Source organism: Eleutherodactylus coqui, chromosome 6, assembly GCF_035609145.1.
Source record: "Eleutherodactylus coqui strain aEleCoq1 chromosome 6, aEleCoq1.hap1, whole genome shotgun sequence".
Taxonomy (NCBI): Eukaryota; Metazoa; Chordata; class Amphibia; order Anura; family Eleutherodactylidae; genus Eleutherodactylus; species Eleutherodactylus coqui.
The window spans coordinates 218,614,909-218,686,273 of record NC_089842.1 but is presented as its reverse complement, the minus strand read 5'-3'; the positions used below and the strand labels follow the sequence as shown (position 1 = coordinate 218,686,273).

General features: G+C 48.1%; 3 protein-coding genes across 4 annotated transcripts in view; all 3 read right to left on the bottom strand.

Moving 5' to 3' along the window:
* The window catches only part of DEDD (death effector domain containing), a 7,132-nt gene extending 1,934 nt beyond the window's left edge, over window positions 1–5,198 (bottom strand). For both annotated transcript variants that reach the window (XM_066608769.1, XM_066608770.1), the window contains exons 1-3: window positions 5,073–5,198; window positions 3,948–4,316; window positions 1–43 (exon numbers count right to left, since the gene is read on the bottom strand). The exon at window positions 1–43 is cut by the window's left edge and continues 65 nt beyond it. In XM_066608769.1, the coding sequence (XP_066464866.1) occupies window positions 1–43; window positions 3,948–4,272 (368 nt within the window). In that variant the 5' untranslated portion in view covers window positions 4,273–4,316; window positions 5,073–5,198. The remainder of the gene's footprint in view (window positions 44–3,947; window positions 4,317–5,072) is intronic.
* A 12,575-nt stretch (window positions 5,199–17,773) lies between these two features.
* On the bottom strand, window positions 17,774–26,806 carry FCER1G (Fc epsilon receptor Ig). The gene is made up of 6 exons (XM_066608768.1): window positions 26,655–26,806; window positions 25,245–25,339; window positions 25,075–25,125; window positions 24,931–24,999; window positions 21,516–21,536; window positions 17,774–19,026 (listed from the first exon to the last, which is right to left on the bottom strand). The coding sequence occupies exons 2-6, from the start codon at window positions 25,329–25,331 to the stop codon at window positions 18,967–18,969; spliced, it is 288 nt and encodes a 95-aa protein (XP_066464865.1). The 5' UTR covers window positions 25,332–25,339; window positions 26,655–26,806; the 3' UTR covers window positions 17,774–18,966.
* Window positions 26,807–31,244: 4,438 nt separating this feature from the next.
* NDUFS2 (NADH:ubiquinone oxidoreductase core subunit S2) lies at window positions 31,245–44,148 on the bottom strand. The gene is made up of 14 exons (XM_066608767.1): window positions 44,019–44,148; window positions 42,806–42,909; window positions 40,313–40,503; window positions 40,089–40,209; window positions 39,786–39,898; window positions 38,057–38,131; window positions 37,873–37,950; window positions 35,061–35,146; window positions 34,853–34,972; window positions 34,640–34,769; window positions 33,645–33,740; window positions 31,823–31,906; window positions 31,684–31,741; window positions 31,245–31,408 (listed from the first exon to the last, which is right to left on the bottom strand). Exons 1-14 carry the CDS (start codon window positions 44,102–44,104, stop codon window positions 31,371–31,373), a joined length of 1,380 nt encoding a protein of 459 aa, XP_066464864.1. The 5' UTR covers window positions 44,105–44,148; the 3' UTR covers window positions 31,245–31,370.
* Between the last annotated feature and the right edge of the window lie 27,217 nt (window positions 44,149–71,365).

The following is a 71,365-nucleotide window of genomic DNA, read 5'->3' as shown; positions in this document are numbered from 1 at the left end:
ATGGAGGTCTCCTCGAGGTATTTATCTACGAGATCCGGGCAAACTGCGAGATACAAGGGGGGCGGTGAAAGAGTCAGCGATTTTGGAGACAAATCTCTCTCATGAAACCAGTTGAAGGGCCGGGCATCCTACAGTCCAAGCTTATAACAGTGCTGGAGTGTAATAGGAGGCACAGCTCGTCAGTTACACATACAATTGCATGAAAAGTAAGTCAACCATTGAATTTAATAACCTGTTGGCCCCTCTTTAGCTGCAATTACCTCCACTAGACATTTACCATAGCTCCAAAAAAAAAAAATTGCACAATGTTTAAGAGGAATTTTGGACCCTTTCTCACAGCAAATGTGTTTCAGTTCATCAGTATTTCTAGGATGCCTTGCGTGCACAAGGTCAGGACTTGGCTTTTCCAAAACACAAATAGTCTTCTACACTATTCATTAGTTGATTACTAACCACGGTACCCCCCCCCCCCCCCTCCACCACAGCCCAAAACCACGGTGCCCCCCCTCAACCACAGCCCCAAGCCACGGTGCCCCCCCTCAACCATAGCCCCAAACCACGGTGCCCCGCCTCCATTATCTTCACAGTTGGATGAAGTTTTGTCTTGGTGTGCCGTGTTCTCGTTCTTCCTTCACTTTCCACTTCTGTGTCACCCATTCATAGAACGTTTCCCAAGAGCATTGTGGGACATCGCAGTGGTCTCACATAAACTTGAGCTGGGCCACAGTGTTATTTTCAGTAAGTAGCTGGGTCTTCCTTCGTGGATTCCTTCCATCATCACCATTCTTAGTCTAATAGACACATGAACAGAGGTCTCGGCAGTTAGTGGGGTCTTCTGTAGGTCTTCTGCCGTTCCTCCTGGGGTCCCTCTCTTTCAGGTCCCCCATTGTGCTCTTGGGAGTGATAAAACAGGACGCTCCTGGGGAGAGGAGAACAGTTCTGAGTGTCTTCCATTTGTAAATAATAATCTGGGACTGAGGTCCACTGGGGTCTTCAGCTTTTATAGCCTATTCTGTCCTCATAAGCCTCTATAACACGTCTTCTGAAAGATGCTGACATCGAGACGTGGCTCATACTGACCAATCACTGAGAAGAACAGATGTGTCAGTAACCAGGCTCTGTGCGCCTTTATATAATGGGTAAAGCCCCTGTGGCACCCGCACTGCCATCTCACCTCCTTAAGGCCTCCGGCACACTAGCATGATTTCACAAGCAAGAAATAGGGCATGCCAACGTGCTGTGTCCATGTATGTCGGACAGCACACTGACTAGAGCCCATGTGTAGGCTCATATCACTTGAGTGCAATTTGCCCTTAGCCTAATTGCCTTTTTCTTAATTCGCTCTTGGAGAAGTCATTAATACAGAGATTGCAGAAATTCAGAGGACTCCAGAGGGTTCACTTACTTTTTCTTGCAACTATATAATCTATATAACAGGTACATAAAGAAGGTTCCCAGAACTGGTGATATATATATACACACACAGTAGTAATTATTATTTATTCTTTCCTTGGGTGTGTGTGTGTGTGGGGGGGGGGGGGGGGGGCACAACTTTGTGTCTCCCCTGCCTGAAGTGACTGCTACCTACAGGCTCGTGTCCTTTAGTCCCTTAAGAATGCGGCTCACTTTGGTACTTAACCCCTTCCCACCCCAGGATTTAAATGTACGTCCTGGCTGGGAAGCGGTTCATGGACACATATTTATGTCCTATGGATGGTGCGGGCTCAGAATTTGTGACCGACAGCCGCCTTCCCACTGCAATGTATTATCAGTGCCATCATAAATTCGCAGGTTCAAGTCCCCTACAGGTTTTAAAAAAATAAAGCAAATAAAAATGTAAAGAAAGTAAAAAAAAAAACTATTATTATTTTTTTAAAGGGGAAGTGTGCAAAAAAAAAAAAAACCCCACACATTTGGTCTTGTTGCATCCGTAATGACCCAAACACACTTTTTATCCCGCACAGCAAATACTATTAAAAAAAAAATTGATCCAAAATGCCTTTCTTGTTCATTTTGCCTCCTAAAAATGCACTAAGGCTGCCTTCACACTTGCGATAAAATTGCGCAATGTGAGAGTGAGCTAAAACGCAGAAGAACGAAAAGTTTTCACTCATGCGATGTGAAGTGGTAAAAAAAACAAAAAAAAAAAACTAAGTTGCAGCATGCCTAATCTTTCTGCGTTATGTGATTTTTTTTGTATCTCCCATGGTTCCCTATGTAGCCTCCTTTTTATCGTATTGCGGCACACAAACTTGCGATTTTCGTGCGATGCGGTTTTAACATTAGAAACTCTCATTGACTTCTGCAGACGGCAGCTACGCAAGATCATTAAAAAAAAACAAACAATCGCTGACGCTCAAAGACCGCAAGAACAAAAGAAGCGATTTTCTCAAGGCGAAATCGCAATCGCCGGTGTGAAGGAGCCCTTAATGGGATATGAAAAGCCATATGTAGCCCCAAAGGGTACCAATAAAAACTACAGCTCATCATGTAAAAACGATTTGCACAGAGCTCCGTCCACGGGAAAAAATATTATGCCGAAGCAGAAACACCCCCCCCCCCCCCCCCCCCAAAAAAAATATGGAAAATTGTACCAACCCGCAGAAAAAAACTTCACCCGTCATTAATGCGGCATGGGTAGCGCTGTAAAAAGAAAAAAACTGCAGGTGTTTTTTCTCCCGATCCTCCAGCAGTTCTACAACACATTATATGCCCCCAAAAACGGTACCAATAAAAACTAGAACTCGTCACGCTGCAACAACCGCCATACGGCCGGCGGGAAATTAAGGTCATGGCTTTTGAAAAGTGGAGATGAAAATCCCATCCCCCTCCCCCCCCCCCCCCCCCCAAAATGACTGCAGCTTCAGGACTAAAATAGGCGGCGTCAGTAAGGGGTTAAAGGGGTATTCCCATCTCAGCGGCACCTCGCGCACGCGGTTTCTGTAGCGGCCACTGAAGTGAATGGCTGTTATGGAAACCATGGCGCTCGCACTCGTCCGCAATACCGAGGAGGTGCTGCTGCGATGGGAACGCCCTTGTGAGGACAACAATTTTGGGGGGATTTTCCTTTCCACGTTTCAATAGTCAAAACTTCTTTCATTTTACCAATGACAGCCATCTGGGGCGTGGGCTGTAGTTTTTATTGGCACCATTTTGGGGTACATGTGACCTTTATGCGCCATTTTTGGGGAGGTGAAATGAGAAAAAAAATCAGCAGCATTTAAGGGGTTAATAGCAGGGCCCCCATACTCTGAGCAATCACTGCAGTGGCAGGATATCGGGACATTAGGCTCCTGAGCCCACGCCATTTACACGCCGTAAACGTACGCCATTTTGATCTTCCTCCCGCCTGTGCCATGGCAGGAGGGGTGGAGACATCTTCATTAATGCTCTGCATGTTCTCCAACTACTCAGCGGACCCTTTATGGGGTAACAGAGGAGGGAGTCCGATCTACCTACATGATGCTGGACCCCTCGCAACCACCGTAAAGGGGGCCGTACACATCAGGTAGAAATAACCGATAAACGGACAATCGGTTCGCACTTTTACTCCATATGAGCTGCCACGGGCGGTCGATCAATGACAGCGCAGACGATCATCCTGGGACCTTCCATCAGATCGGCCATGGAGGAAGGAGCGCTCATTCAACTGTCAGGATGAAAAGCTCAGAGATGGCCGACGTGTTCCCAGACGATGACCATACGGTCGGCTGAAAGGACCGTCCGCGGTTAGAATTCACCTAACGATCATTTGGGTGGAAATCGTCCATTTTTATCTACTTTAGTCCCAGTTGATGTCTAGCAACGAGAAAAACCTACGTTGCCACCTGCTGACACGTTGGGGGTACTACAAGTGGAACCAGCGCTCTGCTTGCCCCCCTCATCACCATCTCGTTAGTGGATCAGCCCTGGACTGCACCATTATATAAAGGGGCGGGGGGACTCACCGGCCTTCCTCCTCTTCAGCGTTACGTAGGGAAGCAGGTCGTGCCGGGTGATGATCCTCAGCAGTTGCAGCACCTGACGGAAGTTGGTCTCGTCGCAGCGGCCCTGCCTCTCCAGAGCGAGCAGGAAGTCCCGGCCGCTGCGGATCATGCCGCGCTCGTAGTCATCAATAACGTCTACGAAGAGGAAGGAGAGGACGCGGACGTCGCGGTGCGTCAGGTGCGTGCCCACGATGTCAAACATCCGGTGCAGGCTGTAGAGGCCGTGCTCCCGCTCCCATTCCTCCTCCGTCCAGGCCTCCTCCCAGCTCCGCTTCTGGTGGGCCATGGCACAACGTCTCCACCGCCGCCACAAGGGAACGCCAAGCTCCTCTGCAGGGGGAGAAGAGACAACGATCACAAAGCAGGAAGAAAACCCATCCAGACCTCGTAGGCCTCACAGCGGAGGCTTCGTTACATTGTAGCAAACGCCTAGACTGGATACATTGTAGCAAACCCTCAGCTGACTGACAGCAAGCAGGGATCTTGAACACCGCAAAGTGACGTAACAAGAGAGTTGTGCCCCGATGGCATCGAGGCGGCAGGCACACGGGGTATAATATGGAGGAGGGGCATCGCAGGACACAAGGTGGCATCAAGGGGGGAGGTGGGCAGACGCCTTCACAGCCCCTCCTGACTCGGGCATCTCGCGGCGTCAGTCCTCTGCGGCTTCAGACTGATACAATGTAACAAACGGTCAGCAGCAGACATCCGGACTGGACACATTGTACCAAACCCTCAGCTGCTGCAGCGAAAGAAGGTTACATTGACTGACAGCAAACAGAGATCTTGAAAGTGTATTAGAAATTGCCGCCGCCATGAAAGCAGCGAGTCGTGCCCAGATGGCGGTGGGCAACGGGTCTGCGGGCACAGAGCGGGCAGGAGGACGCAGAGCAGGCACTGGGGGGTTAATCTGGCACAGTGGGGATATATGGGTCCGGGTACAAGGTGAGGGGGGTAGCACCAGTCCTATATGTACAGCTGGGCAGGGATATGGAGGCAGGACATGCTGGGCACTCATGGTAGTGAGGCCGGGCAGGGTGTAGGCATGGGACAGCACCAGGCCCAGTCACGGCCGCTCTCTCTTACCCGCCGTCACACACCAACACCACCGCCTCTCTGCGCTTTCACGACGGAGCAGCCATTACGGAGCGGTCAGCTTCTCTACCAGCAGCAGCAGCTCAGGGAGACGGGAACATCCGGGCACCGCTGCCGTTGGAAGAGGCGGAGCTTAGCCGGGGATTGGTCCTATCTACGTCCCGTAGTTCGGCTTCAGCCCCATAGAGAACAATGACAACCAGAAAGACATCTTAACTGAGGGCGACGTCAAGGCACGTACAGGGAGTGAGTGTGCGGCTTCACTGCCATTACTCAGCATGGAACGGCGGCCATCTTTGAAGTGGGCAGCCTGGCACCATGGGAACGGTGTCAAGGAAAGAAGAGCAGTGAATAGAATGAAAGGTCTGAGATGATCCTGACTGACAGCTGTATGTCCACACGGGGCTCCCGTAGTAACCTCACTCTGCTCGAATCTATAGTAACCAGCTCATCAGCTTTAATGGGTGTTACATTTATTACTGTCCCGTCATTCCCATTTCTGCAGCAGTCATTAGTGTACCCTGATCTAGTCAGTCATTATTTCACCGCGTCTCCTGCGTGTCACAGTCCTTAGTGTTAGCCTCATCTAAAGTGTCACAGTTATTAGTGTCCCCTCATCTTCCTGTGTGTCAGTTATTACTGTCCCCCATGTGTGTTAACAATCATTACTATCTCTTCATCTGCTGTGCGTCAGTCATTAGTGTCCCCTCATGCTCCCCTGCCTCAGTTATTACTGTCCCCTTATTTCCTCTTGTGTCACAATCATTAGTGTCCGTCATCTGTGTGTTTTTAGTGTCCCTTCATCTTCTGTGTGTCACACTGATTAATGTCCCCACATCTCCCGTCTCCCTCATCTGTGTGTCCCCTCATTTCCTGTGTGTCAGTTATTAATGCCCCTAATCTCCCCCTGTGTCAGTCAATAGAGTCCCCCTCATCTCCTCCTGTGTGTCACAGTCAATAGAGTCCCCCTCATCTCCTCCTGTGTGTCACAGTCAATAGAGTCCCCCTCATCTCCTCCTGTGTGTCACAGTCAATAGAGTCCCCCTAATCTCCTCCTGTGTGTCACAGTCATTAGTGCCCCCCTCATCTCCTCCTGTGTGTCAGTAATTAGTGTCCCCCTCCTCTCCTCCTGTGTGTCAGTCATTAGTGTCCCCTCATCTCCTCCTGTGTGTCAGTAATTAGTGTCCCCCTCCTCTCCTCCTGTGTGTCAGTCATTAGTGTCCCCTCATCTCCTCCTGTGTGTCAGTCATTAGTGTCCCCCTCCTCTCCTCCTGTGTGTCACAGTCATTAGTGTCCCCTCATCTCCTCCTGTGTGTCAGTCATTAGTGTCCCCCTCATCTCCTCCTGTGTCACTCATTAGAGTCCCCCTCATCTCCTCCTGTGTGTCAGTCATTAGAGTCCCCCTCAACTCCTCCTGTGTGTCACAGTCATTAGTGTCCCCCTCATCTCCTCCTGTGTGTCACAGTCATTAGTGTCCCCCTCATCTCCTCCTGTGTGTCAGTCATTAGAGTCCCCCTCATCTCCTCCTGTGTGTCACAGTCATTAATGTCCCCTCATCTCCTCCTGTGTGTCACATTCATTAGTGCCCCCCTCCTCTGCCCCTGTGTGTCACAGTCATTAGTGTCCCCCTCATCTCCTCCTGTGTGTCAGTCATTAGTGTCCCCCTCATCTCCTCCTGTGTGTCAGTCATTAGAGTCCCCCTCATCTTCTTCTGTGTCACAGTCATTAGAGTCCCCCTCATCTTCTTCTGTGTCACAGTCATTAGAGTCCCCCCTCATCTTCTCCTGTGTGTCACAGTCATTAGAGTCCCCCTCATCTCCTCCTGTGTGTCAGTCATTAGAGTCCCCCTCATCTTCTCCTGTGTGTCAGTCATTAGAGTCCCCCTCATCTTCTCCTGTGTGTCAGTCATTAGAGTCCCCCTCATCTCCTCCTGTGTGTCACAGTCATTAGAGTCCCTTCATCTCTTGTGTGTCAATCATTAGAGTCCCCCTTCATCTGCTGTGTGTCACATTGATTAATGTCCCCACATCTCCCTCTTTATCACAGTCATTAGTGTCCCCTCATCTCCTGTGTGTCACAGTTAGTAGTGTGCCCCCATCTGCTGGGTATAAATAGATGACGGGAGAGATCTCTTTATTGTCCCCTGATATATTATACATAGTTATTAGAGCGCCCCCCTGTTACAGTTCTGGTTATAATAGATGATGAGAGAGATCTCTGTATGGACCAATGATATATTAATACATAGTTATCAGAGCGCCCCTCGGCAAGCTTTTTTTTCTAAATGGTGACCCATCCAATACTGCCCCCTGTGGTACCCTTATTAGTAACAGTGACCCCTGCAATACTTCCCCCTGTGGTACCCAACTAGTGCCAGTGACCCCTCAAATACTGCCCCCCTGTGCTACCCTATAGTGTGACCCCTACAATACTGCTCTCCTGTGTTACCCCAATAGTAACAGTGACCCCTCCAATACTGCCCCCTGTGGTACCCCACTAGTAATGGTAACCCCTCTAGTACTGCCCTCTGTGGTACCCGACTAGTAACGGTGACCCAATCAGTGTATGTACCATTTATAACCCCCCTCTGCTTTCTCTCACTGACCAGTTACTTATCCACTTACACACATTGTTGCCCAGACCAAGCATTCTCATTTTATATACCAACCTTTTATGCGGCGCAGTATCAAACCCTTTAGAGAAGTCCAGATACACAAGATGCAGTGACTCTCCGGCCCAGCCTAGAACTTACCTCCTCGTAGAAGCTGATCAGGTTGGTTTGACAGTAGCGATCTCCCATAAACCCATTCTGATATGGAGTATTAGAGCTATTTCCCTTGAGATCCTCCAATATAACATCTCTTAGAAACCCTGCAAACATTTTACCCACAATAGAAGTCAGACTTGCAGGCCTGTAGTCTCCAGGTGCACTTTTTGACCCCTTTTGAATATTGGCACCATACTGGCTATGAGCCAATGCAGTGGAACCGATTCTGTCCTCCTAGCTTGCGTATCACTGTAATTATTGTGCCCTCATCTCCTGTGTCACATTTATTAGTGTCCATCTGTGTTTCTGTAATGGGTGTCCCCTCATCTCCCCATGTGTCACAATCATTGTCGCCTCATCTTCTGTGCGTCGCAGTCATAAGTGTCCCCCATCTGCTCGTATATCCCCAGTGACTCTTTCCTGTGTATTCCTCCATCTTGTGGGTGGTCAGTAGCTTGGCGCAGGTGGAGCAGCCATCGTTTGGCTCCAGATACACATTCTGCTTTTCATATAAGATGGAGGAATGACTTCTAAGAGCTGCACAAGCACCAAGTCCGAGGACGGGCAGCAGCGGCCGCTCAGTAGTGTAGGATAGTGGAGGGGCCGTGAGATTTCAGCGGACCCCACATATCTGCACATGGATGCAAGTATCTGCGAGTAGTGAAGAACTTATGAGAGGGGCCATCAGGGAGTCTCTAAAGATAGCAACAAAAGTAAGGCACGTAAGCGCAAAATTGTGTTCTTATGCCCCACCCATTTATATAGAACCCGCCTCCAACCTATTGTATCTGAACACAGATAGTAGACAGGACTCCCTTGAGCATATTACAGAATGAATAGCGGCTACATGCGAGAAACCTGAAGAAAGATATGGACCCCCCCTGTATACAGATGACCCCTGATTTACAGACCTCAGACCAGACCTACACTTAAGGCCCTTTTACGCACGATTGTCGCTCAAAAGCCATCTTTTGAGTGATAATCGTTGCGTGTAAATGTGCCCATCGTGCACTTTTCAGCCATCAATGAGTTCAGCTCAGCTTAAAATCCATCGGGACTGATGAGACGGACCGCACACTGAGTTCTCTGTGGGCAGCGCTGATAACATTCCTTCAGCAGCTGTCCCGCTGGAGAACAATAGTGATGTATTTAGAGAAGAGACCACCCGCTGTTCTCTAAATACATGCAAATGAAGCTATTTAGCTATTAATGCGCTGATTAGCCCATTAGTACCTGATGCAAAATGATCGCTCAAAACTTTCAATTTCTGACGAATTTTGAGTGATCATCTGTGTGTGTAAATGCACCTTATATTAACCTCTTCCCAGCTGCACATAGCTGATAACAAGGAGCAAAAGACTGCAGTATTAGGGAGAATGCTTTTCTGGTCATTGGCCACTAGGTGTCAGTAGTGACATATTAATTGGATCAGAATGGGAGAAAATGGAGAAACTTCACCCTGAGTCACTGATCATCAGGTCAGAGGTCCTCTAGCAACAGTGTCATCACATGACCAAATACAGGGTCAGAAAAGTACTCCCTATAATCGGGATTAGCAGCGAGCTCCACTTCACAAAGCCATAGAGTAATAATCTGCAGAATACATCATCAGGAGGTAGAAAGGACAGAGCGATGTTTGTAGGAGGTAGAGCCGACAGAGCGATGTTCAGCAGATCTCTAGAGGTCAGTGGTGTAATAATCTGCAGGATATATCACTATGTATCAGGAGGTGGAGGGGACAGAGCAATGTGCTGCAGATCTCTAGAGGTCAGTGGTGTAATAATCTGCAGGATATATCACTATCAGGAGGTAGAGAGGACAGAGCAATGTGCTGCAGATCTCTAGAGGTCAGTGGTGTAATAATCTGCAGGATATATCACTATGTATCAGGAGGTAGAGAGGACAGAGCAATGTGCTGCAGATCTCTAGAGGTCAGTGGTGTAATAATCTGCAGGATATATCACTATGTATCAGCAGGTAGAGAGGACAGAGCGATGTTCTGCAGATCTCTAGAGAGGTCAGTGGTAGAGATGAGCGAGCGTACTCGTTAAGGCAAAATACTCGAGCGAGTATTGCCATTTTCGAGTATATGTCTGCTCGTGAGAAAAGATTCGGGGGCCAGTGGGGGTGAGCGGTGAGTTGCGGGAGTGAGAGAGAGAGATTTCTCCCGCTCTTCCCCGCCGGCCCCAGAATCTTTTGGCACGAGCGGGCATGTACTCGACAATGGCAGTACTCGCTCGAGTATCTTGCCCTAACGAGTACGCTCGCTCATCTCTAGTCAGTGGTGTAATAATTTGCAGGATATATCACTATGTATCAGGAGGTAGAGAGGACAAAGCGATGTTCTGCAGATTTCTAGAGAGGTCAGTGGTGTAATAATCTGCAGGATATATCACTATCAGGAGGTAGAGAGGACAGAACGATGTTCAGCAGATCACTAGAGAGGTCAGTGGTGTAATAATCTGCAGCATATATCGCAATGTATCAGGAGTTAGAGGACAGAGTGATGCTCTGCAGATCACTAGAAAGGTCAGTGGTGTAATAATCTGCAGGATATATCACTATCAGGAGGTAGAAAGGACAGAGTGATGTTCTGCAGATCTCTAGAAAGGTCAGTGGTGTAATATTCTACAGGATATATCACTATGTATCAGGAGGTAGAGGGGACAGGGCGATGTTCTGCAGATCTCTAGAGGGCAGTGGTGTAGTAATCTGCAGGATATATCACTATCAGGAGGTAGAGAGGACAGAGCGATGTTCTGCAGATCTCTAAAGGTCAGTGGTATAATAATCTGCAGGATATATCACTATGTATCGGGAGGTAGAGAGGACAGAGCAATGTTCTGCAGATCTCTAGCGCCATCAGTACCGCTGTAATAGCCACGCCTCTGCAGTGACCGGGCTGTGCAGTTATTTCGGAGGATGCACTGACCACTTCCTGTGACTCTGGTGAGAATACTTTTTGTTTCCTGGCAAGTTATTACGGTATACTCGGCCTGTGAACCAGCAATATTATAGGTTATTAACCCCCGAGGTGCTGGAGAGGCAATGCTCTGTGCACTGATTGGTGGTTGCACCTTGTGTATCTCCAGGTGGTGGCACCTGATCTGCTGGGAGTTGTAGTATTACATCATACCGCAGCAGCCTGAAGAAGAATGCTCTGGCACATGACTCCTAATTTCCAGCTCCAGACAGATACTTTGGGTGGCCATTGTGTGCGACATGAAGATGCGATACTTGTGGCTGTCGTCGTGGGACGCCCTTCTCGTTATTTGCTCTCACTCCATTTCTCAGCAATCATCAAGCTGAAATCTTTCGTTTTCTTGAACTCTTTAGCAATGATCTGCAGTAATTCGTCATCTTGGAAAGTCCGTGCTAGGAAAAAAGAGGAAGGAGCCAATATTGTACAAGTCAGCTACCCTAACTGCGTGCCTAGATGGTCCAATGGCTCCAGGAAAGCTGGAGGACGGTTGGCACCTGGGTCATCCGATGGCAATGCAGCCAATTTGGCAACAGCTGTGTAACCTCTACAGCCAAGCAAAGAAGATTTTTGGATTGTGATACTTTACTAAATAAAACACAGCAGTCCCTAGAAGTCAAAGTGGTCAGGAGGTGATCTGTACCACTGTGCGACTTAAACAATATAACAACCAGAAAACCACACCTAACATACCGTGTTTCCCCGAAAATAAGGCACCCCCTGAAATTTGCAGAAGTTCCAAATATAAGGCACCCCCGATAGTAAGGCATAGTAAAGTGTGCAGGCAAGTCAAGAGGCCTGTCCCCTGCTGCCATCCCCGTTGTCTCCTACCTCCAGGTGTATAGGTAGATCTGCAGACAGTCTGCTGTTATCCTGTCCCTGCTCTGCTGTACGAGTGTGCTGCTGTGAGCTCCCCTTGCTGGCTGGAAAAGTCCATACAGTACGTTCTGTTCCTGCTGTACATGTCTGCTGTGATGAGCTCCCCCTGGTGGCTGGAAGCTGCAATACCATCCCTGCTTACAAGTGGTACAGGAACTTCTGTCTGCAGACAGGTACGTTACTTTACAGCCCTTATTTTTTTATGGCTCTGTGTGTGAGTCAGGCACCCTGTGTGATTCTTAAGGCTGGGTTCTCACAGAGCGTATTTCCAGCTGAAATCTTGCAGTTTGGCCACAGCGATAAACAGCGAGATTTCCGCCGGGAAAGCGCTGCTTCAAAACCCATGGCACTCAGCCGCTTGTTTTGAAGCGGCCCGGCTGCACGCTTTTCCGTTTCTGTGGCCGGTGAATCCGCACCACAACATCGGCTTCTGCCAGCTTTGCCGTGACAGATTTGGTGTCCCATGTGGACGAGATTTCTGAGACGGATTTGCCGCGGCGAAATAAGACACCCCCTGAAAATAAGACGTAGCGCATATTTGGGAGCAAAAATTAATATAAGATGTGTCTTATTTTCGGGGAAACAGGGTAGTTGTCTGAACTTCATGCAGTGTAGACTTGAACATGTCAATTCTTGTTTACATTACACAGGTGGGGTTTCTCCGGGTTCGGTTCTAGATCCTTTCTTCCCCTTGCTGTTGGGGTTTCTCCAGGGTTGGATCTCTTCTCTTTTCTACCTACACTGCCTTCATTAGCAGATTTGGTTCTCAGTACCATCTCTACCCTGACAATACCCAATTATCCACTTCTGCCCGTGACATCACACCCTCACTACTACGAAACCAGTGGTTGTCTGTCCACTGTCTCTAACACCCAACTTATGTTTCCACCATCTACTGGCAAACGTAAACCAGATGTTTAGTTCTCAGTGTGCGATGTTACCTTAACTCCTCGGCAGCACGCCTGCGGTCTTGGGGTCTCATGTGATTCCGACCTTTCCAATACGCCCTATATTCAGTCACTCGCTAATATCACCTGCACCTCAAAAACATCTCTGCCAGTCACTGCACTGTTCGATCGGTGAGAGGAGATGAAACGTTTTACCAGAGGCTTCCGTATTTGAACCCCGACGCAATCCTCCTCTGTGGACCTTCCCAGCTTCTGCGCATGGGACCCCTGGCAAAATGCTAGACAGATTCGCAGGAGTCGGGGAGCCCAGGAAATTTAAAATCTCCTTGCTCCCGGCTCCCAAAGGTCACCAAGAGCCTGGTGCAGTGAGCGGTGGCCTCAATGAGCGGTCCCTGGTCACGTAATAAAAAGGTAGCGATCTACCTTATGCCGGTCTCACGTGAACGGATAGGAATTGCGGATTCCGCATTCGTCTGATCCATGGTAATATGCGGATCAATTAAATGCATTGGATTATACAATTCTGCTCACATTCGCGAGTTGGAATTATGTAAGCCACTCGCAGAAACAGAACGCCGTAGGTTCTATTGTACCTACATTGTGTATAGGCTGTGGGTACCCACGTCATAGCTGAGCGACGGTGCGGGAAATACAAACAAAAAACTGTGTCCTGCGCATGACCGCCTGTGTGAGTACCAAGTAATGCGCAGTACATTACGCCGCCACACGCAGGCCCACAGCCGGGCTTACAGCTGGTATCCGCTGAGGGCCTCTACAAGCAGATTCCACATCCGGCCGTGTGAACCCGGCCCTATTCAGACCGCTACCTGGAATCCGTAATTTACAAGAAGCCCCGGGAACGCTCGCCTTCCTGCAGTTCCAGGAGCAGCTTGAGTGCCTTCTGTGTGAGACCGCCGCACCTCCACAAGCTTATAGAGACTCACAGAGCGCCACTTTTTACACCCCATCTCTACCACTGAAGTCAAGAAGTACCGCCCAAAAAAGCATTGGTGGAGGAGAGATACCCAGTTTAATTGCCCCATGTACCCATCCCAACCAGCCTCCATAATTACCCCTGTCTTCGGACATACCACACACTTTACATTATTACTTTTATCTAAGATTAAGGGAATGCCAAAAAGGGCGCAGAGGAAGGGGGGGGGGGGGGATTATTTTTAGGGGGTTAATTTTTTTCCCGCACAAGTGAGCAATGGGGCCTGGGATTTACTCAGTTGTGTGATGAAATCCAGTGGGTGTTCCCTCTATTATTAGCCTAGCCATGTGTCCTATAAGTAGATTAGGGCCACAATGGGTATGTTTCTGAACACAGGAGAAACAAGGGTATCCATTTTGGGGTGTAAATCTTCATTCCTATGTACACTGTACAAAAAAAACTTTTTAAAATGACAAAATTACCAAAAAAATGAAAATCATAATTTTTTTCCTTCTGTTTTGCTTAGATTCATTCAAGTACTGTGGGGTTAAAATGTGCAATACACCACTAAATGAATTCGTGAAGGGGTCTAGTTTTCAAAATGGGGTCATTTGTGGGGGTTCTCTATGGTTTTGGCCGCTCAAGGGCTCTACAAGTAGGCAATGGGGCCTAAATCACCTTCAAGCAAAATGTAAGTTTTGAAAGCCATTGGCTGTTCCTTTCAGTTTGGGCCTGTTGTGCATACAGACATATTATTAGGGCCACAATGGGTATGTTTCTGAACACGGGACAAACAGGGGTATTGCAACACCCTAGAAGGGTGACCCTGGGCACCTGGCTAACGGGAAGAGCTGGGAGGAATAAGTGTTGACGTGTCACGGTGGCACTTACCAGGCTCTGGTCCTGTAGGGATGACACACTGCCAAGGCTAGTGTAGATTGCTGGCCAAGCTTTGACACTCCTTTGGCTAGGAGTGTCAATAAAGGGGATGAGGGGGGTTGTAGTACATATCACTCGTGATGTCACCGTTACCACACACCGTAAATCAATGCGGCGGAGCAATAAACATGGAGACTTGTGTATAGTACCTCGGGTCCATAGAAACAGTTAGGGTATAAACTTTTACTTGTATACAAGGTAATTACAGGCACAATTCACTTGCAGTAGTTATGGGCTATATCTCAGAGGTAGGGAGGATACACAGGATCAATACGGCCCTATAGTCTACATTATATCTATATGTCACCGATCCTAGATTGGGAGCACTCCGGAGCAGGAAAAGGGGATAGGAGTCACTCTGCATACACTCTGGTAAGAAACACTTATTCAGAAAAAGTACCTCTGTGCGGTAATCCTGACGGACGGCCGCACAGGAAAACACCTGTGGTGTGAATAGGTACCTGGTTTAGAAACTCGGGTTGCTTTCTCTCAGTTGATTGGACTCGTTCCTAATACATCCACTCTCCAGACACTGCGGGAAGTCCTCCTCTTCCTCCATCTTCACCTACATGGAAGCTAAAGGTGCTTCCATGCGGCTCTGTGTTAGCACACCCGGGTAGACATGATGGATCTCACAGGCTCAAGATGGAACTCCTTTCCCGCTCTCAGGTACTCACATTTATACCTTCACTTGCACCACATGACATAAGAAAATAGTTACATTCAGCAGACAGAGCTGACAGGCAATGATTTTATGAACGTTAACCCTTCAGACGCCAGACGCTGTGCAACACACATACAGAAAATGACATGACAGCTTTGCAGAGTGCATCCACATAGGACAATACATATATAACATTTATGGAGGGGACCAGAATGTTGTTCTGGGACACTACAGTATCCATTGTGGGGTATAAATCCTCATTTTCATGTGCACTTTAGGAAAAAAAACCAGTTTATATGAAATTTTATTTTTTCTCCTCTAAATTGCATTAATTCCTAAAAAAAAACCCGGTGGGATAAAAATACTCATGAAACCCCACAATAAATACATTAAGGGGTGTAGTTTTTAAAATGGGGTCATTTGTGGGGGTATCTATCATTCTAACACCTATGAGCCTTTGTAATCTTGGCTTGGTGCAGCAAAACAAAGTGTTCCTCAAAATGTTGATAATCAATGTTAAATTTGTACGTCTCCTAAATGGTTAAAAAAAACTGATGGAAATATATATTTTATCGAAAATTTGTACAGTATGTGTAGTGGCCCAGTACATCCCCCTGGTCCCCTCCCATAAATGCCATACATGTTTGTCCTATGCAGATGCACTGTGAAAAACTGTTTTGTCATTTCCAGTGTGCGTGTTGCACAGTTGTGGCGCTTGAGAGCTTAACTTTAAAGGGGTTGTCCCGCGCCAAAACGGGTTGTTTTTTTTTTCAACAGCCCCCCCCCCCCCCGGTTCGGCGCGAGACAAACCCGATGCAGGGACCTAAAAAAAAATCCGCCCAGCGCTTACCTGAATCCCCGCGCTCCGGTGACTTCTTACTTACCTGGTGAAGATGGCCGCCGGGATCTTCTCCCTCGGTGGACCGCAGGGCTTCTGTGCGGTCCATTGCCGATTCCAGCCTCCTGATTGGCTGGAATCGGCACGTGACGGGGCGGAGCTACACGGAGCCGCTCTCCGGCACGAGCGGCGCCATTGAGAAAAGAAGAAGACCGGACTGCGCAAGCGCGTCTAATCCGGCGATTAGACGCTGAAAATTAGACGGCACCATGGAGACGAGGACGCCAGCAACGGAACAGGTAAGTGAATAATTTCTGATAACTTCTGTATGGCTCATAATTAATGCACAATGTACATTACAAAGTGCATTAATATGGCCATACAGAAGTGTATAACCCCACTTGCTTTCGCGGGACAACCCCTTTAATAAAATCCAAGTCTGCATGTAAATGTATCAAGTATGTCATGTGGTACGAGTGAGGGTATAAATGTGAGTGATTGAGAGCGGGAAAGTGGTTGTTCCATCTTCTGGAGTTGAGAGAGTCTAAAGCACAGAGCCACATGGAGGCACCTTCAGCCTCCTTGTGGTGAAGATGGAAGCAGAGGAGAGATTTCCCAGGTTGCTTGTGAGTTAGATCTGAGCGGAGTGAGCCCCAAGCGTGAGAGAGCATTTGTAAGCAACTACTTCTTCTCAAGGCCAGTGCAGAGGTACTATCTAATCGTTTAAGTTTCCTAGCGGCCGTCCAGAGCCAGGATCACCCATGCGTCCTCAAGTCGGGGTGGAGGTACTGCAAGAAAATAGTCTTTGGTGACACACGTGCGTCTTTGAGCCTATGAGAGCCGTGTGGAAGTACTCCGTTGTGAAGTCATTTGCCTGCACGGTAATGTCTTTAACTGAACTGCCTTGTATAATCTGTTCAAGTTCCTCAAGTAAAGTTTATTGCCAGGCTCCAACCGTTCCTAGGAACCCGTGGTACTAAGAACTGTCTGTGGCCGCATTTATACCTTGCCGAAGGTCACTACGGTGTATGAAGGAACAGTGGCGTCACCCATGACAACTACAAACCTTGCTATCCTGTGTATTGGGCATCTCCCTATCCTAAGAGTGCCCCGTGGCCTGCAGTGATACTCTGGCCTTGGCTACGTGCGTCCCTCAAGGACAGGAGTCTGGTAAGTGCCGCCGTGACAAGCCAACACTTTACCCTCCCAGCTCCCCAAGTATGTCAGGTATCCGGGGTCTCCCTATGGGGCGCTGCATAAGTTTGCACATATTTGAGATGCTGCAATTGAAAATGTGAAAAAAATGATAATGAAGTACAAAATGTGGCGAAAAAACAAGGTCAGAATCACTTGGATATGCAAAACCTTTACAGAGTTATTCTATGTTAAAGTGACACGCCAGATTTCCAAAATTTGGCTCTGCCACTAAGGCGCAAACAGGCTTGGTCATTAAGGGGTTAAGGAAGCCAAGCTCTCTCACTATGGCTGCAATTACAAAACCTCAGACAGCAAGGAGTGTTTCCTGGACGGGACGCCGGTGCTTATACAGATGTGAAAGCGGCAAAGCGTGTACATATATGGACGTGTATCCAGAGGGACTACAATTTCCAGCATGTCTTCGCAACCACTGGAAAGCTATAGGTGGGAGACTGCTGCCAAGGCATGCTGGAAGCACTAGTTCCACAGCCAATAACTGCACAAACTGCTTGACCACCACCATTTAATAGCGAGAACAAGAGATACAAAATAACCGCAATTATGAAAAATGATGCAAACAGCGGTCTTAATATCATAACCTTTACTAATCATTACCCTCAGTATACAGAGGCTGCAGCGCATTATACATATTATATAGGTGTAGACCGCTCCCACACCGGCGTTCGGGGCAGTTCAGGGTTTCTGGCTCTGAAATAAAACAGGAAAAATCTGATCCGCTTTTTTCCCCCCTATTAATTTCAATAGGGTTACAGAAAAAAAACGCCGCGCTATTCTCCCACCCAAAAAGAAAAAAATAGACACCTGACGGAACCTGAACCGAAGGCTTTCCGTTTTTTTCCTTTCTTCTTTTAAACCTCATTTAAATTAATGGGGAAGAAAAAAAGAGATCAATTTCCCACCATTTTATTTCCGTTTCTTTCCTTCCAAAACTGAGCAGAGAGACGTAAACCCTGTGCTGATTCCCACGGGCGTGATTAAACCAAGTATTACGCACGCGATGCACGCCCATGAAGTACGCGGTGAATAGAGGCAATGAAAGTACTTTTTTTTTCTCATAGCTCCATTCACATTAGAGGATATACACTGCGTGTGGATATGTGTGTGAAAAAGATCGCAACATGCTCTATTTCTCCATGTATTTCGCATAACACAAATCACACGCCGCATATTACACATCCGCTTGTGGGAATGAGTCCCAACGCAGGTGTGAAAGAGGCCTTTGTCAGCTTTTGTAAATAATACTGTAAATAAAGTTTTATTGTTACAATCTGGTTATAATAGAAATATATCATATATACTCCTGCTCTGTAATATTCCTTCAAGGCTACACACCGCGCTACTTCATAATATTCACAAATGGAGGCCGGAGGTGTAGACAGAGCCAGGCCTTCAGGAGCAGCAGAAGCCTTGTTGCTCATAGCAACCAATCAGAATTCAGCTTTCATTTTCCCCTCACAGACTGGAATGTGAGAGCTGATGTCTGATTGGTTGCTATGGGTATGACTATTTTTTTTCAAAAAGCTTTATTCACATTAACATGGACCCCATCTACAAGCTATAAAGTTCTGTGAATGTGACTGTCAGCCTGAAAGCAATGAAGTTTAAAATGGTGGAACAGGAAAACTATTTCTATAAGTAGCAAAAACCAGGAGAGCCCAAACACACATTATGGGGGCACAGACATCAGTAAGGGCCGGGGGGTTATAGGGGGGACATGAGAATGACTGGCTATGTACAAGGAGGCGGACGCGTCCATCATCACTTTCCCCTTCGGCCCTCGAGAGTCTCATAAGTAGTCTTTTCTGTCGGTCCAAGACCCTGAAATCCAAAACACAAATTCATCCAAAATATCCATCACTGCAAAGCCTCGAAGGACTACTGCTCCTAGCATGAAAGGTTAGCACTGCTGTGCTGCTGGGTATCTAATCTCATCATATGTAATACTGTCTACTGAGCCGTGTATCTAATCCTATCCTGTGTGATACTGTCTGCTGAGCTGTGTATCTAATCCTATCCTGTGTGATACTGTCTACTGAGCCGTGTATCTAATCCTATCCTGTGTGATACTGACTGCTGAGCCGTGTATCTAATCCTATCCTGTGTAATACTGTCTGCTGAGCCGTGTATCTAATCCTATCCTGTGTGGTACTGTCTACTGAGCCGTGTATCTAATCCTATCCTGTGTGATACTGTCTGCTGCGCCATGTATCTAATCCTATCCTGTGTGATACTGTCTGCTGAGCTGCTGTGTATCTAATCCTATCCTGTGTGATACTGTCAGCTGAGCTGTGTATCTAATCCTGTTATATGTGATACTGCCTGCTGAGCTGCGTATCTAATCCCATCCTGTATGATACTGTCTGCTGAGCCGTGTTGCTAATCCTATCCTGTGTGATACTGCCTGCTAAATCGTGTATCTAATCCCATCCTGTGTGATACTGTCTGCTGAGCCATGTATTTAATCCCATCCTGTGTGATACTGTCTGCTGAGCCGTGTATCTAATCCTATCCTGTGTGATAGTGTCTGCTGAGCCGTGTATCTAATCCTATCCTGTGTGATAATGTTTGCTGAGCCATGTATCTAATCCCATCCTGTGTGATAATGTTTGCTGAGCCGTGTATCTAATCCTATCATGTGTGATACTGTTTTATGAGCCTTATATCCAATCTTATGCTGTGTGATACTGCCTGCTGAGCCATGTATCTAATCCTATCCTGTGTGATACTGTCTGCTGAGCTGCTGTGTATCTAATCCTATCCTGTGTGATATACCTTCTGCTGAGCCGTGTATCTAATCCAATCCTGTGTGATACTGTCTGCTGAGCTGCTGTATCTAATCCTATCCTGTGTTATACTGTCTGCTGAGCCGTGTATCTAATCCTATTATGTGTGATACTGTCTGCTGATCCATGTATCTAATCCTATCCTGTGTGATACTGTCTGCTGAGCCGTGTATCTAATCCTATCCTGTGTGATGCTGTCTGCTGAGCCGTGTATCTAATCCTATCCTGTGAGATACTGTCTGCGGAGCCGTGTATCTAATCCTATCCTGTGTGATACTGTCTGCTGAGCTGTGTATCTAATCCTACCCTGTGTGATACTGTCTGCTGAGCCGTGTATCTAATCCTACCCTGTGTGATACTGTCTGCTGAGCTGTGTATCTAATCCTATCCCGTGTGATACTGTCTGCTGAGCCGTGTATCTAATCCTATCCTGTGTGATACTGTCTGCTGAGCTGTGTATCTAATCCTATCCTGTGTGATACTGTCTGCTGAGCTGTGTATCTAATCCTATCCTGTGTGATACTGTCTGCTGAGCCGTGTATCTAATCCTATCCTGTGTGATACTGTCTGCTGAGCCGTGTATCTAATCCTATCCTGTGTGATACTGTCTGCTGAGCCTTATATCCAATCTTATGCTGTGTGATACTGCCTGCTGAGCCGTGTATCTAATCCTATCCTGTGTGATACTGTCTGCTGAGCTGTGTATCTAATCCTATCCTGTGTGATACTGTCTGCTGAGCTGTGTATCTAATCCAATCCTGTGTGATACTGTCTGCTGAGCCGTGTATCTAATCCTATCCTGTGTGATACTGTCTTCTGAGCTGTGTATCTAATCCTATCCTGTGTGATACTGTCTGCTGAGCCGTGTATCTAATCCTATCCTGTGTGATACTGTCTGCTGAGCCGTGTATCTAATCCTATCCTGTGTGATACTGTCTGCTGAGCCGTGTATCTAATCCTATCCTGTGTGATGCTGTCTGCTGAGCCGTGTATCTAATCCTATCCTGTGTGATGCTGTCTGCTGAGCCGTGTATCTAATCCTATCCTGTGTGATACTGTCTGCTGAGCTGTGTATCTAATCCTATCCTGTGTGATACTGTCTGCTGAGCCGTGTATCTAATCCTATCCTGTGTGATACTGTCTGCTGAGCTGTGTATCTAATCCTATCCTGTGTGATACTGTCTGCTGAGCCGTGTATCTAATCCTATCCTGTGTGATGCTGTCTGCTGAGCCGTGTATCTAATCCTATCCTGTGTGATGCTGTCTGCTGAGCCGTGTATCTAATCCTATCCTGTGTGATACTGTCTGCTGAGCCGTGTATCTAATCCTATCCTGTGTGATACTGTCTGCTGAGCCGTGTATCTAATCCTATCCTGTGTGATACTGTCTGCTGAGCCGTGTATCTAATCCTATCCTGTGTGATACTGGCTGCTGAGCCGTGTATCTAATCCTATCCTGTGTGATACTGTCTGCTGAGCCGTGTATCTAATCCTATCCTGTGTGATACAGTGCCGGGGTACTCACAGTGTAGACGCCTTCAGTTCCCTGGGAGAGAGCAGAGTATATGATAAGTTATCGGCTGATATGATCATTATTATACAGATGTCATTATAATGTAGAAAACCCCAACACCAATTATTGGCGGAGTATCCTGCACTGCTGGGGCATTGGACTACCCCCCCACACCCCTCACACCCCCGCAGCGCTCTACCACTTCATCTACAGTGCCTCACCATTTAAGATCTATGCTTGCTGTCAGTGAATTGACACACTCTGAGGAGTCCTACCACCGTGAGACTTCTGGAAGCTACTTATAGTCATCATTGCTCTGCTTCCCCAAACACAGATGGAAATCGGCCCGCAGAATACTATTGTATCATCCTTGGTCAGAAGAGCTTACAAACTACATCATAATTCAGGAGGGCGGGTGTGAGGTTTGTGCAGCGGAGGAGGTAGCGAGAAGAGATGGCGCAGGGGAGAGGAAGTGGTCAGCAGGAGATGGACATAAGCGGTTCTGCTTTCACTATGAGACTGCTCTGACATTACACATCTATGTGGGGGAAGGGCTGTGGGAAGGAGACTGCACGACTGCTCCTTAGGACTGGAGGGAGGGGGTAGAATGTCAGCTCTGGGGGTTCATCTGTACCAACTGTCCTTCCATCATATATTGAAAAGTAGCTGAACTATGAGTCAGTATCTGACCTTACAACATGACTAGGGATGTACCTGCCATTCAATAGGTGGCGCTGTGGAGTATTATTCCATCACTCATTTGCATAGCTTTTTCCCATGAAGCATTGCACGGCCTATAATATTCCCTACAAGCTCATGTGGCTTTCCACAAGGAGAAATCGTACCCCCCAGAACAGGCTTTAGCGTGGCATATGTGAGGTAGGGGATTAGAGTGCAAGCTCCTTTGTTAGACAGAAACATTCTATCCTCATACATGAAAATCCAAAATTACAAAACCTGTCCATATTGTGACTGATCCCAACACAGGTCCTGCCAAAGTCCTACCCAACCTGAGACCCGTTAGCACCAGGCTTCAATACACATTAGTCCACAGGAGCCAACAGTTATTCAGGATATTGAGGGTGAGGCAAAAGTCTGGACACCCCCATTTAACTGGTGTAATTAGGAGAAAATTAACTAACCATGTGTGAAAGTATTAGAAGGAAAACTGCATTTTTTGGAGGTGGACACGTTTTTGGTGACCATTTTGAAATTCAGCTCGGGTTTTTCAAATGCGAAGGGGGATATGTGATATGTCAATCTTGGCTAGAATGGACTGAAACACACTGGGAGCTTTAATCTTTATGCATTTGGGAGTTAAAGGGGTTGTCAAGCTGTAAGTTATTGAAGGCCTCTTCATAGGGTAAGCCATCGATATTACATCAGTGGGAGTCTGCCACCCTGGATCCCCTTTGATGAGCTGTATGTAATCATTTACTGAGCTGATTTCTGTAGGAAGCAGTTAGCTCCGTTCTCACTGCAGTGGCCAGACTTGGTATTGCTAGCCCATCTCACATTGAAGTGAATGGAAACTTTGCCTGTAATATCAAGCATGTCCACTACAGTAAGAATGGAGCTATCTACTTCCTGCAGAAATTAACTCGGTACATGAGTGCAGACAACTTATCAAAGGAGATTATGGGCAGCAGCCCCCCCACTGACTTACTATTGATGGCCCATCCTGAGACTAGGCCATCAATAGTTTACACCTGGATAACCCCTTTAAACCTGTAAAGACACAGGAGATACATTTCAGTTTTGTGCATTTGGGGTTTGTATGGAGGGGTCCCGCTCCTTACAATGTGGGTGTGTGCTGTTTCTCACAGCTGACAACCATTGGCAACAGCCCAAATGGCCCCCATGATGAGAATGTGGGGTGCTCTTCAATTGCCATGGCAGCCTGGGACCTTTAATGCCTATCAGAAGGTGGTATAATGTAATATTATGGAAATGCATTATAATGGGGACTAAAAAAAAAAAGTCTAAAAAGTTTTATTAGAAAAAACAACAATTAAAAGTAAAAAAAAAAAATCCTATATTTTTAATAAAATCAAAACAAAAAACATAGTTGGTATTGCTGCGTATGTAAAAGTCTGATCTATCAAAGTAATGCATTACTCATCCTGCAAGGTGAATGTTGTTTAGAAAAACCAAAAAACGAATGCCAGAATTGTGCTTTTTTTTTGGTCTTCATGAAAAAAATGTAATAAAAAGTGATCAAAACTTCATATGAACTCCAAAATGGTAGCAATAGAAACTACAAGACTTCCTGCAAAAAACGAGCCCCCGCACAACCATGTCAACAGAAAAATAAAGTTATGGTGGTCAGAAGATGGTCTCAGAAAATCTGTTTTTCAAAAGATTTTTTTTTCTTTTCTTAAGGGTGCATTCAGACCACCGTATATCGGCTGGGTATTCAGAGCACTGCTCCCGGCTCTTCCTGCCTCCTCCCCCTGCAGAGAGAGACGCCGTATATCGGCCGGGCGTGAATACCCGGCCGATATACGGTCGTCTGAATGCACCCTAAAGCACAGCAAAAGTAAAACAACTATATACATTTGGCATCATACAAACCCATATAATAAAGTAGTATCATTTATGCTGCAGTGTGTATTCCCTAAAAACAACCCCCCCCCCCCCAAAAAAATGGCGGAATTTCATGTTTTTCCTCACTTAGAATTTTTTAATGTTTTTCAGTACATTATACGGTACATTAAATAGTGCCACTGGAAAATGCTATTTGTTCCGCAAAAAAACAACCCGCAGAACGCTATGTTGATGGAGAAATAAAAGAGTTATCATTTTCTGAAAGTGGGAAGGAAAAAATGAAAATGGAAAAAAGGGCCGCGTCCATAAGGGGTTAAGCAAGGGGAAAGTTTCACATGTTGTGTTTGATGTGTCCACCGGATGCATATGGTTAGGTGTACAAGTCCGGTAGAATGGCTGCCAAGGGGCAAGTCAAAGTCCCTTGTGTACAAGTAGAGATGGGGCAAAACCGCCAGTTCCAGGCTGTTTCTGAGCATCTTCTAGCCAAGACTGATATATAATATATATAATATATATTTATTATATGACTCCCTTCCCGTTTGAAAAGAACCTGAACTGAAGCCAATGTGGTGGATTTCCTCCATCATAACTGCCTCCCTCCGAATATTTTCACACATTGGAAGTCAATTTTCTCCCAATTACACCAGTTAAATGGACGTGTCCAGACCTTTACCTCATGCTGTACTATTCCTCCTTAAATCCTCAGGCTACCTTAAATCCGGGGCTTATAAGGGAGTGTTCAGAACTCTTGATCTAGGGAAGCACAGCAGAACTGGATAAAAGGGGGTACTGTGAGGGTATCTGAGGCTGGCGCATTCTGTTGTGGGGCGTCTGAGGTCAATGAATCAATAAGGTAATGTGAAAAAAGCAACATCCTCACCTTACTCGCCATGTCGCCCTCACCCTTTCCAATCTCACTATAGATCTGCTTCTCGGGGAGGTTCAGATGCTGCAGGTAGAAGAGTCATTAGCACCAGAACAAGGATACCTACAGAAACCCCAAATAGGATGTCATATCAATCACCTCATAAAGCCTCGCTCCAGATTTCGCCTTCTTCGCTTTCTCCGTTTTCACCTGTCAGAGTTAAGATGGAGATGGGGCTGATCTAGGTGATCGGTACAACCCTTAAAATTACCCAATAGTCCTAAAACAAAGCCCTTGGACCTGCTCATTGATGTAAAACTATCACTCACCTTGAGGTGGCAGTAGAGAGCCGTGAGGACAATTCCATAAATGAATAGGATAGCATCAAGGATATAGCAAATCTCAGGCTCTTGCATCGCTGCAGCTGTGAAATCAAAGCAGAGGATATAACTAATGGGATTCTGTCCTCATTAGATCCTGTAAATTCAGCTTCCATGGAAAGACCCCAAAATACGAAAAATTCTGAAGGCTTTACCCAAAGCTGCCTGACACTGAGGTGAAAGCAGATCTGTCATCTACTATAACTTGTGTTTTTGTTTACTGCGCCTATATTGAACATCTAAAGCAGCTGAAGGGAGCCATCATAAAAATAGACAGTCTGTATGGTCCTGTACGGGGTATGCAGTCCCCACATTATGGGCAGACGTGGGTTTTCTTTGGTATTTAAATGTGATAAACATCTTTCTAAAGTTGGCTAAACACGAGCTGAAACTTGCCATGACTGGGTCTTGAAACTCTGTATAGAAGAAAGGTGTAAGATCTTAGTGATCACCCACAGGGTCAACCAGACAGATTTTGCAGTCAGAGAACTGTAAAAGGTATCTCTTCTACTACAGGGCTCTGAGATATTTCACCTCATGGGGCCATCTTTATCCATCTAACCTGAGGCAGATAGATTACTGGACATCTCTGAATGTTAAAGGCCTCCACTTTGAATGCAGATAGTCAAGAAGAGGTCAAATGGGGTTCTGTAATGGACTGTGTCCAATACACCTTAACACCAACATTGTCCAACACCCCAAAAGAACATTCATGCCAGCCCATAAGGAACCACCAAACCAATTTAACCAAGGAACCGGGCTAGTGATCGGGTGAAGAGGAAGCCATGCATGAGGTGAAACTTGCTGGGACTGGGGCAACAACCTCAGTGTATTTTAGTGAAGCATCAGACCATCCACCAGGCCAATGGGGCAGATTTGAGGTCAGAGAACTGTAGTTCACTAATATAGGGGTCTGAGATGTTTCACCACATGGGGCCACCTTAACACATCTAACCTTGAGCTGATAGATTACTAAACATCTCTGAACATTCAAGGCCTCCAGACTACTCATCTCGATTACAGGGTCTGGATGCAAGGAGACTTTAGATACCCAAGGTGGTCAAATAAGGTTCTTTAATGGATTGTTTCCAGTACAACTTGATACCAACACCCTCCAAGACTCCAAAAGAAGACTCATACAAGTTGTTGAGGAACCAAACCAGTGAGGAGAGGACAGCGAAGACTAGAACATAACCCGCACTGACGGAAATCAAGAAAGAACATCCACACTGCTCAGAAACCACCAGTCTCACCAAGGACCCGGACTAGCGAGGCAAGAATGGTGAAGACCAGAACACACCCTGCACCAGCATAGATCCAGAAGACATTGTATAACCCAACAAGTAAATAAATGATTACCTTCCCTTCTTTACAGTCCAGTGGAAGTCAGTTGTTTAAGACCTTGGCTTTTGGCGTTAGATCTGCGCTGTAGTCTGTCCAAGCTCTGCAGGGCGGAACTCTTCGGTAGCAAAACGCCTGTGTCCAAACCAACCTAGGAAGTGACTCCCCGCCCAGCACCCACTGAAGATAAACACTTTTTCCTTCTTCTTCTGGGTTTTGCATTAAGAAATTTTTTAAGGAAATTGGAAGTTCCTCATTTTGCTCAAAATACAAACGTCAGTGATACAGTATGATAAAATCATGGTGGCTTTAGCACCCCAGACTGACTCAGACATCCTCTCTCCATAGAGAAGGTCTTAGAAAATATTAAGGAGAAAATGGGGTATATGTTGTTGGGATGATTTAATCATGGAGACACAAGCGGAGCTGAAATCAGCAAAGGGTCAAACGTGCAGCAGAAGGGCCGCTACTTTTGATGCGCCTTTGGAGACACGGGATGCAGTAAAGGTGACGATGTAAGGTTGTGGTGTTTTCATAAATATCACATTGCTCTTCGCCCACAACACCCTACACCAAATGGTACACAGCAAAACCTAGGCATGGGGAAGTATACTCGAACAGAGGACTACATGACAAATCATCAGTCTCCAGCAAGTGGATTGGCTCATGATTTGCCAGTCAGCCTCCACCTTGCGTATATATTGAATATATACACTCATTCTCAGTAACCTCCCATAACTACCGTAGACGTTGTCGGATGGATGAAACTTTCTCTGTGTGATTATAAATGATTACAGTATCAGAGCAAAAGGGTCATTTATTGTGGAGAATCGACCCCTTGTAGGGAGGCTCTAGTACCCCGTTGTACCGCATCGAGCTTGAATAGAAGATGTGATACAGGGGGTATGGAGGCTCTAGAACCCTGTTGTACCACCTCTAGCTTGGATACAAGATGTGATATGGGCAAGCATCGAGGCTCTAGTACGCTGTTGTCCACCTCTAGCTTGTATACAAGACGTGATGGGTGGGCATGAAGGCTTTAACCCTGATGTACCACCTCTAGTTTGGATACAAAATGTGATATGGTCAGGCATGGAGGCTCTAGTACCCTGTTGGTCTGCCTCCAGATTGGATACAAGATTTGATACAGGTGGGTGTGGAGGCTCTAGTACCTTGTTATACCGCCTTCAACTTAGATACAAGATGTGAAATGAGTAAGTATGGAGGCTCCAGAGCCCTGTTGTACCACCTTTAGTTTGGATGCAAGTTGTGATACGGGAGAGCATGGGGACTCTAGTACCCTGTTGTACCACCTGTAGCTTGGATACAAAATGTGATAAGGATGCGCATGGAGGTTCTAGTACCCTGATTTACCGCCTGTAGCTTGGATACAAGATGTGATAGGGGTGGGCATGGAAGTTCTAATACTGTTTTACCGCCTCTAGTTTGGATATAAGATGTGATATGGGCAGGCATGGAGGCTCTAGTACCCTGTTGGCCTGCCTCCAGATTGGATACAAGATGTGATATGGGCAGGCATGGAGGCTCCAGAACCCTGTTGTACCACCTCTAGTTTGGATGCAAGTTGTAATACGGGAGCATGGGCGCTCTAGTACCCTGTTGTATCGCCTCTAACTTGGATACAAGATGTGATACAGCGGGCATGGAAGCTCTAGTACCCTGTTGTACTGCCTCTAGCTTGGATATAAGGTGATACGGGCAGGCATGGAGGCATACAGGCTCTGTATGGTAACCTATGGCATATCACTCTACATTTGCTGTAACTGAGCATCTAGATCTTGCAAACTTGTAGGCTATAGGTGTTGGCGTCCCATACATGTTCTATTGGCATAAATCTGGCAACTATGGAAGTGTGACAATGTTGTGGAGGCTCTTGAGACCCCCTTGTGTGTGCGACTGAGCATTATCCTCCTACCTCTTGGAAGCTGCCATGGGAGGAACACATCTGTCTGCCGGATGTCCTGAACATATCGCTGAGCTGTCATTGTCGCTCCTACCACTACTGGGGGGTGGAGGACCGACTGCCGTATGTTATGCCCCCCAGACCATCACACCAGCACGGGGCAGGACTAAGGCGCTCATCCAGAGGGCTCCGGCCACGAACACTGCCATCGTCAGCACCCAAACTAAACCAGAATTCATCGCTGGAGACAACCCTATTCCCCTCCATAGCATCCAATTTCATCGTTCATGACACCACTACAAACGGAGGCAACGGTGGGGAACCACTTGTAGGGCCTCCGGTGACAAGCCCGCTCATCTAATCACCACAACTCCCAGCATTACAGATCTGCCTGATATGGAACTACATGGCAGGTTCTGCAGCAGAACAACTATTTCTAAGGGCTGGGCTGTCTTTTTTTAATGCCTTTAAAAAGGACCAAGTATGGTAAATGTACGGCACTTGGTCCTGGGCTTTCATCCCGGCTGATAGATCAAGCAGCAGCAGGTCGGGTCCTCGGCTGTGAGCCCCCGAGAAGGCAGAAACGGTTTTTAACAGCTTCTGCCTTTTTTCCCCCCGACTACATAGCGCTATGTACTAAAAAGTGAAACTATTATTTCCACGCCAACGCAGCAAGAAGCTGTTAGGCCTCATGTCAACGGGCAAAAGAATTAAAATCCGCAGCGGATTTTAACTCTTCTCCTGCACGCGGATCCGCACCCCATAGGGATGCATTGACCACCCGCGGGTAGATAAATACTCGCGGATGGTCAATAAAAGTGATTTTAAAAATTGAGCATGAAAAAATCTGGACCATGCTCCATTTTCGTGCGGGTCTCCCGCGGGGACGGCTCCCGTAGGCTTCTATTGAAGCCTATGGAAGCCGTCCGGATCCGGGGGAGACCAAATTCGGAATTTACTCACCCGCTCCGGATCGTCCCTTCGCCGCGGCTCCATCTTCTCTCAGTCACGGCTGGATCGTTTCTCTTCGGGCCAGCGCATCCGCCGGGCCAAAGAAAGAAGATCCGGCCGCGACGCAGAGAACATGACGCCGCGGCGAAGGGACGATCCGGAGCGGGCGAGAGGTAAGTTAATTCTTCTTTTCAGCCCTCATGTCCGCGGGGCAGGAGGGACCCGCTTCGGATTCTCCATGGAGAATCCGGAGCGGGCCTGATTTTCCCACGGCTCTGTTTCCCACGGCGGAATAACACACCTATTAGGTTCTCTTGACCCCAATAGCTCAGTCCTCACAAGCGGGATTCTGCCGCGGATTTACAGCACAGGGGGAAAGAAAAAAAATAAATCGTGGCATGTTCTATTTTACCGTGGCGGGAGATCTCCATTAATATAGTATTAATGGAGACTGCAGTAAAAAGCACGTTTTTCCGCGATCGCCAGTAGGGACTTTGTCCCCACAGGATTCCCACGGCGTAAAACCGTAGGTGTACCCCGCTCAGTCCGTGGGCATGAGCCCTAAATATAGTAATTTAACAAAACCTTTTTTAGCTTTATACATCCGATGAAACAATAGATCAGTGAAATATATAGCCCTGTGTGTTATGGGGGAAAAAAGCGCAGTAAAGTAACAAAGTGTCTGGTCCTTAAGGGGTTAAACAACGTGTGGCTACCCCTGCTGTTAAATTCTTAGAAGGGGTTGTCCAGGAAGGCTGCCGATCACGTCAACAAGGGGGCTGTTCTGCTCGTTTTAATAATGTCTGCATCGGCCATTACAGAAGGGAACGACTTAGTTAATAAGAGCTGAGCAGCCAATCCCTCCAATGACACAGAGAAGGTCCTTACCATATGACCCAGTCAGGGGCCAGAAGTATATAGGTTCCCAGTACTGGAGGTCCAGGCAAAGTTTCTACCCTCCCTGGACAACCCCTTAAAGAGGTTTTCCTGTTATCAATACTTGATCACATGGGGTTTGCCAGTGTTGTGGCCGGGGTGCTTGTGCTGCACAATCAAATCAATGAGCGCTACGCCTGCAATTACAAAGACCAGCCACAGCACAGCGGTCAGGCAGCAGACGCTTCCGCTCTGACCCTTATAGATTTGTGCCGCTGACATCCAGCGTCCTATCACCCGGGGTCTTGAGCATCAGACCCCAGGCGATGAATTACTGATGACCCGTCCTGCGGATAGGTCGTCAATAGTATTTTGCCTGGGAACCCCTTTAATTTCTATTACGTTCCTAGAAAAGCTGGGAGGTCGTTAAATTTGCCGCCATGTCTGCCCTTACAAATGTCATCAGTCAGTCTTCCTGGGCAGTCAAGGCAAGTCCCTTCACACTTCTGAATGTAATTTGCTGTTCAGCAGTGAAGGACTCTGCAGCGGCCATATTCACCGTCACCCAACTTTCTAAGCAGCAGATATACCAAGTTAACTCCACAACCTCAGTCCTCTCGTGTTTCTGGAGACGCTGGACCTCACTTATCAGCAACGTCTCAGCAAGACTGTCTTTGTTGCCAATCGCAACCAATCACAGCGCAGTTTTCACTTTACTGCAGTAGTTTGAGAAATGAAAACTGAGCTCCAATTGGTTGGTATGGGAAACAGGGACCATCCTGAGAGACAGCGATGAGAAATGAGGCTCTTTGAGTCCAGTCGCACAACCTCGAGGCTCCATCAATGACCGCACAAACTTTGTCCACAAGGAAACCAGAGACTTTATTTGTAGAGTTTTACAAGCACAATGTTTAAATAACCAGACATGTCAACTGTGTGGGGATGAGGGACCCCCACAACCGTCAAATGCCAGAGCGAGCTGATTATCGGTCAACTTCTCCAAAGACGATATCCTGAGTTCCTGCAGGAGAAAAAAAAAAGTGTCAGTATTCAGGAAGACATGACCCTTAAAGGGGTCGGTCCAGGGTTGGACAAACATAGCTTTCTTCCAAACACAGCGCTACCCTTGTCCATAGGTTGTGTCTGGTATTGCAGCGCCTATTCACTTCAATGGAGGCAGCTGTAATACCACACACAACCCTATGGACAAGGGTGGTGCTGTGTTTAGAAGAATGCAGCCATGTTTTTCTAATCCTCGAAAATCCCTGCAACATGACCCCAATTAGCAACACTCACCGATGATAGCAACGACGTCCGCAAGCATGTGACCCTGTGACATCATGTCCAAGCCGGCCTGGAAGACGAAAGGAGAGATAATAAATTAAAATAAAATGGTAGCCACTCAGAGAATCCAAAAGCAGGAGGATCCATTTACCAAGTGAGCAAATCCAGGGGCCTTTATCTTACAGCGGTACGGACGGCTCGTTCCATCAGACACAAGGTAGACGCCAAATTCACCCTGAGACGAAACAAACCAACTGGTGTCAGAGAATTGGCAGAAGCATAACGTCATGACATCATACTGCAGATCATCCGCATGTCCCTTTCACCCCTTAAGGACGCAGCTCTTCCCACCTCCGCTTTTTGTTTTTTCCTCTCCCCTTTAAAAAATAATCATAGCTCCTTTATTTATCCATCGACATAGCTGTATGAGGGTTTGATAAGGGGGACGATTTTTTTTTTTTTTAACAGTTAGTAAAACTTTATTGATCTTGTTTTTCCTTTTTTTTTTCATTCCCCCTAGAGGACCACAGCATGTGATGTCTTGATCGCTCCTGCATCATACTGCAATCTGACAGGCAGTCTATCAAGCCACCTCACGGGGACGGCTTGATAGTCAGTCTGCTAAGACAACTCTGGAGCCTTGCAGAAGGCCCCCAGCTGCCTGCAATCTCATCGTACGGGACCCCGAGACGATGTTCAGGGGATTTAAATGCCGCTGTCAGAATTGACAGCAGCATTTAAAGGGTTAATAGTGCCGATCAGCCGTGCGGCTATTTGCAGCTATTGCCTGCTGGTGTCAGCTGTAATAAACAGTTGGAGCCCGCACTGTATGAAGAGAGATCACCCCACGATCTCTCTTCATACATACCCCCGACCCCGCAGGAAACTGTACGTCCTATAGTGGAAAGGGGTTAATGGCCAGAAAGTGACCAATATGAAAACCGCTAAGGGCGTATTCACACAGGTGTATGTATATTCAAGGACAGGAGCTCCCCTATTCCCTGCGTGTTTCGGCCCTTCTTGGGTTCTTTGGCGCACGTGAACACGCATGCAAAAAAATTAGGCGAAGATCCAAGGCCACTGATTTGACGCAGAAATTCACAGTGAATCTTCATGTATTGTGGGAATTTGCACATTCCCACTGACTTTCATGGGATATTTCAGTACATAATAAGCATTGAAATAGAAAATGTTGCGTTTTTTTTTTCTTTTCTTCAAAATGACCAAATGTTGGATGAAAGAAACTTATCTGAATACCCCAATGCAAATGAATGAGGATTCAGCACTGCTTAACCCCCTCCTGCTATATGTACATTTACGTCCTGCAGCGTCGGGGTATGAAAAGAGATCGCGGGGCGACCTCTCTTCATACAGCGCAGGCGTCAGCTGTTTATTACAGCTGTCACCTGCTGGCAATAGACGCACGGCTGATCAGTGCCATTAACATTTTAAATGCCGCTGTCATTTCTGACAGTGGCATTTAAATCCCCCAGCCGATGTTCGGGGGTCAGGTACAGCCCCCCTGCGATGAGATTCAAAGGAGCTGTGTGGGTGTCATAGCAACTGCAGGCTTTCTGAAAGGCCCCAGGGTTGCCCATCAAGCCGTTCCTGTGGGGTGGCTTGATAGACTTGCCTGTCAGAGCGCAGTATGAGGTAATGCTACTGCCTTATATCATACTGCAGGAGTGATTAAAGCAACGCTAGTTGTGGTCCCCTAGGGTACATTATATGGTATACTAAATAGCACCATTGAAAAATACAAGTCCCACAAAAAAACAAGCCCTCATACAGCTATGTTGATGGATAAATAAAGGCGTTACAATTTTTTTTTTTTTTTTTTTTAAAGGGGGAGGAAAAAACAAAAATTGAAAAGAAAAAAAGGGACGCATCCTTAAGGGATTAATATATAGCGCAAATATGCCCATGTGAATGAGCTGGTGGTGTTTGTAATATAAGCTCCTCCCACTACATACCTTGGGGGCCTCAATGGCGGTGTAGGTGGCTCCAGGGGGCACTTGGTAGCCCTCTGTGTACAGTTTGAAGTGATGGATCAGGGACTCCATGGAGCGCTGGAAAACATAATAATCAGTCACTAGTACAGACTATTAACCCCTCAGTGACCACCCATCTTGACATGGTTGCAAGAGCAGGTCGGGCGTCCGAGACAGCAGGGAATCCCAAGAAGCTCTAAGGAGAAGAAGAATCGGCAAGGTTGCTGCCTCTGTTGGATCCAGCGATCACATGATCAATGTGTGCCCCAGATCAGATCATTAAAGGGTTCATTTACCAGATAAAATGTAACAAAATATGTTCTTATGCTTTAAATGCAGGTAAGAGGATACGAACACATAGGGAATTAAAAGCATGATTTCCTGTGCGACACATCCTCTTCCTCCCACCACAGTCTGCAGTGCCCAGGATTAGACAATGTGTGAAATAGCGCCACGCCATGGAACCAACCTGGTACTGCAGTTTAGCTGCATTAAAGTGAATGACTAATTGGCCATTTACACGGGACGATTATCGCTCAAAATTGGTTCAAACAAACAAAATGGAATGATATCGTTCAGTGTAAATGCAAAGGGTCGCTCACTGTTCGTTCGCAAGTAGCTTTCACCGACCTTCAGTCAGCATAGAGACTTATCGCTGGTGTCTCGCTCCATGTAAACGATCCCCGCTCACATAGGGGGTGCATCGCTGAGCGAGAAGCCCGCGATTCAGTGGTGAAGTCTGTCAATGTAAACGGTCTGCAAGAGCCCAACGACCTGAGCGGTGACATCAGCGCTAATGTAAAAGGGCCATAACACATAAGCCTCTTCCTTCCTGTTCCATTTACAGAAAGGGAACCTGAAAAATCGCGTAGACAAGCAATTTCACATGAACCCTATTTGTGCACTGAGCCAACCGTGTATAAATATAGCCAGAGTGTAAGTGAGCGCTGCAGCCATTAACCACACATGCCTCATACCTTCATCTCAGACCTCTTGGGAGGAGCGATCTTGGCGTCGTCCACCTTGATCTCGCCTTCCGGCATCTTATTTAGACTCTGGAGAATAATCCTTAGGGATTGGCGCATCTCCTCCACACGGCACAGGTACCTGGTGGTACAGGATGGACGGTGGTCGATCCAGTACAGAAAGGGGGGAGGGGTTATATAAACAGAACTCCACCCACCACTCACCTGTCATAGCAGTCTCCATTAGAACCAATCGGAACATCAAATTCAACTTGGTCGTACACGTCGTACGGCTGAGACTTCCGAAGGTCCCAATGGATTCCTGAGCCGCGGAGCATCACCCCACTGTGCGGACACAAGCACGACAATTGCGCAGGTAAACAACCCAATAATTACAGGCACGCAGAGCACCACCACCACAACACCTCGTTACCTAAACCCGTAGTTCAAGGCATCCTCGGCGGAGACCACGCCAACCCCCATAGTCCTGTTCTTCCAGATACGGTTATTTGTCAGCATCTGTGGGTCACAAAAAATGAGTATGTTACAATACATTGCCCCCTACTGGTGAGCAGGAGAATCACACAAAGTCATGTCATATTATTTACCCAGCATGGAACATGACTAGATGGGGTTGGTTTACACCATGTGGAATAAAAAGTAGGATGTCGTTCTCTGGAGCAGCACCATGCCGGCAAGTAGAAAAATACACTCAATGCCAAAAACAAATCTCTCCCCCCGAAGTTGTCAAATGGAAGGAAACTGTCTGATTAATATTATAATCCCTTATATAAACATTACAGAGCAAAAAGGAGCATTTAGGCTGGGGTCACACAGGGCGGATTTTGCTGCGGCCGCTAATCCAGAGTTTAGCCAGCCACTTGGACGAGCTTTGTCAAAAATCCTCTGTGGGAGCGCTGGCCGCAACGGAAAAGCATGCGGCCAAGCCGCTCCAAAACCAGCGGCTAAGTGTCGCGGGTTTTGAAGCAGCGCTTTCCTGGCAGAAATTTCATGGTTTTTCGCTGCAGCCAAACTGCGGCCCAGCCTTATTGTGGAGAACTGACCCCTTTAGGGAGGCTCTAGTACCCTGTTGTACCGCCTCTAGCTTAGATACAAGATGTGATACGGATGGGGATGGAGGCTCAAGCCCTGTTGTACCACCTCTAGCTTGGATACAAGATGTGATATGGATGGGCATGGAGGCTCTAGTACCCTGTTGTACCGCCTCTAGATTGTGTAAACTCAGACTGTTGAAGTTTGCGTCCCAGATGGTCTCAGACATGTCTTATGGATGATAATATGTCTGGCGGCCGGGCTGCAATGGTAGTGTGACAGCGTTGTGGGGGCTTCCCGTGACCCCTTTGTGTGTGCGGTCGAGCATTACCCTGCTGCCTCTTCATCGATACAACCATCCAGCTCCTCAGAGGCAAGACTAAGGCCTCATGTCCACGGGGAAAAAAAATCAGGCCTGCTACGGATTCTCCATGGAGAATCCGTAGCGGGCCCCTCCTACCAAGCGGACATGAGCGCTGAAAATAATTACTCAACTCTCCACACGCTCCGGATCTTCCCTTCTTCGCAGCCTGATCTTCTCTCCGTCGCGGCCGTATCTTCTTTCTTCGCGCCGGGCACATCCACCGGGCCGAAGAAAGAAGATCCGGCCGCAAAGAAGGGAAGACCCGCACCGTTCGGAGCAGGTAAGTTTAATTCAGGTGCGGGTCTCCCACGGATCCGAACAGCTTCCATAGGCTTTAATAGAAGCCTGCGGGAGCCGTCCCCGCGGGAGACCCGCACCTAAATGGAGCATGGTCCGGATTTTTTCCTGCACGCGGGACCCGCGCCTGCAGGGAAAAATGACATCCGCGGGTATTTAACTACCTGCGGGTGTCTAATGCATCCCTATGGGGCGCGGATCCGCGTGCGGGAAAAACGCTGCGGAATGCAATTCCTAATTTGCCCGTGGACATGAGGCCTAAATGTCCTTTAGCAAAGCGTATGGAAATGGTTCCGACAGACAGTCTGGTTAGAACGGCCCAGTCGGGGACAATTCGTCGATATGACCATCCAGCTTCTCGCATCCCAATAATGTGCCCCCTCTCAGACTCTGGTAACGGGGTGAAATCTCTTCTCTGCGTCGTAGGGGCGTCTTTTTTTTTGGGGGGGGGGGGGGGAAACAAAAAACAAACTTTTAAACTGGATTTTTTCTCTCTAAATTAAGCTTTATTGAACTGTCACTATTTTTTTAGTCCATGAAGAGGACCTGAATATGTGGTAGTTGGATCGTTAGGACAGTACATGCTACTAAGCTAATGACAGCAGCCTATTAGAGTCTGCTGGAGGAGGGGGTCTAGTAGTCAAGTTACAAGGCAGACATGGAGGTCTTTTCTCAGGCTTCCAGCTGCCATAGGAACACATTGGTACCTTGCAATCACACTGCGGAGGTGCCAATGGGCGACAGAAGCAGCCCCCTGCCATCTGCTTCTATGCAGTAGTTGCCATTGACAGTGACAAGTAAGGGGTTAAACTGCCAAGATCTGAGGTTTCTCTGCATCTGGCAGTTAGAGCAGGAGCCTGGCTGTCCCTAGCCAGATAAGCCTCTGTCTTAAAAAGATGTGCAAATTAATAGCCTATTAGTGAGGTCTGTAAAAATGCGTACTGGCCATCACTAAGAACCTTGTGTTTAGTTTTAGAATCCAGGCAGCCTCCCGTTGGAGAACCATTTATGCCAAGTACCCCCTCGGACCGGCCCATAACACAAGCAACTAGAACTATTGCCGCTGTGCCCCTGGATGGAGCGCTGCGCAGCACCAAAAACAGCTTGTGCTTGAACTAGTAGCAGTATCCACAACGGGCTTGGCTACAGCTACGGATTGCGGTAGAGCACACATAAGGTGACGCCCGACACTCTGGAAAACTGACTGATCTCATCATTCATAGCGTTCTTTGGGCAGCGTTCTTATGGTCATGAAAGAAACCTCGTTGTAAATTAGTTCTTACAAGCGTTACACCTTGTGGAGCAGCATTGGTAATTGCCTGTATGACTAAGCCACGTATGACAAACAGGTCTGCTGCCCTTAACCCTTAAGTGATGCGGCCTACTTTGGTCCTAAGAACACAACGATTCCTTTCTGGGATGTCCATGTACCCAGACCTAACGTCTCTTCACTCACCTTTGAGGGTCATGTAGGTGTTCCTCCTCAAGCACTTGGAGATGCCCCCCATAAACCCCCAATATGATGTCTCACCTCCTCCAGCTCATCAATTCGCAAAGAGAAGTTCTTTATGAACTCATAGATATCATCCATCAGACCAAGTGGCATGTCCTGTAGGGATGAGGGCGAAGAATCAGCAGAGTAACACTGGACATACGGCACGGCTAGGTAAATGGTATCACTATACTGGTGTAAAGTGGAGGGGGGGACACAATACCTGGTGCACTCCTCCTGGACGGACGTAGGCTGCGTGCATGCGAGCCCCTGACACTCTCTCGTAGAACTCAAACATCTGCAAGAAAGGACACGACGCTTACTTGGGATACAGCAACAAGATGATTTGCGGTCACTGACAGCAAGCAGAGATCTTGGAAGAAAAAGACCTTCTGTTGCAGATTTCTGCTAGAACGCAGGGCAGAATGGCACTACTTCACCCAAGAAACCGCCAAAGTGCTTAACAGTCCTAGCCACCGGGCTCCAGCCAGCTTTAGCACTTCCGGCTCGTTCACAGTGCGAGTGTAAATGTATTTTGGTGCGGGTTCATACAGAATGATCTTTCGAGGCCAATTTGTTATGAAGTGGATTTTAGTGCACATTTCACCCTGTATTGATGGGGTGAAGTCCACTGCGAATAGTGTGGATGTAACGCTGCAGAAAACCCACATGTGTTAAAAAGGAACCCATTACCACTTATGAGCGCCCTATTCTAAGTTATGGTGTCCATAGGGCAGTTATCGAGGAAGATGGCACCAGTGGAGCCCTCTCTGCAGGCTGTGTCCATGCATTCCCATAGAGAACAGTGTATAGCCTGCAGACAGAAGTCCGCTGGTGCCGACTTCCTCAGGTGACAGCAGACTCCTTGGGACCCACTTAAGTTTATGGTGCTCCTGGGTTCCCCTTACACATGGTGGATTTTCTGCAGCACTACCTGTATTTACATGGGCATTTTTTTATTTTTAGAGTCCTAAAAAATTGGACTGATTTCACACAAAAATACTTAGAAGTCTCGGTCATGCATTTCCAATCACTGTCGCACACTTCTAGCTGTGTGACTTGTCGCATTGTCCGGCTGCAAGATCCCATCAGCCCCAGGGAGACAATCAGCACGTATGGGTGTAGGTGATGGATTTATAACCAAACCGGTTTAAAGTGCTTTCAACGTGGATCAGCAGCAAAGAAAATGCCACGAAAGAAAATCCTGCAGACCAGATAATGTGATTTATCGGAGAAGGCAACCCCTTGCCAATCAGCGATGCCTTTGCCAATTCCCACACTGAAGGGCAAATTGAAGTATTTTTTTTCTGGTGGCCCCCTGGTTCATTTTCGTAGAGTATCAGTCGGCCCTCAAGCGTCTTCGTAGCCGACGTTCACCTCTCATATCAATGGTCTGTGGTGCTCTGCAGTTTCCATATCAGTTATTCGCAAAGTTGTCCCTCACACTAAGCTTTCGCCACAGCAGCACATGAACGCTTCACAAACTGCGCTGTTTGAGAGATCCCACCACCCTCGGCCCGAAAGCCAATAGTCATCCCTTTTTGCAACTCTGACTAATGGCCCGTCTTACTCATGACAAGGAGTGACATGTGAGCAGACTGCCTATCGCACCCCTTATATACCCACCACACGCCACTTTCTTAATGGGCTACGCACTGCCGATGTTGAAAGAAGGCGAAGTCCTAATAATGTGACTCCATTGTGTATGCGGATTTTTGCCAATAAGCCAATCCTTTGCAGGACCAAAAGAAAAAAATAGTTAAAAACCATATACTGCAGTCCCAAGCAGTTTCTGCCGCGGTTGTGGTTATTTCTATTCATGTCAGTTGGAAGAGAAATGCACAAACCGTGTAATAAATCGGAAAGCACCAACAGCAAAAAAAGGCGCTTCAACTAAATAGACTTTTTTGCGTCATACTGCCAACATACGACTACAGGGCCAGATTTGTTACCTTCTCTCGCTCTTCAAACATCCAGAAGAAAGGCGTCATAGCACCAACGTCCAGCGCGTGGCAGGTGACCGCCATGACGTGGTTCATCAAACGGGTTATTTCTCCAAACAGCACTGGAAATGGAGGAAGGACCGACAATTAAAGGGCCAGACACCACAGTGATGGTGAACACTCCCTCCTCTCCTACAATTAGGCGACGTTCCTAATGCAATCAACAGTGTCCAATTGCTGTATATGCTGAGAAAGCTCCTGGAGCGCATGACAAAGTATCTGTAGCCCTGAGACTCCAAGTGGAGCACTTACCTCTAATCCACTGTGCTCTGAGCGGGGGTCGGATGTTCAGCAGTTTTTCTACAGCCAGAGAGTAACATTGCTCGTTGCACATCATGGAGACGTAGTCCAGACGGTCAAAGTAGGGCAAAGCCTGCAATGACAGGACAGCATTGGCGTTAGTAGGACCCTGCCCCAGCGAGCCACCATGGTGGGAAGGGGAGCTCGGGGACTACCCACATTTACACACTGCTCACCTGTAAGTAGGTTTTATACTCTATGAGCTTCTCTGTGCCCCGATGCAGGAGTCCTATGTGAGGGTCACACTTCCTCACTGACTCCCCACTGAGCTCCATGACCAGGCGAAGCACGCCATGGGCCGCGGGGTGCTGGGGGCCAAAGTTGATGGTGAGGTTGGAGACACCTTTGTGTGCCGGAGGGTCTTTATCTGTAGAGGAGACAAAACCAAAATCAGATATGTAAATCCACCAGCAGTAATAGAGGCTTCATTACAACACAGATCACCCCAACCATCCTCACCACATCTGTGTAGAGCAACCGTGACCCCTGCTGGCAGGAAGAAAGTACTGCAGCACAAGAACCACCAAAGTGGTCAGGACCCAAGAACAACGAGAGCAGCTAGTTAAAGCAACCCAAGATTGCCGCACTGCATAAAACCCGGGTAATATAGTAGAGCATGCTGCGTATTTCACCCCATAAGACACGGGGGAGACGGACGGCAGCTGAACAGACACCGCTATAGTCAACGGCTCACTTCAGTTTTTCCCCAACATTTGGATCCTATGACGGAACTGAACAATGGAAGGTGTACATGCAGGCGGCTGCAAGAGTAAATCGAAGGGCTCTTAGGAAATGTTCGGAAAGGCGGAATCTGACACGAAGCCTCTCTACAAATCGTGGTATAAATCCGCAGCTATGCAAATAATTGGACGCGAATCTGCAAGCAGATTTAGCCTTTTGTAGTGGGCCAGCCTGCATGCAGAGTTCTCAATGCAGATTCCATATGGAAGTGGTGCGGAATCTGTTTGCAAGAAGTGGTATGTCACTTTCTTAATCTGCACCGTGTAAACTGTGGCGTGGATCCCCACTGAATATCAAGGAATTAATGCCTTGGAATGCAACACAGAATTGGTATTACAGCACGCTGCAAAAACTCGTCGGCCGATAGTGAGGGGTGCCCGAGAGTCTTCGCATGGTGCAAGGACACCCGAGACGCTGTAAGTCCTATTATGGCCGCCTGCACACGGGCGGAAATCCCGCGGCGGTATTTCCTGCGGGATTTCCGCCACTGAAAGTCTGCATAGGAGTGCATTACAATACGCACTCCTATGCAGACGGCCGCGGTTTGGCCGCGCGAAATCTCGCGCGGCAAACAAACCGCGGCATGTCCTATTTTTGTGCGGGGCACGCACTCACCCGGCCGCCGGCTCCGGTCTGCGCATGCGCTGGCTGCGCCGCAGCCGGCACATGAAAGAGCTGGGGCCGCCAGGCGCGGGTGAGTACGCGCTCGTCCCTGCAGGCTCTCGGGTCGGGTCCCGCGGCGAGAATTCTCGCTGCCGGATCCGACCCGCTTGTCAGCAGGCGGCCTATCGCACGGAAAAAGGACCCGCTTCAGATTTTCTGTCTTGTAGTATTTGTGCAGAAGGAAAAAAAACAAACAAAAACCACCCGTGTATTAAAGGGGTTGTCCCGCGACGAAACGGGTTTGTTTTTTTTTCAACCCCCCCCCCCCCGATGCAGGGACCTAAAGAAAGCTTACCGGAGCGCTTACCTTAATCCCCGCGCTCCGGTGACTTCTATACTTACCGGTGAAGATGGCCGCCGGGATCCTCTTCCTCCGTGGACCGCAGCTCTTCTGTGCGGTCCATTGCCGATTCCAGCCTCCTGATTGGCTGGAATTGGCACGTGACGGGGCGGAGCTACACGGAGCCGGCATTCTGCACGAGCGGCTCCATTGAAGAGAGCAGAAGACCCGGACTGCGCAAGCGCGGCTAATTTGGCCATCGGAGGGCGAAAATTAGTCGGCTCCATGGGAACGAGGACGCCAGCAACGGAGCAGGTAAGTAAAAAACTTTTTATAACTTCTGTATGGCTCATAATTAATGCACAATGTACATTACAAAGTGCATTAATATGGCCATACAGAAGTGTATAGACCCACTTGCTGCCGCGGGACAACCCCTTTAACAATAGGTTAATACATCACATGAGTTCTGTGTGCCCCGCGAACACACAGAACTCACGTATTTTCTCACGGGTGTAAATACGGCCTTGGGGTGTGGGATCACATAGCACTTATGGTAGCAGAGCTGGGTCAAATTATTTGGAGGTGCCACATAATCAGCGGCTGAAAGCCTTGACGTTCTACCGCTGATCTGCATGCGGGGCTGCAGGGGGAAAATCCGTGTCATCGTGCGTTCACCGGAGGGAGAGCGGTCCGAGAAACTCTGAGCAATACCGCGCTTGTGAACCTGCAACTACATTGCATCAGCGCAGATCTTTCTCCCGTCCCAATAGTTTGTTACAATGTATCAGTGCAGGCTGGACACGACTGTAACAAACCCTCCGCTGCTCGAGTACGAAGTCAGGATGCAATTTCAACCTCACGATGACGACGGAGAGTAGATGATCCCCTACAGTTCGGGTGGGGTGCATCCTACCGGTCACATGACCCTGCTGGGGAAGAGGCAGGAGGTTTGCAGAATTCTTCACACCCCTCCATAACTAACCATTCCAGGGTGGGGGTTTCCACTTGGCGGTGATGGCACTTGTATACATGACGGGGGCCTTGAACTCCTCCAAGTAATCCATGTCCGGCTGCCATTGTTTTTCTCTGTGAGGGAGAAATAAAAAAAAGTTATAACACTCATTATGAGGCGGCAAGAAGGGAAAAAAAAACGCCCCGTGCCGCACCATACAGCTTCCTGCGGCTCGTATCAACACCCCATCTCCCTTGTTACAGGGAGTATGCCAGAAAACGGAGAAGCTGGGCGACTACCCGTGTGCAGCCATACTGATCACCAGGTAGTTTAACCCCTTCACGATCGCTCAATAGTAAAATGTACGTCGGTTGGTCCTGAAGGGTGCATGGAGCGGGTTAGGGAGCCACCTAGTGGCTATGGAGGGAGTCAGCAGCTGTTTCTGACAGCCACCTATAACTGCAGGCATTGGAGGTAGCTGACCCATTATGTTGGGGAGATCAGTGGTGCCACCCAAAGCCCACTGAAGTCTCCCAGGGCTACTATGCCTGGACACCTAACACGCCACGTCAAGTAGGGCAGTATATGGTACAAGTGATCAAAAGTTCAAGTTGCCTGAGGGGTCTAAAATAAAGAAAAAAAGAGAAAGAAAAAAAAAAAAACCACCACTATTTAATATCACCGCATATGTAACAGTCCGCACACTTATAGCATCACAGTACTTATTCTGAATGGCGCCGACCATTAACAACCGGAGCGCTGGACGCTGCCTCGGGGGTCACTTTGTTATCCGGAGCCCCCCAAAAAAATTACAATTTAAAAAAATAAATATATATTAAACACACACACCCCAAAACCAGTAATAAACTGCAGCCCCCCCCCCCAAGTAAACGCACCGCACGAGCGCAAGAAGAAAAAAAAACAAAACAAAACAAAAAAAAAAAAAACATTCAAAGAAATGCATCAAGTTGGTGTGGCGGTAACCGTGGCGACAGCAGAAGCAGGTCGTACATTGTTACAGCGCGCTGAACGCTAGAAACTGATCCCACCCACTAGACGCATTTACTTTTTTGCGCACAATAACAACCCCACCACACGGGGGCGGCAATGGGGAAATAAAAAGTTACGGCTCTTGGAGGTCGGAGGCAAAAAAAAAAAAGCTCTGTGGTCTTGAAGGGGTTAATACTTCCTCGGGCTGACCCACCACTCCGTCCCGGCAGGCTCGCCCGGCCACCCGCATTACCTGACCGGCTGGGCCGCCCTCAGCCAGCGCTCCGACAAAAGCCCTGAAGGTGCCCGCAGTCTCCTCACGGCTCTGAGCGCTGCCATGTCTGCGGACAGCCCGAGCGCACTGCCTGCCGGGAACTTCCGGTGTGCGGCTCACAACTCAGGGAAGGAACGAAGCAAGCGGGCGCCATGTTGGGTGAGGAACGGGACGTGATGACGTAGCCCCGCCGCCACCATAACGCTGGCAGCCATCTTGGATGAGGGTGAGGGTGCCAGGAGTAGTGCTGTACTAATACCTAGGGAGAAGGGAGGACGTTTCCATAATGCCTGTCATATACATGTAGTAATACGAATGGCCGGACAGGTGACACGTATGACTGGTGCGCAGTCATCCATATCCGACTATACTGACTGGAAAAATAAATGATTACAGGTGGAGCCAAGAGGGCAATAGTCATTGAAAAACCTCCTTCAAGCTGCGCTATTTTTCAGATAATTCAGTGTCAGATTCGACATTGATTTTAGTGCGGATCAAATCCAACAGCGTGCGAATGCGGCTTCTGTAGCGGAAAACATCTGCGGCTCAGCCGATTCGTAAATCCCGCTCCCACTGCTATGATTGGTTCTTTGAGCGCAGATTCCAGCCTTTATGGAGCATCCAATCCATTAGGTGAGGATTTTGCCCCTGTGGAAAATCTTTATTAGCAACAGACTGAAAGACCTGAGGTTGTACAACATGGCGGCCGGCGGGTGCGTCATCACCGCCTCCTCATGTTAGAACTAGAGATGAGCGAGCGTACTCGGCCACGCCCCTTTTTCGCCCGAGTACCGCGATTTTCGAGTACTTCCATACTCGGGCGAAAGGATTCGGGGGGGGTGCCGTGGGTGAGTGGGGGGTTGCAGCGGGGAGTGGGGGGGAGAGGGAGAGAGAGAGAGGGCTCCCCCTGTTCCCCGCTGCTACCCCCCGCGCCGCCACGCCGCCCCCCGAATCTTTTCACCCGAGTACTAAAGTACTCGAAAATCGCGGTACTCGGGTGAAAAAGGGGCGTGGCCGAGTACGCTCGCTCATCTCTAGTTAGAACCCGAAGCACACAATGAGTCAGATGGCCATGTAAGAGTTAATATCTATTATTATTACAAAATGTGCAAAAGTCATTTTTGCAAAAAAGACATTCAAATAAATTACAAAACAACATGTATACAAATATATATATATATATGCAACACCCCAGAGGGGTGACCCTGGGCACCCGGCTAACGTGAAGAGCTGGGAGGGATAAGTGCTGACGAGTCATGGTGGCACTTACCATGCTCTGGTCCCGGAGGGATGACACGCTGCCAAGGCCAGTGTATACTGCCCGCCAAGCTTCGACACTCCTTTGGCTGGGAGTGCCAATAAAGGGGATGAGGGGGGTTGTAGTACATATCACTCGTGATGCCACTGTTCCCACACACCGTTATTCTATGTGGCGGAGTAATAAACACGGAGACTTGTGTATACTACCTCGGGTCCTTAGGAACAGTTAGGGCCCGGTATAACTTTTACTTGAAATAAACTTGAACAACAGGTACGATTCACTTTATGTACTGACAGGCTAGAGCTCAGAGGTAGGGAGGATACACAGGACGAATAAGGTCCTACAGTCCACGTTATCTGTATGTCACGGGTCCTAGATTGGGAGCACTCCAGAGGAGGAAGGGGGAAGGGGTCACTCCACATACACTCTGGCAGACGATTACTCTAAAAGAAGGCTTAGCCTAGATACACCCCGCACAGCGTACACGTGGGTGTCACAATCAAGTACCTCTGTGCGGTGATCCTAGAGTTGGACGGCTGCACAGGAAAACGCCTGTATTGTGAACAGGTACCTGTTTTCAGAAAGTTTGGAGGTTGCTCTCTCTCTATTGCTTGGACTCACTCACTCATCCCATGCGGCTCGCATGCGGTACAGGAGTCTCTCCTTCTCCTTCATATTTAACACAAGGAAACCAGAGGTGTCTCCCTGTGCCCCTGCGGATTCTCCAACAGCATGGGCAGATGGATGATCATCAGTGAACTTTTCCCAGTCTCAGATACTCACATTACCTTCACTTATATCAAATGACAAGAGAATAGATACATTCAGCAGACAGAGCTGACAGGCAATGATTTTATGAACGTTAACCCTTCAGAGGCTGCAGCTATGCAATATACATACAGAAAATTACATGAAAGCTTCGCACAGTTCATCCACATAAGACAAAACATGTATGACATTTATGGAGGGGACCAGGCGTCTTTAAAACTGAATGTATACATCCGGGGTCAGACCATCTTGGGTGTCTGACTTTCATCTCCTTTGAGAACACACTGCACAGTCATGGAGTGTGCACGGCGAAACTTGCGAACACAACTCCTACCCCTGGTCACCTATATGTTAGGATGTACCCACTCTGACTAAAGGAAGTGTCATTTCTATGTGTGGCTTCTATTAATGAATATATATATATATATATATATATATATATATATAAAGACGAAAGCCCTCACTCACTCACTCACTCACTGATTCACTGACTGACTGACTGGCTCGCCACTAATTCTCCAACTTTCCGCTGTCGTAGAAACAGGAAAAGTAAAGGGGTCCCAACTCGATTATTCAATTCTAGCGCAAAAGAATTAGCGTCCAAATTTTATGTACGGAATCTAATTCTCTCACTTCCCGATGTCGTAGAAACATGAAATTTGGCATGAGCATTGATTATGTCAAAAATAGGAAAAGTTAATTGGTCCCAACTCGATTATTTAATTCTAAGCGCAAAAGAATTAGCGTCCAAATTTTACGTACGTAATCTGATTCTCTCACTTCCCTATGTCATTTTATATAAAGGAAACGTCGCATGGTTACCTCTCGTGGTGTTTCCTGGGTAACGCAAAGAACCATGCAAAATGGTCAACATAATTTTTTCCTCGGTATCTCTAAAGTAACCACGACTTCATAAGATTTTCAGTGTGAACACCAGATAAACACCAGTACCAAATTAACTTGGGCGAAGCTGGGTATATCAGCTAGTATATATATATATATATATATATATATATATATATACACACACACACACATACACATATATATACACACACATTATATATATATATATATATATAAATAAATATATATATAAATTAAGCCGGTCACCGATGGGGGAGGAGGAGAATGTTAATCACACAGGAGTATACAGCTATCATGTCTGCCGCATACACAGAAGAGACGTGCAGCCCACAATCTGTTATAATATACTGCAATAGAGCGCTGCCCCAAAAGAGGCACAGGTCTTATTTCCGGTGAGGGTGGGCCTTATACTCACGTGGTCTGCGGCATCCCGATGGTCTCTGGCGGCGCTGCGGCAAACTGCACAGTCCTCCCCATCTGCCATTTCAGCTTCTTTTGGTGACGGGGCTTTGAATACCCCGCCTCCAGCAAAGCAAACGCTATGGTTGGCTAATTGAGCGCCGTCTGTGATTGGCTGCTGGCGCTTGGTGAGCCAATTACAGCCACTCAGTGAATAACATCACTGAATGGCTGTGATTGGCTCATTGAGCGCCGGCTGTGATTGGCTGCTGGCGCTCGATTAGCATATGGAGGATTAACCGCTGTGTCCCCCCTGTACAGATCCGTCTGCATGTACCCCGGCCATCCACAGTCAGCCGGATGTTCAGAAAAACAGGGCTGTAAAAAACCTTCTGGCCCCACAAACATCCCCCCAGAATGTTAAGGGAAACCAATAAGAGGCGCCTTTAGATGTGGAAAGCGAGGCGGCAAATGTTGCAGGGACCCATGTTATAATCACTGAGGAGAACCCCCCCCCCCCAAGGGATTTCCTAAACTGCAGCTCCGACTACATTGTCTGCCTGATTGAATGCCCATGCGACCTGCGATCCGCAGAACGGACTGTTGGCGCTTTAAGGATCAGAGCCAATAGGCACCAATAAGGGGTCATACATCGCGGTGTGTGCAGACACTCCCCCCGTCCCCGTAGCACCTACCCCTCGAGATTACACATCGCTAGGGGGCGCTGGACAATATATATATTTATGAGTAACCCCGAGCTAATCAGTTTATTCTAAACTAAAAGTCTTTTTTACATATTTTTATAATATTTTACCAATAATGCTATAACTCCTGGACCATCCTGTGCAGAACTCTCCATCTTGTTAGCAGATGTTATAACCCACAGCAGTATTTATATAATGCCTTGTCACATCATCATATTTTATACAATCTATAACTATAATTGATACATTTTTATCCTCTATATTATATATTTTACCTTCCTTTTGAAACATATATATATATGAAAAAGGATAACATTTAGCACAAAATTATATATATATATATATATATATATATATATATATACCCTGTTTCATTGAAAATAAGACATACCCTGAAAATAAGACATAGCATGATTTTCCTGAATTTTTGAGGATGCAAAATGATTTTTCAGGCTTTTTGAGGATGCTTCAAATATAAGCCCTACTCCAAAATTAAGCCCTGCTAACAGTCAATTAAAAAAGTCAATTTAAATAGTGTCTAGGCAGCTATACATGTAAAAAAGTTAAACCTTTTTGAACAAAAATTAATATAAGACACTGTCTTATTTTCGGGGAAACACGGTGTGTGTGTGTATATATATATATATATATATATATATATATATAGTAAAATGTTGTATTCACACCTGTGCAGGGTTACTTCGCTGGCTTTCACAGCGTGAACACATGATTTTCCTGACTAAAATAACGATAAAAAACTTAAAGGGAACCCGTCACACTGAACATGGTGTCTGGTCTGCGGGCATCCTGTTATAGAGGAGGAGCTGACTGACAAGTGGTCAGGAGAAGATTCAGTAGAACGTGTAATTTATTTATTAACATCCCTGCTTTTTCCTACAATTAGGAGTCCAGTGGGCGGAGCCATCCTGACAGCTGTTCCTGTATTGAGAAGAATCATAAAAGTTTGTGGACACAGAGGTGCAACTCTCATAAAATGGTATTCAAAAAGGCAGTTTTACCCGATTCTTCTTTATTAAAGGTTACAAAACATACAGCATTTAACGTGTTTCGGGAACGCAGCCCCTTCCTCAGAGAGGACTGTAATAGCTGCTATATGTACATAACTGATGATAGGTGAGATGAGAAAAAATATGGAGACACAAAAAGGAGGAATACAAAATAAATATACAGACCTCAGAATTAGGCTGCATTCCCACGAACGTATATCGGCTCGGTTTTCACGCCGAGCCGATATATGTCATCCTCATGTGCAGGGGGGGAGGATGGAAGAGCAAGGAGCAGGAACTGAGCTCCTGCCCCCTTTCTGCCTCCTCTCCGCCCCTCTGCACTATTTGCAATGGAGAGAGGCGGAGCGGGGCTAAGGTCCGAGAATTAGCCCCGCCCCCGTTCTGCCTCTCCCCATTGTAAATAGTGCAAAGGGGCGGAGAGGAGGCAGAGAGGGGGCGGGAGCTCAGTTCCTGCTCCTGGCTCTTCCATCCTCCCCCCCCCCCGCAGAAGAGGACGATGTATATCGGCTCGGTGTGAAAACCGAGCCGATATACGTTCGTGGGAATGCACCCTCAGAGCGAATACTTGAGTTCAACATTGTGTATAATACAGATTAAGAAATGTAGACAATTGGCCATCAAAATTAATTGTAAATTAAGTAATCAACTAGATAATTAATGTGAATGATATAGGATGTCATAAAATATTTTATATCTATTGTTTTTTTAATAATTTTTTTATGACATCCTTTTTAATTCATGTTAATTATCTAGTTACTCGGTATTATGTGCAAATATCCCATTCACTTTCATGTCTGTAATACCCAACCTGGCCACTGCAGCGGAGACAGTGCTATCTGCTTCCTGCAGAACTCAGCTCAGTGCACCAAGCACAGCAGGCAGCGTGTTTTATGGTGCAAGAGCAGTAAAACATTAAAAACTAACAATAAATTTGGCTACGCCAAAATTATATTGACTCACGCATTAGTGTTTAGCATGTTGTTTATAACACATGGTGAATGGCGCGAAATGTTATATTAAAAACAGATGGAATTGCTGCCCCCCAATCATAGAGTTCTTCCCTATCCTGTGCATAACTTAGTTTTCTAGCACTGCCCCTTTAAGAGTTTGCAGGACAGAACTGGTTCTAGTACATAGGGCTACCACATGAGCTCTCGTCAGCCGTTTACAAGAGATGGACACAGCAAGCCCGGAACGAAAAATTGAGGAATTATAGAGTACGGACAGGAAATGGAAGGTGCAGACCGCTGAGGGGTGATGGGAAATGTAGTTCCGAGGGCATTCTCAGAGAGAGCTTCCTGTTTCGCACACAACTACGTAGACGAGCAGCAAAGCTGAAAAAAGCAGGTAATAGCAGTTCTTGCCACCAGGGGGAGCCAGCACCACACTGCTTAATTTGTGCAGAGGCTGCAGGCTTGGAAACGGCCGCACGGGGGCGCCGCTGATACACGGAGAGCTACGTAGTGACCAGTCGCTCGGAGGATCGCTGGGCAGGGCTGCCGGCCGAAAGTGCGGGGTGGGGACTGCAGTGCTGTACACGGGTGATACGTGGTATCTGCTGGCGGTCCTTCATCACATCTCACTCACTGCGCCGCCCTGCTAGCCCCGAGGCACACTTCATAATGGGGGCTACATATCAGATCGTGTCAGTGATCACTGCAGGGAACTCTTCATGACTCCAATTCTGCGTGATATTGTGTATCTAATCCTATCCTGTGTAATACTTTCTGCTGAGCTGTGTATCTAATCCTATCCTGTGTGATACTGTCTGCTGAGCCGTGTATTTAATCCTATCCTGTGTGATACCGTCTGCTGAGCCGTGTATCCAATCCTATCCTGTGTGATACCGCCTGCTGAGCCGTGTATCCAATCCTATCCTGTGTGATACCGCCTGCTGAGCCGTGTATCCAATCCTATCCTGTGTGATACCGCCTGCTGAGCCGTGTATCCAATCCTATCCTGTGTGATACCGTCTGCTGAGCCGTGTATCCAATCCTATCCTGTGTGATACCGCCTGCTGAGCCGTGTATCCAATCCTATCCTGTGTGATACCGCCTGCTGAGCCGTGTATCCAATCCTATCCTGTGTGATACCGCCTGCTGAGCCGTGTATCCAATCCTATCCTGTGTGATACCGTCTGCTGAGCCGTGTATCCAATCCTATCCTGTGTGATACCGCCTGCTGAGCCGTGTATCCAATCCTATCCTGTGTGATACCGCCTGCTGAGCCGTGTATCCAATCCTATCCTGTGTGATACCGCCTGCTGAGCCGTGTATCCAATCCTATCCTGTGTGATACCGCCTGCTGAGCCGTGTATCCAATCCTATCCTGTGTGATACCGCCTGCTGAGCCGTGTATCCAATCCTATCCTGTGTGATACCGCCTGCTGAGCCGTGTATCCAATCCTATCCTGTGTGATACCGCCTGCTGAGCCGTGTATCCAATCCTATCCTGTGTGATACCGCCTGCTGAGCCGTGTATCCAATCCTATCCTGTGTGATACCGCCTGCTGAGCCGTGTATCCAATCCTATCCTGTGTGATACCGCCTGCTGAGCCGTGTATCCAATCCTATCCCGTGTGATACCGTCTGCTGAGCCGTGTATCCAATCCTATCCCGTGTGATACCGTCTGCTGAGCCGTGTATCCAATCCTATCCCGTGTGATACCGTCTGCTGAGCCGTGTATCCAATCCTATCCCGTGTGATACCGTCTGCTGAGCCGTGTATCCAATCCTCTCCCGTGTGATACCGTCTGCTGAGCCGTGTATCCAATCCTCTCCCGTGTGATACCGTCTGCTGAGCCGTGTATCCAATCCTCTCCCGTGTGATACCGTCTGCTGAGCCGTGTATCCAATCCTCTCCCGTGTGATACCGTCTGCTGAGCCGTGTATCCAATCCTCTCCCGTGTGATACCGTCTGCTGAGCCGTGTATCCAATCCTCTCCCGTGTGATACCGTCTGCTGAGCCGTGTATCCAATCCTCTCCCGTGTGATACCGTCTGCTGAGCCGTGTATCCAATCCTCTCCCGTGTGATACCGTCTGCTGAGCCGTGTATCCAATCCTCTCCCGTGTGATACCGTCTGCTGAGCCGTGTATCCAATCCTCTCCCGTGTGATACCGTCTGCTGAGCCGTGTATCTAATCCTCTCCCGTGTGATACCGTCTGCTGAGCCGTGTATCTAATCCTCTCCCGTGTGATACCGTCTGCTGAGCCGTGTATCTAATCCTCTCCCGTGTGATACCGTCTGCTGAGCCGTGTATCTAATCCTCTCCCGTGTGATACCGTCTGCTGAGCCGTGTATCTAATCCTCTCCCGTGTGATACCGTCTGCTGAGCCGTGTATCTAATCCTATCCCGTGTGATACCGTCTGCTGAGCCGTGTATCTAATCCTATCCCGTGTGATACCGTCTGCTGAGCCGTGTATCTAATCCTATCCCGTGTGATACCGTCTGCTGCGCTGCTGTGTATCTAATCCTATCCCGTGTGATACCGTCTGCTGCGCTGCTGTGTATCTAATCCTATCCCGTGTGATACCGTCTGCTGCGCTGCTGTGTATCTAATCCTATCCTGTGTGATACCGTCTGCTGCGCTGCTGTGTATCTAATCCTATCCTGTGTGATACCGTCTGCTGCGCTGCTGTGTATCTAATCCTATCCTGTGTGATACCGTCTGCTGCGCTGCTGTGTATCTAATCCTATCCTGTGTGATACTGTCTGCTGAACGGTGTATCTAATCCTATCCTGTGTGATACTGTCTGCTGAGCCGTGTATCTAATCCTATCCTGTGTGATACTATGCTGGCTGTCTGTGGTAGATGTGCTCCCGCTCTCCCTGACAACAAGGCGGGTGCTGCTCACAGAATTTTCCTGACCCCCAACATGTCGCCACCTGCTTGCAGGTAGCACTGGGTCATGGAAGCTATTGTCCGCTGTTAGCAGCCAAATGAGATTATTCATGGTTTCCAAAATCTGTAACTTCATGGGCATCTGAGGGTTAATGAGCGGCACTACAACTCCCAGCAGGCAAGAAGAGGCAGCTCATAGATCTGCAGCAATATAACACACCGCTCCCACAGATGGGGGCGCCGTTATCTTCAGCTGCCCCGCAGCACCGTCACATCTGTCCCCCTTCATTCCTGACTGTGGAGCCCTGCAGACGTCTTGCTCCATGTAAGAACAACAATGAGAGATCCGCAGAACATCGCACCCCTCAACCTCCTGATACATAGTGATATATCCTGCAGATTATTACACCACTGACCCCTCTAGAGGTCTTCAGAACATCGCTGTCGGATATGTGGTTGGCAGCAGTAGTTCTACCGATTTCCTGCAGCACAGCTTCACAGGTGAGGGATAATAGAGCTGGTTGGGTGTGGAGTTCTCCAGCCAGTCACTGGTCTGCTGCTCATATATACCAGTCCCTCTGAGCAGAGGAGGCTGGTTTCCCAACACCCTGGTGCCTGCTCCATGCGTGATGTGATGTGTGTGTGTCTGTGCAGGTGGCCAGACATGTGGTGTGAACAGTCCTGTTCTATGTTGCATGCAATCCCTAGTGTGTCCTGTCCTGCTTTGGATAGTGTAGCATCTCTGGGCTAGTTTGGTCCCTAGGTCGTGGCATGCCCCCCCCCCCCCCTTCCTGTCGGGTTGATTGTCCCGCTTGCAGGCAGGTGTCATGTGGATGTTGTCTTGTTAGAGTAGGGACACAGGAGACACCGAGGACCCCTGTCGGCGGCTCATGGGCTTAAAGGGGTTGTCCCGAGGCAGCAAGTGGGTCTATACACTTCTGTATGGCCATATTAATGCACTTTGTAATATACATTGTGCATTAATTATGAGCCATACAGAAGTTATAAAAAGTTTTATACTTACCTGCTCCGTTGCTGGCGTCCTCGTTCCCATGGAGCCGACTAATTTTCGCCCTCCGATGGCCAAATTAGCCGCGCTTGCGCAGTCCGGGTCTTCTGCAGTCTTCTATGGGGCCGCTCGTGTAGAATGCTGGCTCCGTGTAGCTCCGCCCCGTCACGTGCCGATTCCAGCCAATCAGGAGGCTGGAATCGGCAATGGACCGCACAGAAGCCCTGCGGTCCACGGAGACAGAGGATCCCGGCGGCCATCTTCAGCAGGTAAGTATGAAGACGCCGGACCGCTGGGATTCAGGTAAGCGCTGTGCGGGTTGTTTTTTTTAACCCCTGCATCGGGGTTGTCTCGCGCCGAACGGGGGGGGGGGGGTTAAAAAAAAAAATCCCGTTTCGGCGCGGGACAACCGCTTTAAGTATCTTGGCCAAATTACAAACTAATGCCTTGTACCTAATCTACTCCATCTGGTTATGTATGCTGGTGAGTGTTTTGGGCGTTTGTTAGTCATTACGTTAGGTCTGTTTGTGAGTCCAGTTCGGAGTTCACTTACTTTTCGTGTTCCGTGTCTGCAGTCCTGTATTTTATGGATAAACTTGCTGCAACATGATGCAAATGTCTGAACTGCCGGTCATTTATTCATCTGATCTGTTTCCCACTCTGACCTGGGTATTAAGCTTGTTGTCTGAATTGTTTCTCTATCCTTCCCTGAGGACGGTCTGGACACCTGTATTCCCCATCTGCATCCTATATGAACCCCCTCTCCCTTCCCCTTTACAGGTGTGGCCTCGAGAAGTCTGATGTCCTGTGTGTTGTCAGGTGGGTGATGCCTGCCATGGTTCCCTTTATGTCAGTTCGGTGGCTGATTCTCTTTCCCTTTGGTGTGAGGACACTTGCACTAGCAATGGTTTGATATCTGTATGCATGAAAATTCTTGGTGGGGTTCCTGTTCTGTGGTGTTGGTGTGAACAGTGACGTGTTCTGTGTGTCGGTGCAGGTGGCCGGACCTGTTGTGAACAGTTCTGCTCTGTGTGTAGGTGTGAACAGTGGTGTGTCCTCTGTTTTTGTGCATCTTTCTAGGTACCTAATCAGGGATAGCCAGGTCCTAGGTGAAGACAGTGGGGCTGTCCTTATTAGGACGCCTACCCTGCTTTTAGGCATGGGTTCCCCCTTCCCCTGATTAGTGAGGGACAGGCTTCACCTTTTTTCTTTGTCTGAAGTGGTGTAATCTGTCCTAGCATATACTATGCCATTGTTGTTGCGGCTTTATTAGGATGCCTCCCTGTGTCCATGCGAGGTGCGGTGCTCTGATGTCACCCAGTCGTAACAATTCAGTCCTCTCTACCTCCTGATACATAGTGTTACACTAGTAATTATTAGGAAATTATAGCACTAGTGTTTCTGGTAGCGCAATATGCCACCGTCTGATATAATATAGTGAAGGGGATTGGAGTTGTAAGTACACGGTTGCTTTAGGACCTGCTGGTTTAGTACCTGTGATGATGTCACAGCCATTGCTTACATGTGCATGACACGCAATGCACACGGCTCTGCTATATATATTGTTAATCAGCCTCTGCTAGTTTAAGATCTGTGATGACATCACTTTCATGTGTTCAGGGATGGATCTAAGTGTCGGTGACTGAGCACATGATAGTGACATCATCACAGGTCCTGTCAGCACACGGCTGCTGCCAGGCTCAGCATGTTTTATGCTTTAGGACCTGCGATGACGTCACCATCACGTGATCGGGGCGGAGCATGTAACGGACTCATGGATAAGTGGTCGTTAGCACCTGCAGATTATTACACCACTGACCTCTCAAAATCTGCAAATCCTATTATAAAAGTAAATAACCGAGGATAACAAAGTAACAGAAAAATTGCCAAAATAAAACATAATATACTAATCCAAGACATAAAATATAGAATAATCAAAAGCAAATAAAGTATATTACAAAACCAAGAGAAGAGAACCAGTCCGGCCGCAGAACCATTCATACCCATTTACATACAAACAAAATATAAAAACCCCATAACTAATAATTCTGCAGACTCCGTGTACTAAAAAAAACACAAAAATGCATATTAGTTAACACATTTAAACATGTACGCTATACCATACCATATACCCACACCCTGGACCACTGCCAACCCCTACCAATACATATGTAAAATACAATGCAGATACATTATATCCCCCCCCCTCCTCCCTCTAAACCAACACATACCACCCCTCCCTCCCATAAAACCTGATGTAATATGTCCCCCCATAACACATGACGTAATACCACCCCCTCTCATGACTTAATACCACCCCCTTTTCCAAGACAGAAGGCATAATATCTGACCCCTTGGCATAAATGCATGCAATGAAACCTAGCCAATACTTCTGAAGGCCCCATGGCCCTCCAGCCCTGGTTCGAGTCCTGTAAGACTTACAGTCAACTCTAACCTAAAAACAAAAAGCTAGGGTGAAAGACCTTAGCCCCGCACCAGGAAAGAGTTCTCCAGGCTAGGGAACCCCAAAGCAAAAGCCTCTCCAAAGGAAGGCCGTTCTGGTCCTACCCAACCTCTAAAACTCCAGAGAACGCACCTTCACCAGGTCACCGAGAATGTTTCTACTTACCTCGTCCTCGAGGAGGATTTTACGCTGCGTCGACACTAAACGCCATGCGTTCCATATGTAATGCCTAACCACTAGACTTACTAAAAATAAAGTGCAGCGGTCCCTGCCACCCAGATCTCTGAATGGTCCATAACACCACTCGGCATAAGTAAGATCAGCTAGCCGAGGCCAACCGATAGAAGCCCCTACCCTTGCACACCTCTGTATTAAAGAGACAATGAAGCTGGAAGTGGTCCATGTTCTCCAGAGTGTTTCCACATGCCTCCCGGGGACAACCCCTTCCTCAGTGTTCCTGTGCTTCAATTAGTCCCACACATATAGCTTACCATGGAAGCAGCGCCAGGTCAAGTCCCAATACTTCAAGGGGATTCTTGCCGAATTTAATAAAAAACAAACCTACCCTCAAATCTCGCCCTGGGCAGTCTCTGAGGGCCAGTGGACTCTGAAAGTGGGTTGAAAAAACCCTCTGGTCAAGCACATGCCTAGCCAGCACCCTGACTTTCCACCTGGTTAGTCCTCACTGGCGTAAAACTTTCAAAACCAGTGCAACATAAGCTGGGAATGTCTCCCATTCCTGGAAGAAAGGCTGAAACCATCCCTTACAGGAGGATACCCACGGAGGAGCCCTCTCTGTCTAGAGGTTTGAGATATTAACTTTCAAAAAGATATTCATGAGGAATACCACTGGGTTGACCATACCCAACCCACCTAGTCTCCTTGTATGGTAAGTAACTTCCCTCCTGACTGAGTTCAACCAGGCTGTAGACCCGCAGACAAAGAGGTTTTGGCAAAATGTATACACTTTCCATGTATATTAACAAAGGAACCTGGTAGGTTTTGATCAAGTAGACTTTCTCTGAGGGTCAAAGACCACCTTTTCCATTGATCCACCTTTTGAGTGGCATTCCTCCATCTGTCTTCCCAGTTTTTCTCAGGAGATTTCCCTTTGTCAAATTCAATACCTAAAATTTTAGCGGAAATCTGGGTTTCTGGGACCGTGTCCGGAAGATCAAAATCAGGGTCCCCACCCTTCCAGCCAGAGACTCTCACACTTTTCCGGATTGATCTTTGACGTGGAGATCTCCGAGTAGCAGTCAACCTCCGACAACACTCACCCCACCTAATCATGAGAGATAGTAACATCAGCAGCGTATGCCACCTGTCCTCAAGGCCGAAGCCAGGATCCCCGGGTCCATCCTCGCCCCCACCAACGGTCCTCTATCTATCCTTCTGATGAAGGGATCGACAGAGAATGTGCAGAGCAAGGGGCTCAGAGGGCATCCCTGGCAGACGCCAGACCCAACCCCAAAAGGACAGCCAACCCAACCATTCACAAGTGGGACAGTCTCAGCCCCTGAATATAAAGTAGTTTTTTTTTAAATTTAAATATTTTTTATTGAATTTTCATCGTCTGAAGCCGTTTAAGTAACAATACAAAACACTTAAACGTATCCCAAATAGTCTCTCACGCGCCGCGAGTACAAAGTTTTTAACCAATTTACAAACCCCACTGGCAAACCGTATCCCAAAAGGACAGACCAAAGGTTCTCCTGATTTACTCGATCAAAAGCTTTAGTCTGATCCAGGGAAAGTAAAAAACCATTCCAGAGACCCACCCACCTCCGCTTCACGCCTCCTGGACACTCAGCATGGTGCTAAACATGCTTTGACTGGGAACAGAGCAGTGCTGAGTCCCAGAAAGGAGCTGGGGGGCAAATTTCACCAACCTATTGAAAAGCACTTTTGCCAGAATCTTTCTGTCCATATTGAGGAGCGCTATGGGACGCCAATTCTCAATACGGTGCGGAACTTTACCCTTTTACAGAATAATTAGGCCTGACCTCCTCATTGGCCCAGGCAAAACACCCGAGGATAGACGTTCATTGAAACCTCGGTCAAGAGGGGAACCAAAACTTCCTTAAAGGCTTTATAAAACTCAGATGTTAAGCCATGTGGACCTGGTGACTTTTTGGACCAGAGCCCATCAATCGCCAGTCCAACTTCCTCTTCTGTAATTACTTTCGTCAAAACGTTGAGAGCGGTCTACTCCCGGTTCAGGAACAGTTTCCGCCAGGAAAGACGAGATTCTGTCTCTCTTAAGTTGCCTCCCACCCGACGAGATGCGAGTAGAAGGTTCTGATGATCTTCAGGATCCCTGATCTGGACCTTTTCAGGGACCCCGTATCGTCTAACAGACCCGTGACCAACTTACAACTCACTGATATCTTACAGTTCTCATAGGGGTCGGGTGAATGGTATAGCCCAAAATCCCTCTTAAAAACCAAAGATGCATATCTATCATACGGACAGCTCTTGAGCAAGGATTTTCCCCTGGAGATCTCCTCGCGGCTACCTTCAGTCAAGACCAAACGCTCGAGTTTCCTCCTTAGGCTCTGATATATATACTTTCTGTTCAGGTTTCTTAGGTTGGAGATCTGTCGAAAAACCTTCTCACCTGATGTTTGAACATCTCCCACCACTCTGACTTACTGCTGCATAGGCCCAGTAGTGGTTCCTGGCTCTGAAGAAAATCCTCAAATGACCATCTTATCTCCGCTTCTTCCAGGAGTGACGAATTAAGCTTCCATAAACCTTTTCCCATTTGAGGGGTCTCTGTGACATTCAGAGAAAAAAGACTCGTACAGTGATCGGAGAACTCCACCTCCACCACCAATAACGGGGAGGAGACAGCTTCCTTCTTTAAATAAAATCTATCTATCCTAGACCTGCAATTGCTATCTTTGAAGTAAGTGAAGCCTGTGTGGCCTGGGGTGTGCTGAACGTGGACATTCACAAGGCGTGCCTCACTAACTACACTATTTAACGCGACGCTATCATAGCCTAACCGATCAACGGGACCTCCTCTATCACAGAGCCTCGTGACATTATTAAAGTCTCCTCCAAAAACCACTTGCCGGCCTGTAAAAAGGTAAGGCTTAATACTCATGAAGAGGTCTTTGCCCTCCCACTCTGACTGGGGCCCATAGATGTTAATAAGGCGCAACTCTTGACCTCCCATGTGAATATCCAAGATCAGGCACCTCCCCATTTCCAGCTCGATAACCTGTCTGTATTCTACCTGTGCGGTCTTAGAAAGGATCGCCACCCTGCTATATGACTCGGCCGCAAGAGACCAGTAGGAGGCTCCGCCCCTCCATACATGCTTGGCTTTATATATAGCTGACAAGTCAGTCAGCCTGGTCTCCTGCAAAAATAAAATGTCAGTTTCAACTTGGCTGAGATAATCAAAGGCCACAAACCTAGCCGCATCTGACTTAATGCTGGCAACATTAATGGATACCAGCGTCAACCGGGTGAGTGGTCATCGAGCTGGATGGCTTTCCTCTTACTCTCGCCCTCCTCCCTATCAGAGGAAGAAGTCTCACATTTATTTCTTTTTAAACAAATTGAGACATCCATACCTCCTCCCCTTCACCTTCCATGCATCTGCCTTCCCAGAGGAAACCTAACCCTCCTTAGAAAGGGATCCAGTATCCCTTGGGGCCTTCCCTTCAAAGGCCTCCGCCAACACTCCTGCTACTTCCGGCCCCTCAGCCTCTACCCCTAGTGGGGAAGAGGAGGTGTTATCGAGGGCTTGAAACCGGTTAGAGAGGTCGACTAGAGGGGAACCACTTGGGCCTTTCCTTTGGTATCTGTACAGGAGTGAGTGGGACTGAATCATCCCGCTCTAGAGAGGAAGAACCTCTGTTGTTCCTTCTTATTCTTCGCTTACCCTTTTTCTTCTGTTTTTGCCATTTCTCACTTTCCTTGTCCGTACCGCCTTCACAGGAGGATGCAGCGGAACTCTCTTTCTCTCTTTCTTTGTCTCTCTCCACACACCAGTACCGTGCGCTGAAATATGTGGGCTCCTCGCACCTGTGTAGACTCTCCGCTGCCCCTGGTAGAAAACTAGAATACTGTCCCTTTCCAGGAACGCAGAAGAAGGGATGTGGATAACGGAATCACCTGCACGTTTCACCTTCACCATAAAAGTCCAGCCCCCGACCAGATACCGCGCGCCCCCTCCTGACCAGATGCCATGCGCGTCCATGTTTTTCTGGGGAGGATGGAGAATCTCCCCATACCTGCTCATCCAGGTCATGATATCAATGTAAGAGAGAGACTCTTTACTAGTAACACTGGTCGCTCTTTTAGTGTCATTCTGGAAAGAAATTGCTTGAACAGCAAAATCCCGCCACTCGGGCTCTGTCTGAGACAGCTGTACTTTGACCAGAAGAGCTCGAGCCCCTCCGGTCTCATGAAGCTGACCTCAAACAAAGAGGTCCTAAAGGGATGAATCAAGGCAAAGATGTCACTCACCCTGAATTCCATCCCGAGGAGAAGCTCCACCACCCTAGTACGGCTAGGGCAGGCATCACTGCCTCCCCCTCGAAGACGGACCACATTCCTCTTGGACCCTCCCTGCCCGACTGTAGGAAGCCACCATGCCTCTTCTCCCTGCCTTTGCTCTTGGAAAGCCCCTTTGCCAAATCTATCCAAAAAGACAGGTCGTGCTTTTCACCCCCTATAGTGACTGACCTCTCTCCTCTCTTCAGGGCAGACAGGAAGAGGTCATGTGACCTGGGATCCCTGAAACGGGGAGGCAAAGGTTCCTCCACCCCGGTGGCATTACTTGCCCGCCACCGCCAGAACCAAACACAACTCCACCTGACAGATTCTTCACACCCCCAGCCTCTCCTTCTCTCACACCACTTGTTATAATGCTCTCCTTTCCATCTCTTTCACTCATCTCCATATCATCTCCATCATTCCTCCCCTCATCATTCGCACCTTTATGTGCGACAAGACCAGTAACAGCTCTCCTTTTGGCTGGGGGAGTAAGAGGCACATGGCGGCCCTGAGGACCCCTGGTACCTCACCCCATTCTGGCAAGGGAGCAACACAGGGTAGGCTTCTTAAAGACTGTTTTTCCCTGAGCCATCAGCCCCACACCTCCCCTTAGTAACGCAGAGCACGGGACTTCCGCTGTTATTATGAACCGGAGGGGTGTCTGGACCGGGGTGCCTAGTACTCTCCCCCTTTCCCTGCACTGAACCTACTTTAACTGGGTCCAGGCTGGGTTGGATAAGGGGGCTACCAATGCAGCTACCTTCCTCCCCTGGTTCAGATGCTTGCCTTGGGAGGTTGACATACCTGAAATCCACCTGGGTGATATTTTTGCTTTTCTTTTTCTTCTTAACCTGGGAGTCCCGTTCAGAGAGGTATTTTCCAAAACAGAAGCTCTTCAGGGGATTCCAGGGGCTTTATATATGTCATTAGTTGTCTTCCCGGGCCCTTGACATCACTCTCTTTCCCAGAGGAGTCTGAGCTTGATATGACTGTTATTTGCCCGGCTGGAAGCTCACTGCGCAGGGACTGCTGACTGTCTGCTTTCTGCAGTTCTCTGGCAAAGGCCTTCTCCATGTTAAACACTGGGTCCTTCATATCATCAGACCCGGCTGAGACCCTTTAAACTGGTCATTGTTAACCAGTTTTTCAACAACAGGACCTGCACCCTTATAGATGGCCGCCCTTCTTTCAGCCAGGGTGAGGATCTCCTCTTTTAGCTCCTGGATGGCCTGATTGTATTGGGCCCTGCATGACTCACCTGCGTTGTTGGCCAGCGACCTGGCTGCCTGGAACTCCTTCTGGAGCCTTTTGATGGTGAGACCAGACTCATGGTACTCCTGGGTCCTTGCAGCGATCCTGGAGGCAAAGATCTTTAGCAACTCCATGGGCTGCAGTGTCCCCCAGTCCTCGATGTTAGGACTGGGGTCTCCCCCAGAAGCACCTGGCCTGGCTCCAGGAGGGCCTTTGCTGGCACCCTCTGCAGCTGAGGTGCCGGAGGGCCGCCGTCCCTCACCTTGGTTAAGCCCTATTTAGACACAACGATTATCGCTCAAACGGCAGTTTGAGTGACTGTTTTGAGCGTTCACTTTGCATAAGTGTGTAAATGAAGGCTCACTCTGAAGGCAGAAGACAAGCGAGACCGCTATCTTCTGCATACAGCTGTTGTCTTCTTGGAGCGCTCAGCTGGTATACAACTGAGCACTCCGAGTCGGGTATGCAGAACACAGCTGGAGTACTTTCTTCTGCATACTTCTGCTCTGTTCTCTGAGCGGGATACCAGCTGAAACAATAGTATCAGCGGTAGTGCGCTGAGAACTCAGTGCGCGGCACTGTCTTTCAACTGGCTGAAAGGCAACGATGAGTGAATTGTCAACGAAAACTGCACGAGGGTCACGCGTTTAGACCCAGCGATTCTTGCTCAAAAGACGGCTTTGAACGAACTTTGAGCGAGAATCGTTGGGTCTAAATGGGCCTTTAGTCTGGCTGCCACCTTGGGTGATCTTTACAGAGGATGCCGACGACACTTCGCTGGCTGGATCTTCTTAATCCCGTTTGAGTAGCTGGTTGCATTACATCCCCACCCTCTGCCAGCTGGGCCCGGAGAGTGGGGGTATTGGGCTTCCCTCTAACCATAGCCCAAGACATCGCCCTCCCCTGGGAAGGAGAGAGTCAGAGTGCCAGGCCCTGGAGGAGAAGGAGGGAAGCCTGGAGCTACAGTCACCTGTAAACAGACGATGCACCAACCCGCAGCAAGTCAGAGAGTGGATCACAGGATCTCTAGGGATCTGCAGAACATCACTCTGTCCCCTCTACCTCCTCATACATAGTGATATATCCTGCAGATTATTACACCACTGTCCTCTAGAGATCTGCGGAGTATCGCCCCCAGTTACAGCTGCTCCCCTCTTCTGCACACTATGACCTCTCTGGTCATAGGATGTCCCTGGTTGTTGCCGTTGGGGTATATATGTATATATTAGGTGTTACGTGGCTTTTATACACACCAAATGGGCAGTTTTTGTTTCTCTTCTCCTCCATTGTGCCACATCTCCAGTTGGCGCCATGCCGCCCGTGTAGCGGTGGGGGTGTCACCTCTGACCTGCAGGACTCGGCCATTACAGAGGATATGTATATCTGTGCCCGGCTGGTGACACTGCTGCTGCGCTCTTCTGGCCGTGTTGAATGCTGTTGGATCGCTCGGAATTATCTCTGTTTACAGAAACAATCACTTCCAGATGTGCGGTAACTCTGTGTCAGCAAAAGGAGCGGCGGAGAGGAGAGCGGCGGCGCAGGAGGAGGGAGGGAGGACGCAGCTGCAGTGCCTTATTGCGCTGCTGGAGGGTTCAGAATCTCACTATGCCACGGCTGGTGGGCAGGGCAGTTATCGCTAGCAGCATACAACCTGACTCATTAATTGGCACTGGCGGGCGTCGTCCTTAGTGCTAGCGCGAGCCGGTCATTACCAGGGTACCAAACCTTCTTTGCCCTAGGTTGAAGGAAAGCCCAAGTATAACACTCTGTGTTGTACCAACCATATATGCTAAGTGCAACCAGCGTCTTGGCAGAGCGATGTCACCATGATGACCCGTCTGCATACCTCATGTATTTGAACAATGAAAAGGGGGGCAGTGAGTGGCGTGCCACAGCAGAATTATGATAGGCCCCTCCCCCTTTACGCAAAGCCATGCTTTTTGTATGCCATAATAGTGCCCTTCAGTAACCCCTTCAAGTCATGGTGTGCCCCACGGCGGCCCCCGATAGTGGACCTCCAGCCACCTGACAAGTATTTAACTCCTGGTCTAGAGCGCCGCTGCAGTAATCAGTGTGACCTCTGCCGGTTCTGCTGGCGTCTATGTTGAGGGCAAGCGGTACTGCGCCAGGTGGGGCACATGGTGTGCAGATATATTGCTTGCATCTATTAAAGTGACCCTCAGATAGCAGGGGGCCGATCCTCCCATTCCGGGGGCCCCTCGTTATACATCCAAGATGGGTGGAAAAACTTAGACTACCCTTTGCGCGCTGAACTCCGGTGGTGCATTGGTAGTCCAAGACATACGCTGCTGTGATTGGCCAGTGCTGTTCCCTCGCCAGTGGAGTAGTGCCAGCTATCCTTGGCCACCTCATACAGCCAGGCGAGGGGCCAAGAGGCAGAACAAGAGGTGGGACCCCCATCTACCAGACTGTGAATAAGTCAGGAAAGTCTACACGGGATTACCCCTTAAAGGAAGTGGGGCAGCTAATGATCCTAACTATCCCTTCTGTGCCCCTGCCATAGGTGGCGCTAGTGAGCAACAAAGTCCCTGGAAGTTTGCTCCTTGGCTTTTGACTCCTCACAAAACCAGAGGCGACGGAAAGAGATGAAACGCTTCATCCCCCGCCCACCACGTCTTCTGGGAAGAGATCGCCTCACACCTCCGGACGGCGCCAGACAAGTAGTTCTGCACCTGCGCTTTGTTGTGGAGGTTTAAAAAAAAAAAAAAAAAAAAAAAATTGATTATAAAACTATTCATATCGGGATCAGAGCCACCGGCGTGTTCCCGGAACTCCGCCCACTTTACTTACCGTTCCTTTTCCCCATTTTTGCTGTATTGCTCGGATTTCCTTTTTTGATCTTTATTTTCCATTTTCTTTGTGTTTTTTCTTTTTTTTATATAACTTTCCTTTTTGTTGCTTCTGTGTTTTTCCATCTTTAGTCCTCGTGGGCGCAGGGAGTCTCAGATGTGACACGCCAGGCTATAACTACATGGTGAAGGTGGTCGTACGACCAAAGATCATTGTGGCCCTGCGATCTCCTTCCCGCGGACCTCTTTACTTTTTTTATTTTTTTTTATTTGTGTCACTTTTTTTCCACTTTTTAAAAAAATCTAATTTCCCATTTCGTTTCTTCCACCTATTTTGCCTTTTTCCTGTCATTTTATAATAATTTTTTTTCCATGTTCTCATTTTCATACTTTTTTGTCTTTTTTTTCCATTTTTAGCCTCTTTCCCACTGTGTTTGCTGTAGCTATGTATATTTCTGTGTATCGGAGGAGATGATTACTTTGGGGTCCCGGTGGGGGTTTTAGTCGAGCAGACATATTTGGACACCACTGATGCCGCGGATAATCTCAAGGGTAAAGCGGCATCTCGGCAGTCTGGCTGGAATGCCTTCCCGCTTCCCCTTTAAGGGCGGAGAGCGAGCGCTATGCAGCAGCAGGGAGACACAAAGAAATTTAACCAATGCATGACTTGATTTGGAGATCTCCCCTCCCCCTTTCCCGGCGTTTGTTCCCCAATCACAACACAGCGGTCCTGTCCAATCGCGAACCCGCGGCCGTGTCCAGACAGTCACTCACTGACGGTGACAAAGGCCTTTCCAAACAATTGCATTGCAACACTGCTGTGTAACCGTGCAATCACCGCGCCGCTGCTGTCCCTGCATGCACTCTCCGAAACCTATCTCCCCCTCAGGAACGCTCTTGGGCAAAAAGCTAAAAAAAAAGGAAAAAATAGACCAGACCAAGCAAAATAGAGCGTTACCACCGCCGTTCCAAGATCCCTTCCATGGAGCGGGACGGCGGCCAAAACAACATATGCTGAAAAATAACATTGGGGCGTTCGGAACGCAAAAGCATCCCGCAAACGCCAAAGGGGGTTTAAGATTAAGGCCGCAGCACCGTCCTCACTTCACCCCGCGGTGTCTAGGTAGCGTCACTCACATGTGGTTCTGGTTAGGAGACGTCGGCTGACGAGCGGTAATTACATGGGGAAGGGGGTCATTTATTAGGTAGACGGGCAGTGGGAATCCCAGAGATCACAAGCGGTTGCTGGGAATCCCCGGACTGCCCGCTTACTGGTGCTGATTTATTATGGCTGCCTGTGGAGGGATTTGGCGCGGCTGCACGGGCAGGAATCGGTCGGACTTCTCAACAGAGAAAAGCTCATCCTATGACAAAAATGGGCTTTTATCATAGTGCACGCATTCCGTTAATTGGCGCAAATGTACGACTTTGTGGGGTTTTTTTTCATCGTGCAAGGACTGGCGCAGAAGGCGGATCTTGACCTCCACAGTCGGAATACGAGGCGCAGACAGGATGTGAGAAGATGAGCGGACCACGGAGGACAAGTTAGAGAAACCTGCAAAAGGAAAAAAAAAAGCATGTAATCGCGGCGCCGACACATGGTTTCCATTAGGGCGCAGATGCTGGAGAAATTCGCTGTGCTTAAAGTATCCGCGACCCCAGAAAAGGCGAATAAATAAAGCATTATTGTTGCTGCTGTCCAGGAGGAGGGACGCTCCTCTGCTGCAGAACATCTTGCAGGGGTGAAGCTGAACTCGGGTTTATCGTTATACTCTAGTCACATCCAAAGCTGCATCTACAAGTCACCTGATTTGTTTCCTGTCGGGGGTCATTCACAGGGGTGTAAATACGTGCCATATTACATGCGGGATGCAGAATTAATAGAACACACTCATTTCAATGGGTTTATTCACATGCGCAAATTTTTAACTCGATTTTTGGTCCCGCATGTCCAATTTTGGTCTGTATTACGGATTGAAATAGAGCAACGCAGTGAAGGGGACTGCGCAAAATAGGATGTGCGTACTCACTATGTATTGTATTGGCGCATAAAGACAATGCGTTCACCCTGCAATGATAAGATGCACAAAAAGACCAGAAGGGCTGAAATCTGCGCTGAATAGGCGAATTACAGACCGTGAAAACGCTGCATATTTACGGACTTAAAATCCACATACGCCCGTGTGAACGAGCCCTCCGTATTTATATTGGCAAGCTTACCTGCAAGCTTTGCGCATTTCAGCCGTGTGTTTAAAAAATAAAACACACTCCATCTATCTGCATATTCATGCACCAAAGGTCCCCATAGAAGTCAATGGGGGAGGGGTGCAATACGCAAGGTGGTGCGTGATACGCTGCGTAATTCCGCTGGAGAAAGAACATATCTGGAACTAATTAGACTAATTAGTCTTTCAGTAGGGGCGTTTGTGTTCCGCGCGCAAGAGAAATACCCAGCAGGCAGAAAGTACAGTAAAATACGCCAATACGTGCGCAAAAAAATTGCGTTATGGCGTATGCAATTGCCAGTGGAAAGCGGCCTAAGACTGGAAGGTCTCCCCTCCCTATAGGAGACGTATCTGGCGTAGAGCAGGGAGCAGTGCATTATGGGAGCTTATGGAAGAGGCGGCTCTCAGCCCAGTGCTGATGAATTCCATGTAACAGCAGAATTGTAAATGCAGCTTTGGATGTGACTGGAGTGTGAAACGTGGTGTAACCTGTGGGAGTGAAGCAAATCTGAATATCTTGCCCCTTATTTGGCACAGGGTCTGCATACAATAGCTCTACTCTGTTGCATTGTGGGAAATCTGGTGTCTACACCAATCACAGCTAAAGCTGCATTCAGTGGTAGAGCTATGGGCGTACAAAGATAGGGGTTGCACCCGGACCCGGTGTCTAAGTGGGCTGAATGCCCCGGTGTGCTACATGCAAGGTGGAGGCCGGGTATAGATGTGGCACTGGGGCCCAGAGGCTCCATGTTTCACCCCGACCAATGCATGAAGCTCCCACAATACACTGCAGCAGGGCATGCTCGTTACAAACCCTACACCAGCAGGGGGCAGTAACGAGAGGCAACCAGAGAACTTACAGGAAACTTTGCAGACTTTTGACTGCAGCTTTGAATGTGACTGGAGTATAAGCCATAACAGGCTGGCGACACCGGTGCATGTGCGGAAGGTGAAGGGACCTTTAAGTGATTGGCGCTACTCGCTGCTCCCCCATGTTCTCTTCCCAACCTAATCAGTTTAAAGTGACCTCAAACAACACAGTGACCACACGCCAGGATGCCGCGCCAATTCCCGGTCTCCCACATCAGAGATGACGACCGATTCTGCCAACAAAGCGAACTAGACGTCAGGATAAAGTTGTTTCATTAATTCCGTATAAAATAACAATAATAAGCCGGGGGAGGGGCAGATGAGCCGCCATCTTTACCTCTGTAAGACGCCCCAGAGAGACCTGTCGGGAGGTAACATGACCCCCATCCTCCGCCGCCTCAGCATTCCATGCGAGACCCTTGGACGTTCTCAGACGAAGCCGCATGCTCGCTGCCAAGTCTGGGGATCAGCGTTTTTACGGCAGACAGAGGACGCTGCCAGGGGCGGAGAGCGCTGATCTTACACACGTAGGTAATGTCAGGGAGATCCGTGTCCCTCCCAGCTTTCCTGGAGTCCTGAATGGCCATTTACACTAGTCACATCCAGAGCTGCAGCCTCACAGCTATGATGTAAACTGAGAGGCATTACTACATATTTACCCTTCAGGAGGCCAGGAAAGCTGGGCGCCGGCGGGAACGGCGTCTTCTCTGACTGCGGTCAGCTGTTCCTATCATAGAATAGAGATGTGTTGATTTACGGTTTTCCCCTCGTGGGGATAACGACCTCGTGTACGAGAAACCAAAGATCGACCTCCTCCGGGCGCAACCAAAATGCAGGAAACGCAATACAGCGGCGCCAGCTGGAAGCATAAAGTGCAAGCAGTGCGTTGTGAGGGTCAGGAGCTGAGTGCCGCCATTGGGGCCCTGCGCAGTACTTGGGCCTGTGGACAGATCCTCTGGTCAGTCCTCGGGACCGTGGCATATTCTGTGGCACTATAACTAATGTATTGGCGCCGTAGACAGCAGCGGCGTTATCACTTGTGCACTGGGAGTGCGTGGGGTGATCAGGCCACTGCAAGCTAAATGTTGGACCTGGCCACGCGGTGCCACACAGAACTGTTACATGGTGCCAATATAAGAGCCATTACCAAGTAGTATACAGTGCCAACTTACAATTGCCAATCAGTATACTGGTAGTGAAGGAGAGCTACACGATGCAAAGTGCCATAAAGGGTCCATATAATGCCATACAATGGTCATAAAGGAGTGCCATCATAATAGTACCACACCATAATAATAGTATAGTGCCATACAGCGCCCACATAAAAGTGCTATCGATAGCACCATATACTGGAGATGAACTAGTAGTGGCATAAAGTGTCTAAATGTCATATTACGCAAATATACTCACCAAGGAAATATATTGTACCACAGTGACGCGTAGTGCCGCTATTACCGCGCCCCCAATATGCCTGTCTATATGGTGAGCCATAATGCAGGCTCTTCAGGTCCATTACAGTAATACCGCAGAGCTGCATTACGTCTACTACTCCAGTCCCACCCAAAGCTGCATCTAGGCCCCGGGTACAGCAGGTGAGTGCACACCATGTGGCTAAGGCCCACGTTAGGGGATTCCCACAGTTTGGGGGTCCTATAAATCCTATTATGCCTTAATAGTGCAGCCGTTGAGTGGGAATCCTCTGGGACCCTCACCCGCTGGCCATGATGCCCCCATCCCACGGCTGGTCACATAATTGCTGCATGCTCGCCCAGTACATTGCTCCACAGAGCCCAGTGCATTGCTCCGCAGAGGGGGGGGGGGGGGGGGGGGGGGGGGCAAGACTGGGGGGGACTTGGTGAACTACAGCTCCGAAGTGACTGACTATCGAACGGGGACGAAGACTTTCCAAATCCATATAGCAGATCTGGAATGTAAGCCTCTTAAAGGGCCAGTAGCGCTGTATTTTTCGGACACACATGAACATTGTTAGCACTTTTCTTTCTTTCTGTTTCCAGTTGTCAAAATACAAATAATCTTATCTAACATCTAGGATTTCATAAGTCTTCACCCCCTCCCATTATTCAAAACATGAGAACATTTGTAGCCAGAGATGACTAATTCTCCCCTCCCCCATCAGTTATTTGGCCACTTGAGGGTCTTAAGTCAAAGGCAGAAGACATGGTGGGAACTTTCTGCAAGGAGCTAGAAGTCTGATTAATGGGCAAGGAGCTGCTCCTTGGCGGCTCCGGGCTTCTTCCATCGGCGCTGGAGGGGGTGAGGTGAACGACCCTCCATGTTTACCCTACACTGACTCACTCGCCATATGAATTATGGGAGGTCTTAATCCCAGCTGCCCCCCAAACCCTCCTCAACAAGAAGAGAGTCCTCCGGACAGAAGACGAGAGACAGATGGACTTCAAGGAGGAAAAACAGCTCTTCCAAAAAGAGTTTTCATTGCGTACATTAAAAGCCACAGAAGGACCACCGAAAACAAATTCCATCTCCTAATGGAGGACTCGGGGGCGACGGAGGGCCACAGGGATAATTTACAGTCAATTAGGGACAAGTCCCAAGACATTCCGCAGATAATGATGATCTGCGTCTCCTTCCCCTCCTGAAGAAAACAGGTCTCTCCCTTCGTGACTGAAGACAGCCCCCATCCGAACTTTGTCCTCTAAGATGACATCGTCCCCTCAAAAAGTAGAAGAAAACAAAGCCAAATGCCCCCCCCCCCTCCTCTTTGGCCCCCGAAAGACGACAAAGTATTGGGTGAAGAATGGGAAATTGGAAGACGATTCAACGTCAATGACCAAGTTCACCTACTTTAGAGGTCGTGTAGCAATCACTTGTAAGCCCCCCCATAAGACCTGTTAACGTTCATCTCCAAGGTAAATGATAGATGATGCCTCTGCGTGGGGGGGGGGGGGGGGGGGGGACACAATACGAAAGTAACACATTAGTAGGATCATTTGTAAGTCCTCATCCAAAACAGGAACAGAAGCCAAAAACCCTTCCAGAGAGATGGAGATCCCACTCCCTTCTATCCTTCGAACAGAAGACTGTCCGCACCTCCAGAGAAGTTGTCTTCTAAAACAACTACTCCCCGTACAACCCTGCCCCAAACAGATGAAACTTATCTCTAAAGGAGGGCCCAGCCACCCTCCATCCAAACCCCAAAGACGGTGGCTCAATATTTCGATTGTGTATCAGTAGCGCCATTTGGACATTGTCACGCGGTTGCACTGACCAGCCAGCTTTGAGCTACTCCTGACGGCTGCACTTGGGGGTCTCCTGGTTTTCACCCTCTAGAGG

Excerpts from the sequence above, each read along its gene's own strand:
- FCER1G (XM_066608768.1), bottom strand. The coding sequence starts at position 25,331 with ATGCAAGAGCCTGAGATTTGCTATATCCTTGATGCTATCCTATTCATT. Across the intron at positions 21,537-24,930 it reads AGGGCGACATGGCGAGTAAG|GGAACTGAAGGCGTCTACAC; the intron begins GTGAGGATGTTG and ends GCTCTCTCCCAG. Across the intron at positions 19,027-21,515 it reads GAACTGAAGGCGTCTACACT|GGTCTTGGACCGACAGAAAA; the intron begins GTGAGTACCCCG and ends TTTGGATTTCAG.
- NDUFS2 (XM_066608767.1), bottom strand. The coding sequence starts at position 44,104 with ATGGCAGCGCTCAGAGCCGTGAGGAGACTGCGGGCACCTTCAGGGCTT. Across the intron at positions 40,504-42,805 it reads GAAACCCCCACCCTGGAATG|ATAAAGACCCTCCGGCACAC; the intron begins GTTAGTTATGGA and ends TCTCCTCTACAG. Across the intron at positions 39,899-40,088 it reads CAGAGCACAGTGGATTAGAG|TGCTGTTTGGAGAAATAACC; the intron begins GTAAGTGCTCCA and ends CTCCATTTCCAG.